The sequence below is a fragment of the Phocoena phocoena genome, chromosome 14 (genome assembly GCF_963924675.1).
Source record: "Phocoena phocoena chromosome 14, mPhoPho1.1, whole genome shotgun sequence".
Taxonomy (NCBI): Eukaryota; Metazoa; Chordata; class Mammalia; order Artiodactyla; family Phocoenidae; genus Phocoena; species Phocoena phocoena.
The window spans coordinates 60,018,656-60,090,744 of NC_089232.1; positions in this window are offsets into that span (position 1 = coordinate 60,018,656).

The window sequence follows — 72,089 nt, forward strand, 5'->3', positions numbered from 1 at the left end:
GCAGGTCTAATAAAGAGAATTCTCAGACTTTAGAATGAGTCCACCAGACAATATGAATGAATGAACTCTTTTTTCTTACACAAGTCAGTAAGCCATATAAATAGGGTTATTGGGTGCTGCCCTGTGTCTCCACCCATACTTTTGGGTCAGATCCAGCAAAATAAAAGAAGTTTACAGATGCCAAGTGATAAGCTACCATTGACACAGACGGGTAGCCTTCTGGTTTGTTTGACTGTATGGGGCTCAAGAACGTCACAAATACTCAAAACTATACTCACACATATTCAATGTGTTGGTTCTGGCTAAGCAATACATTTATTTTCTAAAGAAGATGGTCTCCCTTGTAGATTTTTAAGACATGTTTGTTTCACCTGACGATACCTGGAACGTCACATGCTTTATTCTGATGGCACACCATTTCATCCAGCCAGGCTTCTGTCTGAGAATGTTTAATTTTCACCTTAGAGCAAGTGCTTATTAAGAAGTAGGCCTAAAAATTTCTTACTTGAGTTGTCAGGGAGTCATTATTCTGTGGTAAATGGTGCAAAGAAAGTCATGTTGAAGAATGGGAAATATGCTTATTTTATGAAGTGATATACAACACAATGAGATCTGTTTTACAACTACTGTGCTGCATTTAATTATCTTCCATTTTTACTTTAAAAACTCTGACTGAATTCACTTCCATTGGCTTCTAAGGGAGGTCAATAATCTTCATCCTTTGAAGGTCAGCCAAATTTCCTTCATGGGAAGCAGATTGCCACAGGTAATAGATTTTAGAAACGTGCCCAAATCAAAGCCACTAGGCAGAATAGAGTTAATATTTTCAGAGACTCATCGTGAAGACAGAGATGTCTACCAGACATCAAAATTAATGAGGCTGAATACGTGAAGTGGGTATCATGCTCACCATTAAATGATTATTGGAGTAAGTCATCAGGCATGTGTGTGATTTGTTGCCAAATCACTGGGAAAACAGAACTTTGAGTTCTGGGGAAGAAGGACCTGGGATGGCTCCATGGAAGAGCAGGACCCAAATGGGGCCTCGAGGGACTGGTGAGATTTTTTTCTTTTTTAGGGGGAGGGGCACACTCAAGATGAAGAAGGTTTTGAGCAAACCAAAGAATACACTACATCCTAGCAGGGTTTCTACTCAAACTGGTTCAGAAACAGGGACTGAAACAGAAAATGCTCAGTTCCGTGCTTGAAAGGATTGGGTCCATGCCTGAGAAGTCTCTCCCCATGGACTAAGAAAAGACTGGAATTTAAGACTGCTGAACAGGTGGTTCCCAGGGTTAGAAATTTGTATCCAATAAGCCACCAACTTGTGAAAGCTCACTCCAGTCAGTGCCTGCACTATAACCTGAAGGCAGACACTGAGGCTGTTGGATGTCAGGGAAAGTCATTTATGATGAAAGAAGTGAGAGGGGTAGGACTTCCCTGGCAGTCCAGTGGTTAAGACTCCACGCTTTCACTGCAGGGGTCACAGGTTTGATCCCTGGTCAGGGAACTAGGATCCCCCATGCCATAGACAAAAAAAAAGTGAGGGGGCAAAGTTTCTCCTGAAACAGCACCACCAGGTGAAACAAGTTCATATTCCGGCCCCTGGACTGAACACACTTGGGCAGCTATCCCACCAGCAGTTCCTCTGGGGAGTTTCCTCACTCTCTCTCTCAACTCATCTTTTTGCAGGCTGGGTTGTAATTTCTGACTGAGCAGCCCCAAGATTAGGGGAGAAAGTGCCTTGGAAAACAGCAAGGAAAGTCCAAATGTCACTGAAGAGTTGGGCTGAGTAGAAAAACCAACTAAATGGAGTAGAAGCAAACAGCCCCTGAAGTGCCCTCCAGCTCCTTGAAGTCCAAACTCACGAAACTGAAGCCCAGAGAGACGGAAGTCCGGACTTCCAAACCCTGGTTTCCTGTCTCAGAACGTGCATCTTCCCAGGGGTGACTTCTGGGCCGTGTACCCCTCAGGAAAGACCAAATTCTCTCCTAGCACAAGCCCTTAACCCTATGAGATACATCAGAAAAATGGTCATCTCAGCACAGTGGGAAGTCCCCAGCATTTACACCACAAATGCCCACAGTGAGAAGTGGAAAGATCCTTCCATTACATTTGGGTCTTGAACAAAGAGACCCTTGAGGTACTGCTTCCATGGAAAATTCCATCTTTAACAGGAGTCACCAGAAATGTGTATTAAAATCTCCAAAGGATGTTGTCCCCATACCCATGAGCAGCCTTATTTGTAAGTGAAATGGGCAGAACCTGAGTGACCCTGGAAAGACAAAACTGCTCAAAAAAATGTCTCCTCTATGTAGCTGCCCCAGAGCCAGAATATCTACCATTGGAGATTGGTTCCTTTGGATAAAGCATTATGCTAGGCATGGAGTCCCCTTAAAACACTCCCAGGGTTATCAACATCCTAAAGCCATCAACAACAGGATGTGAACTCACTTATCAGATGTCTATTCTAGGAGCACAAGCCTCTAGCAACTGGACTGGGGCAAGGGAGACAAGGAGAGTTAAGCAAGACCAGGAAAAGCATGAAGAGTGAGGTCATGTAATGCATTATTTTGCCCAGGACCCCAAAAAAGAGGGGGTGAGGAAACAGGTTTTTCTAAAAGATTTACCTGTCACCAATGCGGCCTTCACCGGAGGTGATAATATAGGTTATAGTTGGCTGATGTCCCTGGTGCCGGAGGAGTAAATGCAAACATTGTAATTAAATCTAATTTTGAATCAATGTAAATTAGATAGTGCAAGAGAACATTAATATAAAGCTCTCAGTGATTGACATGGTTCCATTCGCCCTACAGGCCACCAGGCATAAAGGCATTAATGCCTTAACGCCAAATGTTGATATTTCTAAATCACTGTCTAAGCTTCCCTCTGCCTCTCCCTTGCCACCCCTTAGCAATGGCATTTTAGTGACGTGGTTTCCTAGAGGGTATTATGCTTTTATTCTGAAGTCTCCTTTATAACAGTTTTCCTGCATTCTAAGGTAAACCATTAGCAATGCCCCCAGAAACACATGAAACTTTGAAAAGCCTGAAACAACATTCACATTACATATTGAATTTTTCAGAGTGAGCGGTAACGTTCGGACATATCAGGGAAGAACATTGCTAATTATCTTCTAATCCCTCCTCTCATTGCAAGAAAATGAAATTGGGATGGGACTAGAAACAAAACATTTGTGCTGCTGGGGCTTCAGATTTTTCACCATAAATGGCAAGAAAGAAAAGCAGATGAATACAATCTTAGATGTTAGATTAGCATCCAATAAAGTTCTCCCATCCTCGTAGTGGACCATGGGTCCTGTGACCAAATAAAGCACTGTTTTTGAAAATTCACTCTGCAGTAACCCTCCTCCTTTTTTTTTTTTAAAAAAAGCAAAGTTGTGCTTTCTCTGTTGATTAAAATTGCTAATTTTCAAAACAGTTGCCTCTCTGGACTTCATAAGCACATTGAAAATTGATCAGATGCTTTAAGTAATCCAGAGGAAAAAAATATGTCATGACAGGAGAACACAGAAGAGGGGCAGACCCTGTTGTGTAAGAGGAGGGGAAGCAGGGTCTTACTACCCAAGACCCCAGCCTGGAGATTGCTCTAACTAGAAGTAAAAGTATTGCAAATGAAATGGCTTCCAGGAGTGAGGTGCCCACCCCTCTAACCAGCCATGAAGTAGGAATGCATAGAAGATGCTCTTCTTTCTTCCCACCCCTAATCATCCAAGCATTTTCTCTCCAGGGAGACTCCTCAGCTTCCCAGCCTCCAGACCACCCTTCAGGTCCTAGGAGAAGATCATGGGAAAGGACAGAACCACCTGCCTGGAGGATGGTTTGGGGGTGTGAGACTGCTTGGACATGCCCAAGAAACACATCCCTAAGTCTCCTGCCCTTCCAACAAGACTTCCCTACACAGGTTGACTCCACTACCAAAATATGAAATGATAGTATATGAACAATATACCTGTGGTAGGCTGAATAATGGCCCCCAAAGATATCAGGTCCTAGTCCCTGGAACCTGAAAATGTTACCTTATTTGGAATAAGGATCTTTACAGATATGAGTAAATTAATGGTCTTGAGATGGGGTGTTATCCTTGATTATCCAGGTTGTCCCTAAATGCAATCTCAGTTGTCCTCATAAGAGAAAGGTAAAGGAAAATCTGATACACAGAATAGGAGGAAACAAAGCGACTACAGGGGCAGAGACTGGTGTGATGCGGGCACAAGTCAAGGAATGCTATTAGGCACCAAAAGCTGGAAGAGACAAGGAACAGATTCTGCCTTAGAGTTGAGAGCTTTCAGAGGGTGTGAGGTCCCGCTGACGGCTTGATTTCAACCCAGTGATACTGATTCTGGACTTCTGGCCTCTTGATCTGTGAGAGAATAAATTACTGTTGTTTTAAGCCACCAAGTTTGTAGTAATTTGTTAAAGCAGGAAATTAATGCAATACCCAAGTACTAGAGAGAATGCAGAAAAACAGAGTGTGTTAAAGATAGAATGTTATGAACTGAATTGTGTTCCCCTAAGATTCGTATGCTGAAGCCCTAATTCCCAATGTGACTGTATTTGGAGATGGCAACATTTAAAGAGGTAATTAAGGTTAAAGGAGGTCGTAAAGTAGACCTTAATCCAGTAGGATTTGTGGACTTATAAGAAGAGGGGAAAGAAAACTCTCTCCCTCCCTCCCCATACCTGTGTCACTCCACGCACAGAAAAGGCCATGTGGGGACACAGCAAGAAGGTGGCATCTGCAAGCCAAGGAGAGAAGCCTCAGGAAAAACCAGCCTCACTGGCACCCTCAGAACTGTGAGAAAATAAATCTCTGTGGTTTAAGCCATACAGTGCGTGGTACTTTGTAATGGCAGCTCAAGCAGTTAACAAAGAAGACTCCCTTTAAAAGTTAGGTTCTTCAAGGAAATAAAGCCAGGATGACCTCCCCTCCCTGGATGTCTGTCTCCCCTGTAAGACAAGATTTATACTGAGTCAGTGGTGGCAAGGAAGGGGGAAACATCCCAGGCAGGAGATCAGCAGGAGCAAAGTCGAGCCCCGCATTAAGAGTTCTGGAAAGCTTCCCCTGCAAGTGCACAAGAGAAGGCTGCTTTCACGCACCGCATGTTTACACGGGGTAATGCGAAGTCTAATCAGACACAGGTGTGATGTCTTGGCCCGTGGGGGCAGAGTGAGCTACCTTCAGGAGGGTCACTGTCACTCACAATTGATTGCTGCTGGTGTAAAACAAGTCAAGTGTGTGCACAGTGGGCAGACTTGGGGGAGATGAAGGGAAAGAAAGGATTTAAAACATGTTTTGAGGCTTGTTCCCAGCCCCAGATAGCATTTGATGTGGGCAGGGGCCAGATTATCCCTGTCATCCAGATAACAACAAAAGGGAAGCAGAGAAGACAGCAGAGGGGCTCTGAGTTATGGCTAGGAAGATATTCTTCAGTAGCTGTTTCCTCAGAAGGGTTCCTTCCCACACAAAAGCCAGGCGAGGTTAAATAGGCCTTCCCAGTATGCGAGGGCAAATCAAAGAAGCCAGAGGCACCACTGAGACCCAAGAGTGACATGACAGGTGTTGTAAATACCCTTCAGGAAGCCGACTGGCAAAAAGACAGCCAGTGTGCTGAAGGTGGAGCCCTGCAGGGCAGTGCTTCCCACAGCCCAGCTCACAAAGGAAATGGAGAGGTTTGAAGGACACCCTGGGGAAATGAGAGGGCTGCTAGGCTGAGGCAGCGCCTCCCCACACCTGCCCCAGCTGCTACATAGTCAATGCCTCAGCGCCCTTGTAATGCACCTGACGCCCAGCAGTTGGGTTGTGGGAAGTCCCACCCCAGAGTACCTGTCGTCATACTGGCCACCTGGCTACTTATGGGACCATGCTGGGTCCTGAGACCCACGTGGGCACAAGTGGGCACAAGTGGGTGAGGAGAAAATATGGTTCTAGAGGGAATACTGAATGTGGCACAGGTGAGGCCTGACTGCCAGGTGGCAGGGGCAGCAGCAGCAGGGGCACAGTGAGCCCCTTGCCTATGACAGTGGACAGGAAGCACATCCAAGACAGGGAGGCTGGGAGGGCCAGGAGCCATCTGGTGAGTTGGGAAAGAGACCTAAACAGCAAAGCCTTCCATCCGACAAGAGGAGCAGAACTGAGACTGCTTCTGAGCAACCGTGGCCAAAACGGTCTATCAGCATCATAGACTCCTGGAGAACATGGGGCAGAGAATGTACTCAAGTCTCTCCCACTGGAAACTAAACAGCCCATCTCAAACCTGTTGACCCATCTCATGACCTTCAGAGGTTAGTTGGAAGCTGGGTCCCCAGACCCCCACCTCACATTCACTGAGCCGCTGGCTTCCACCACCACCACGCCACTGAAGCTGCCCTCAACAGAGTCACCAATAAACTCTTCCTAAAGTCACAGACATCTCCTATGTCACCTCCCTTCCTTTTCTGCAGGCTTTGACTCCACTGGACACTGCTTGTTCTCTCACACCATCCTCCCCCTCTGACCACCCCACCCTGGATCCTTCCTGGTTTCTCTTCTTCTATGTGCCCCATCACTACTGAGCACCCGGAGTCATTCCTGTCCTTTTCTTTGTCCCTCAGTTTGGTTGCACAGCTTTAACTACCAGCTACTTACTGATGACTCCCAGATCTGTGTTTCCTGCCCAAACTCAACTCCTGGGCGTCATACCTGAATGTGTAACCAAGGACTGCACCTCTCTGCTTGTTTGTCCTGCAGGAACCTCCAATTCGCCATATTCCAAACAGAGCTCACCATCACCAATAAATACGCTTCCATCCTCCTTCTCCTCTCCTAGTGAATGACACCACAGCCAGCTGCCTGAGATGAAAACCTGGGAATTGACTCTGCTCCCCGACCCCACAACCCTTTGCTTCTACCCCCTTAATATTCCTCATATCCAACCTCTTTTCTCCATTCCTACTGTCACTAACTTTCAGATCCTCGTCATTCCTCGCTTCTATTACAGAAACAGATTCCTAACGATTTCCCTGCCTTCAGTATGACCACTGCCAATGTATTTTGTTTCATTTTGTTGGTGGTGGATTTTTTAAAAGGCCTCAATCCTATTAGATGAAAGAATGAATAAATGCATTAAAAGTAGACAGTAAAATTAAAGCTCACCAGAAGAATTCTTTTTATTAGTCTGTAAGATATAAATTCCACAAGAAATTAAGACTTCTCAGGAGCCTCAGCTGGATGAGAAAAATGCCATAAATTCTGAAAAAGCATTTTGGAGGAAAAGAAAACAAGGTACAATGCATGTCTCCAACATGTTCAAAGGATATAGAAACTAATACGATTGAAATATTTTAAAAATATGTATACTTGCAAATGTTTCCTTGGATCTGGATTCTTTTACATATTTACACATTTTCATTATTTGCCTTATAGAAGAATATAGCCCTAAAGAAATTTATTATTGTTTACTACAATAAGATAGAGCCATTACAGCAAACTTTTAAATGTTGTCGGTTTAAAGAAGGACAAGAATGTGATTTGGGGCTGTAAGCACTCAGAGTCCTAAACAAAGCCTAAACAAACTTTTTTTTTTTTTGTGGTACACAGGCCTCTCACTGTTGTGGTCTCTCCCGTTGCGGAACACAGGCTCCGGATGCACAGGCTCAGCGGCCATGGCTCACGGGCCTACCCATTCTGCGGCATGTGGGATCTTCCCGGACCAGGGCACGAACCCGTGTTCCCTGCATCAGCAGGCGGACTCTCAACCACTGCGAAGCCCCTAAACAAGCATTTTGAATCAGTGTTACTGCTTTATGAAATTTTTAAGCTGACACTTAAGAGACGCTAATGTATAAATTGGCACACACACAAAAAGAATCCTGTCACCTTTACCATACATTATCTAAATGTGCTCAAGCAAATGCATTTCAAATGCCCTACCCTGCTGCTGCATGAACACATGCAGGACAGGAACACAGAAAGGACAGGAAGTCAGCAGTAACTGATTTTGTGTCCTAATTGGTGGCACTGGCTATTTCTAGAACAGCCAAACAGTGTCAGGAATAAAGACATAAATTATTCGTAATAACCAAGAACAACATGTAAAAATTGACTGTATTGTCTCCTGGTAGAAAGCAAAATCTGAATCTTAGGCTATCCAAATATTTTTAAATGATAGAAAAGGTGACTTCAGTTTAGTAGCTTTCTATATTGAAAATGTAGACACACAGCCATTGAATTATTACACATAATGCCTCATTATCTCATCCAACACCACAGCTGTCACAAGTCACAGGACACTTGATCCACAGGCAAGTAATGATTGAAAGAGCTAAGTTCTAACCACAGACAGGAGTACACAACAGGGCATCTAAAAGAATTCCCACTTGTGCTGTCCTGGGCATCTTGGCATTCTCAGCATACGATAACCTGATTGTCCGGATGCCAGATCTGAGAATGAGGGTAAGTAATCCTGGACTCTCTTTCCTGTATCAAATATGGGGCTCTTTGTTTCGTGAGTTTCAAAGTTCCTAAAGCAAGGGACAAATTCTATGTAAACATACTGCCTATACATTAAAACAATATGTTCATCAGTTGTATGTGCGTATTTGTCGTGTGGTATATATGTGGAGAAAAAGAGAGAGAGAGAGAGAGAGAGAGAGAGAGAGAGAGTGTGTGTGTGTGTGTGTGTGTGTGTGTGTGACACAGAAAGAAAGACTAAGACAGGCAGATGATCAAAGAGACAAAGAAAAAGGGTGGCAATATTTATCTGCTTGAAAAGAAGTTGAGGGGTACACAGTACTATGAAGCATAAGTTGATTTTTGAAAAGGAGACAAGAAAGAGCAACCTAAATAAGCAGAAAACATACAGGAAAGCACAACCCTTAAAAGAGATAGGAGAGGGGTGCCTTCAAGATGGCAGAGGAGTAAGATGTGGAGATCCCCTTCCTCCCCACAAATACATCAAAACTTCATCTACATGTGGAACAACTCCTACAGAACACCTACTGAATGCTGGCAGAAGACCTCAGACTTCCCAAAAGGCAAGAAACTCCCCACGTACCTGGGTAGGGCAAAAGAAAAAAGGAAAAACAGAGACAAAAGAATAGGGACAGGACCTGCACCACTGGGAGGGAGCTGTGAAGGAGGAAAAGTTTCCACACACTAGGAAGCCCCTTCACTGGCGGAGACAGGGGTGATGGCAGGGAAGCTTTGGAGCCACGGAGGAGAGCACAGCAATAGGGGCGTAGAGTGCAAAGTGGAGAGATTCCCTCACAGAGGATCGGTGCCGACCAGCACTCACCAGCTCGAGAGGCTTGTCTGTTCACCTGCCAGGGCAGGAGGGGGCTGGGAGCTGAGGCTCCTGGCTTCAGAGGTCAGATACCAGAGAGAGGACTGGGGTTGGCTGCGCGAACACAGCCTGACGGGGGCTAGTGAGCCACAGCTAGCCGGGAGGGAGTCCGGGAAAAACTCTGGACCTGCCTAAGAAGCAAAAGGCCATTGTTTCAGGGTGCATGAGGAGAGGGGATTCAGAGCACCACCTAAATGAGCTCCAGAGACAGGCGTGAGCCACGGCTATCAACATGGACCCCAGACACGTGCATGAAACACTAAGGCTGCTGCTGCCGCCACCAAGAAACCTGTGTGCAAGCACAGGTCACTATCCACACCTTCCCTCCCGGGAGCCTGTGCAGCCTGCCACTGCCAAGGTCCTGTGATCTAGGGACAACTTCCCCAGGAGAACACATGGCGCACCTCAGGCTGTTGCAACGTCACACTGGACTCTGCCGCCACAGGCTTGCCCCGCATTCCATACCCATCCCTCCCCCTGGCCTGAGTGAGCCAGAGCCCCCTAATCAGCCACTCCTTTCACCCCGCCTTGTCTGGGTGGGGAACAGATGCCCTCAGGTGACCTACAGGCAGAGGCGGGGCCAAATCCAAAGCTGAAGCCCAGGAGCTGTGCAAACAAAGAAGAGAAAGGGAAATAACTGTGCAGCCTCAGGAGCAGCGGATTACATTGCCACAATCAACTTGATGTGCCCTGCAACGGTGGAAGACCTGAATAGACAACGAATCATCCCAAAATTGAGGCAGTGGACTTTGGTTGCAACTGTACACTTGGGGTCTGCTTTCTGCATCTAATTTGTTTCTGGTTTTATGTTTACCTTAGTTTAGTATTTAAATCTTATTACCATTGGTAGATTTGTTTATTGATTTGGTTGCTGTCTTCCTTTTTTAATTTATATATATATATATATATCTTTTCCCTTTTCCTCTTTTTGTGAGTGTGTACATGTATGCTTCTTTGTGTGGGTCTGCCTTTATAGCTTTGCTTTTGCCATTTGTCCTAGGGTTCTGACTGTCCGTTTTTGTTTTTGGGGGTTCTTTTAGTACAGTTTTTAGCATTTGTTATCACTGGAGATTTTGTTTCTTGGTTTGGTTGCTCTCTTCTTTCTTTCTTTCTTTTTTTTTTATTACTTTTTAATTTTTTTATTTTTAATAACATTTTTCTATTTTAATAACTTTATTTTATCCTTCCTTCCTTCATTCCTCTCTCTCTCTCTCTTTCTTTCTTTCTCTCCCTTTTCTTCAGAGCCGTGTGGCTGACAGGATCTTGGTGCTCTGGCCGGGTGTCAGGCCTGAGCCTCTGAGGTGGAAAACCAGAGTTCAGGACATTGGTCCACCAGAGAGCTCCCAGCCCCACGTCATATAAAACAGTGAAAGCTCTCCCAGAGATCTCCATCTCAACACTAAGACACAGCTCCACTCAACCACCAGCAAGCTACAGTGCTGGACACCCTATGCCAAACAACTAGCAAGAGAGGAACACAAACCCACCCATTAGCAGAGAGGCTGCCTAAAATCATAAAAAGTTCACAGACACCCAAAAACACACCACCAGACATGGTCCTGCCCACCAGAGAGACAAGATCCAGCCCCAACCACCAGAACACACACGCACAAGTCCCCTTCACCAAGAAGCCTACACAACCCACTGAAACAACCTTAGCCACTGGGGGCAGAGACCAAAAAGAATGGGAGCTATGAACTTGCAGCCTGTGAAACAGAGACCCCAAACACAGTAAGTCAACCAAAATGAGAAGACAGAGAAATACATGGCAGATGACAAAGCAAGGTGAAAACCCACCAGACCAAACAAATGAAGAGGAAATAGGCAGTCTACCTGAAAAAGAATTCAGAGAAATGATAATAAAGATGATTCAAAATCTTGGAAATAGAATGGAGAAACGCTTAAAGAGGAACTAGAAGAACTAAAGAGCAAAAAGCAATGATGAACAACACAATATATGAAAATTAAAATTCTCTAGATGGAATCAATAGCAGAATAACTAAGGCAGAAGAACAGATAAGTGACCTGGAAGATAAAATAGTGGAAATAACTACCACAGAAATGATACATTAAACAAGATGGACTTAACTGATATTTATAGGACATTGCATCCAAACACAACAGAACACACTTTCTTCTCAAGGGCTCATGGAATATTCTCCAGGATAGATCATATCTTGTGTCACAAATCAAGCCTTGGTAAATTTAAGAAAATTGAAGTTGTATCAAGAATCTTTTCCAACCACAATGCTATGAGACTAGATATCAATTACAGGGAAAAACCTGTAAAAAATACAAACTCATGGAGGCTAAACAATACACTACTAAATAACCAAGAGATCACTGAAGAAATCAAGAAGGAGGGCTTCCCTGGTGGCACGGTGGTTGAGAGTCTGCCTGCCGATGCAGGGGACACGGGTTTGTGAACTGGTCCAGAAAGATCCCATGTGCCATGGAGCAGCTGGGCCCGTGAGCCATGACTACTGAGTCTGCGCGTCCGGAGCCTGTACTCCGCAACGGGAGAGGCCACAGCAGTGAGAGGCCCACATACTGCAAAAAAAAAAAAAAAAAAAAAAAAAGAAAGAAAGAAATCAAGGAGGAAATCAAAAAATACCTAGAAACAAATGACAATGAAGACACGATGACCCAAACCTACAGGATGCAGCAAAAGCAGTTCTAAGAGGGACGTATATAGCAATACAATCCCACCTCAAGAAACAAGAAAAATCTCAAACAACCTAACCTTACACCTAAAGCAATTAGAGAAAGAAGAAAAAAAACCCAAAGTTAGCAGAAGAAAAGAAGTCATAAAGATCAGATCAGAAATAAATGAAAAAGAAATGAGGGAAACAATAGCAAAGATCAATAAAACTAAAAGCTGGTATTTTGAGAAGATAAACAAAATAGATAAACCATTAGCCAGACTCATCAAGAAAAAAAGGGAGAAGACTCAAATCAATAGAATTAGAAATGAAAAAGGAGAAGTAACAACTGACACTGCAGAAATACAAAAGACCATGAGAGATTACTACAAGCAACTCTATGCCAATAAAATGGACAACCTGGAAGAAATGGACAAATTCTTAGAAATGCACAACCTGCCAAGACTGAATCAGGAAGAAATAGAAAGTATGAACAGACCAATCACAAGCACTGAAATTGAAATTGTGATTAAAAATCTTCCAACAAACAAAAGCCCAGGACCAGATGGCTTCACAGGCAAATTCTATCAAACATTTAGAGAAGAGCGAACACCTATCCTTCTCAAACTCTTCCAAATATATAGCACAGGGAGGAACACTCCCAAACTCATTCTACAAGGCCACCATCCCCCTGATACCAAAACCAGACAAAGATGCCACAAAAAAAGAAAACTACAGGCCAGTATCACTGATGAACATAGATGCAAAAATCCTCAACAAAATACTAGCAAACAGAATTCAATAGCACATCAAAAGGATCATACACCATGACCAAGTGGGGCATATCCAGGAATGAAAGGATTCTTCAGTATACACAAATCAATCAATGTGATAAACTATATTAAAAAATAGAAGGAGAAAAACGATATGATCATCTCAATAGATGAAGAAAAAGCTTTTGACAAAATTCAACACTCATTTATGATAAAAACCCTCCGGAAAGTAGTCATAGAGGGAACTTACCTCAACATAATGAAGACTATATATGACAAACCCACAGCCAACATCGTCCTCAATGGTGAAAAATTGAAACCATTTCCACTAAGATCAGGAGCAAGACAAGGTTGCCCACTCTCACCACTATTATTCAACACAGTTGTGGAAGTTTTAGCCAAAGCAAGCAGAGAAGAAAAAAAAATAAAACGAATCCAAATTGGGAAAGAAGAAGTAAATTTGTCACTGTGTGCAGATGACATGATACTATATATGGAGAATCCTAAAGACGCTACCAGAAAACTACTAGAGCTAATCAATGAATTTGGTAAAGTACCAGGATACAAAATTAATGCACAGAAATCTCTTGCATTCTTATGCACTAATGATGAAAAATCTGAAAGAGAAATTAAGGAAACACTCCCATTTACCACTGCAACAAAAAGAATAAAATACTTAGGAATAAACCTAACTAAGGAGACAAAAGACCTGTATGCAGAAAACTATAAGACAGTGATGAAAGAAATTAAAGAGGATACAAACAGATGAAGAGATATACCATGTTCTTGGACTGGAAGAATCAACATTGTGAAAATGACTCTACTACCCAAAGCAATCTACAGATTCAATGCAATCCCTATCAAACTAGCAATGGCATTTTTTACAGAACTAGAACAAAATATTTCACAATTTGCATGGAAACACAAAAGACCCTGAATAGCCAAAGCAATCTTGAGAAAGAAAAATGGAGCTAGAGGAATCAGGCCCCCGGACTTCAGACTATACTACAAAGCTACAGTAATCAAGACAGTATGGTACTGACACAAAAACAGAAATATAGATCAATGGAACAGGATACAAAGCCCAGAGATAAACCCCCGCACACACGATCACCTTATCTTTGATAAAGGAGGCAAGAATATACAATGAAGAAAAGACAGCCTCTTCAATAAGTGGTGCTGGGAAAACTGGACAGCTATATGTAAAGAATGAAATTAGAATACTCCCCAATGCCATACACAAAAATAAACTCAAAATGGATTAAAGACCTAAATGTAAGGCCAGACACTATAAAATTCTTAGAGGAAAACACAGGCAGAACTCTTTATGACATAAATCACAGCAAGATCCTTTTGACCCACCTCTTAGAGAAATGGAAATAAAAACAAAAATAAACAGATGGGACCTAATGAAACTTAAAAGCTTTTGCACAGCAGAGGAAACCATAAACAAGACGAAAAGACAGCCCTCAGAATGGGCAAAAATTTGTGCAAATGAAGCAACTGACAAAGGATTAATTTCCAAAATTTACAAGCAGCTCATGCAGCTCAATATCAAAAAAACAAACAACCCAATCGAAAAATGGTCAGAAGACCTAAACAGACATTTCTCCAAAGATGATGTACAGATTGCCAACAAACACATGAAAGGATGTTCAACATCACTAATCATTGAGAAATGCAAATTAAAACTACAATGAGGTATCACCTCATACCCGTCAGAATGGCCATCATCAAAAAATCTACAAACAATAATAAAGCAGAAACTAACACACCATTGTAAAGCAATTATACTCCAATAAAGATGTTAAAAAAAATTACAACTCAAAAAAAATCTACAAACAATAAATGCTGGAGAGGGTATGGAGAAAAGGGAACCCTCTTGCACTGTTGGTGGGAATGTACATTGATACCGCCACTAAGGAGGTTCCTTAGAAAAATAAAAATAGAACTACCATATGACCCAGCAATCCCACTACTGGGCATATACCCTGAGAAAACCATAATTCAAAAAGAGTCATGTAACACGATATTCATTGCAGCGCTACTTACAATAGCCAGGACATGGAAGCAACTTAGGTTCCGTTGACAGATGAATGGATAAAGAAAATGTGGCACATATATACAATGTAGTATTACTCAGCCATAAAAAGTCATGAAATTGAGTTATTTGTAGCAAGGTGGATGGACCTAGAGACTATCATACAGAGTGAAGTAAGTCAGAAAGAGAAAAACAAATACAGTATGCTAACATATATATGCAAACTAAAAAAGGAAAACGGGGCTTCCCTGGTGGCGCAGTGGTTGAGAGTCCGCCTGCCGATGCAGGGGACACGGGTTCGTGCCCCGGTCTGGGAAGATCCCACATGCTGTGCAGCGGCTGGGCCCGTGAGCCATGGCCGCTGAGCCTGTGCGTGCCTGTGCTCCGCGACGGGAGAGGCCACAACAGTGAGAGGCCCGCGTACCGCAAAAAAAAAAAAAAAGGAAAACGTTCTGAAGAACCTAGGGGCAGAACAGAAATAAAGACAAAGACATAGAGAATGGACTTGAGGCCATGGGACATAGAGAATGGACTTGAGGACATGGGGAGGCGGAAGGGTAAGCTGGGATGAAGTGAGAGAGTGGCATGGACATATATACACTACCAAATGTAAAATAGATAAGTAGTGGGAAGCAGCCGTATAGCACAGGGAGATCAGCTCGGTGCTTTGTGTTCACCTAGACGGGTGGGATAGGGAGGGTGGGAGGGAGCCGCAAGAGGGGGAGATATGGGGATGTATGTATATGTATAGCTGATTCACTTTGTTATGCAGCAGAAACTAACACACCATTGTAAAACAATTATACTCCAATAAAGATGTTTTTAAAAAAAGGCAGGAGAAATTACAAATAAAAGCAAGAGTGCCTTAATAGGAATGAAAATAAGGTGACCCCCAGGCAGACTGTCCCTAGGGTGTGTGTCCTAGCAAGTATTTTTTGCAGGGTCCCTGCAATTTGATTTTTTAAATGTTTTACAAAATTCATGGTCCTGCATGAGCATAATGATTTATGGAAATACAGAACATTGGGTAGAGAAGAGGTATTTTCACATTTGCTTACTGTCCAAGTCGTGTGAGTGAAGATTATTCATGGTGTCTAGGCACCATCACTTCCTGTACAAGTGCCAGAACTATCTCTTTGTGTTCTTTATTGTTAGATGTGCTAATTTCACCTTTCCCCAGGGAGAAGAGGCTAACAATGCTGTTATTACTCACAACAGCATGGCTCTTCAGAAATGTTTGGACTCAGGCAACATAGATCTGCTTGCCTCTGCATTTCCCTGATACTATTTACGTATTTAATGCTGATTATGTCACCTATCCTGCCACCCATGTATCCCAACTTCCAATGACTCTCTCAAGGGCTGTTACTGGCTTTGTGGATGGTGACCACAAAGGCAATCCTTACCCAGAATATAAAGGAAAATGTGAATGTTAATTTGCTTTCTGATCATGTTAAATTCACTGTTTGAAATTTTCTAGAATAAACGTAGAAGAGCACATTTTTGGACCATATCTTCTCTTGAACTCCTTTGGGGAATCACCGAATTCCTAGAATGTGATTTCTTCCAATGTTGATAGCACCTCTGCCTTCCACAGACCACCATCAGTGGGAAGAGAGGGGAAGACGCTGGGAGTAGACAAAGATGAGTGTTCCTATTTGTGCAAGGAATGTCCATCTTTCACAAACATGGCTTAAACATGGAGTTCAAATGTTGACAAATACTTGAAGCCTAATGAGGGCATCAGTCAGAAGGGTCTACAGGAATTGCAGGCCAACAGCTCAAAAGCTCTCTGAAGAGAATGTCAAAGACCTCTGGAGGACTGGGCAGGGAGGGGGTTTGGCCATCCTGGTGCCAGTGACTGGAGGTGCAGAAAGTAAAGGAAGTATGATTCCACCATTGCTGCCCTGGGGGGATGGTGGGGGGCGGCGGGGGGGACAGAGACCAGAGATTGCCATATATTGGAACATGGAGGGGTGAGAGCTGACAAATGAACCCAACACGTGGCAGCCCAAGGGTTGGCAGTGGGCCATGGTTACCCCAGAGCCATGAACTTGTGTCTCCTACGTGGGAGTCATCAAAATCAGTGTGTCAGGACTTCCTGGTGGTCCAGTGGTAAAGAATCTGCTTTACAATGCAGGGTACATCAGTTCGATCAGGGAACTAAGATTCCACGTGCCTCAACTAGAGAGGCTACGTGCCGCAAACTACAGAGCCCATGCACTCTGGAACTGTGTGCCACAACTAAAGAGCCCACGCACCACAACTAGAGAAGAGAAAAAACCTGCATGCCACAACTAGAGAGAAGTCCCCACATCACAACAAAGAGCCCGCGCACTACAACGAAAGATCCCGCGTGCCTCAACAAAGATCCTGGGTGACCCAACTAAGACCCGGTGCAGCCAAAAATAAATAAAATAAATAATAAATAAATCTTAAAAAAAAAAAAATCAGTGTGTCTGCACTTGTATGGTGTCTCAGTCCCACAAAATCTTACTAGAGAAGACAGAGCTATCCTGAGGAACAATTGCTTTTCAGGTCACCCTCCTAAAATCAGGGCCAGCACAGGGGCCCAAAAATGATCCCATAGATATGAGGCCTGGAGTTCTTTGGGGCATCTGGTCGACCCAACATGGTGGGTGGGGAGATCAAGAAACACCCCAAAGGGGAGAAATAGGGACCAGGGTCCAGAAGGATATTGGTCCCAGCACCCTGCCCAGATAACACTGCTACACAAGTTGTTCCCGGGTATCTGAGGGGAACTTTGAAAATGTTGAGGAGGTTATTTCAAAGCAGACAGACACTGGGGTCCAAGAGCTCTGCTGATGTCAAGGATGACCAGCAACATCTGTTACCAGCTGGAAGAGCTGTGGAGAAATCTGAGACACAGGGACATTAAGCAAAATGTCCAACATGCAGCTGCTAAGTGGTGGAGTATGATTTGAACCCAAAGAGTCTGACTCTAGGACCTGTGTTCTCTGCTGTGAAAATATCTAAAAAGATTATAGACTTTATATTCAGACAGAAGTGAGTCTGAGTCACCACTCTGACAATACCAGTATGTGACCTTGGCATCAAGTGGGGATAATAGTATTGAATACTTTTTAGGATTGTTTTTCAAGAATCCACCAACTTTTTCTATAAAAGATCAGTTGATAGATTCTTCAGGCAGCCCATACAGTCTGCTGCAACTACTCAGTTCTATAGTGTGAAAGTAGCCATAGACAATGCATAAATGAATGGGTGCTGCTGTGTTCCAATAAAACTCTCTACAAAAACAGATGGTAGGTTGGATTTGGCCACAGGCATTAGTTTAGCAACTACTTGTTTTGAGCATTAATTCAGATAATGCCAATAGAAGTTTTTTAATAGTTACCAACACTTAATAAACATTCAGTAAATATTAGTTGTTACACCAACAAAATGACTACATTTTAAACTTATTGGCTTAAGGTTCTAGTGTGCCTGTCACTTTTCGTTTGTTTGTTTCCTTATTTTACAGTTACATTGTATATACTTAAGGAAAAATGACAGGTGAATAAATATTTCATTACTTGAGTTCTTCCTCATTACTATTATTTTTCAAAAGTTCTTTTATAGAGTTATTTGCCATCTGAAAACTGTCAGTCTTTAAAATGTGTGAGTCAAAATTCTTTAAGTGTAGCTTTATTATATATTTAAAATAAAAATTTTCTGTTCATTCATATTTCTATTTCAGTAATATAAAACAGTGGGAATTTTAGATGCTACAAATCAAAACTTTTTGGAAAACTATATTTCAAGAATACATGTAATGCATAAATAACCTGCTTTACCATCATTTATGTGTGATTCCCATAACCATTTATAGTATCATTTATTTGGAATCTACACAGCTCATTTCTGCACTGCTTTTATGAATAGCATTTCTTATCTTTGGGAGATAATCCCTTCCTCCATTCTATTCATGTGGTTTAAAATAGCTACCATCAATGTCAACCAGTTTTGGGTGTGAACACTGGACCTAAGCTATGACCTGCATGGGTTGGTTGCTTCTGCTGGTCTTATTTCCAGCCGTCAGGAGGACATTGTCAGGCAGAATGGAAGCAAAAAGGAGAGAACAGAAGAGGCCAGGGATGGAGGGATGGAGGCTTATGATGGTTGAGTCCTCATCCCCTTTACCCCCAAAGTCCAGCCACATCCCTGTCCTCTCATGGTTCGATTATGAGATACAATGAATTCCTCCTTTGCCTAAGCAAGTTTCAGTTGACCTTGGACTATGACATCACCCTTGGGTTATATGAATCATCCCCACTTGACTTATCCTGGGGCAAACTTTCCTGTCTGCCACGCACCAGATGTGTGGCTTTGGCATCAGAGAAAGTAACTTGCAGAGAATAAAGCTCATTTGAGGGCACTTCTTTCATCCAGAACACCAGATGGAAACAACTAGGTCAAGAAGAGAATTATTTTAAATGACTGTGCATGGCTTTTGTGGGGTTTTTTCCTTTTCTTTTTTTCTTTTTTTTAAATAACTAATACAATTGGGAACATTGTACCCAATTAGGAAGGGGGGAAAAAAGGAAAACTCCAAGCTGATATCACTAGGTTAAGAGAAATTATGGATTATTTTGTAGCAAGTGGCTTGTACTCAGGGTTTCATAGCAAAACATAATTTTAAGAAAACCTAGTAAGAATATGCACCAGAAGAATTTCCTGGGGGTTTGGGGGGGGGTTATTTTGTTTTGCTTTTTCCATAGTTCTTTCCTGGTTTCTTGGGAGTCATCAGGTGAGCATTTGGTAAGTAAAAAGATATGGCTACACATTGGCACAATGGACCTAGTGCTCTTTGCATTCTCCTATATTAGTCAGCTTGGGCTGCCATAACAAAATACCACAGACTGGGTGGCTTAAACAACAGGAATTTATTTTCTCACAGTTCTGGAGGTTGGAAGTCTGAGATCAGGGTGCCAGCACAGTCAGGTTTTGGTGAGAACACTTGCTGGCTTGCCTTCTTGCTGTGTCCTCACATGGCCGAGAGAGAAAGCAAGCTGTCTGACATCTCTTCCTGTAAAGGCACTAATCCCATCATAAGGACCCCATCTTCGTGACTTCATTTATATGTAATTATCTCCCCAAAAGACCTCATCTCCAAATACTTTCCCACTGGGGTTAGAGCTTCAACATATGAATTTATCTGGTAGAGACACAGCTCAGTTCATTGCACCCCCTTACCAGACTGCTAACTTTTAGAGACTAACCTATTCGTTATCCTAAAAGTTGAGAAGAATCAACTATCTAAAAATATTTTCACCTGTTGTTCAGGCAGCAGAGTGTGAGGGATGAACAAGCCCTCTTGGAGCCAGAGATGTGGGTTCAAGCCCTGCCTCGACTATTTATTTAAGTAGGTTGCTTACGTTTATTGAGCCCCAATCTGTAAAACTGAGATAGTATGATTATCTGCTGCATGGGGATGAACAGGATATAAAATATTCTTGATCACTTGGCTTTTAAAGGCCTTCTACAATGAATAACCACCTTAATTTTATAACCCTCCAAGGGCACAAAACAGTTACATACTTGTGTGAATTAATCAGTTTGCAAGTCTTCTAGGGTTAGTCCTGAGGGAATGGACATTCTGAAAAAGTGGGGAAGAGGATCATTTTGGAAGGTGGGGTATACAGTAAAAGCAAAGAAGACTTTGGTGGTATTCCAAAGGAAGATTAAATTGGACATTTAGAGAGTAGGCCAAAGGGATCTGTCAGCAGTGAGGATAAGAGTGGTGTGGAGGAAAGCGTACCAAAAAAACATAGATGATGGAGGTCATCAAAGGTCAGTCTCATGGTTGTCTGAAAGTTAGCTCTGGAAACTGGGCTCCTGGCTTTCCAGAAAGCCCATTATGCTCCCCTTCTTTTCCCCTGGGTCCCAAAGGAAGGCAAGAATAATCCCTGTCAGCCTTCTTAAGTCCTTGCATCTGGGGCAGGAGAAGGGAGCAGTGATTAGAGGGTCCTATTTGGCTGAGGCCCATCACTACCACAGCCACACCTGACCCAGAAAATTAGCAAGCCACGCTCAGGGCCAGCTGCAGTCTGCCAACCGCTAGAGCAGATGCTGCCAACCTGGGGTTTTCGATGAGGCACTCACTGTTTGTAACTCTCTGCCAGGAAGTGCCTTTGGAAGGCAAAGAAACAGAGACCAGACACCTAACTTCATAAAAGCTAACAAGAGTCTGATCCTCCCAGCGGCTTGCTTGCACAGCTGTAGCAGCTGCTTGTGACATTTCTTTTACCCACATGCTTGCCAACCGTAATATATAAGAAGAACGCTCTTTCATAAAGGGATAGAGGGAACCAAACAACACCAGGGATTCTTTCCAAAAATGATTTGAAAATGCCCTTCCTCTCAAGATTACTTAATCCAACTACATTCATCCTACTACTATTCTTCTGTCAGAAACTGAATTGCAGATGACAAAACTCTATTTTCTGGAATCTTCCACATTGTAACTGCCTATTAATTACCTTCACTTGTCAGCTGGCCCTTACACAGGACTTAAATGTTTAGTCTGCAGTTTGTATAATCATTCTCCTGCTTCATAATTACTCTCCAGAATTACTCAGCTCTGAAGGCACCACCACAAAGTCTGTGCTTTTCATTTTCTTATAATAATGCATTATCAGGTCTGTATTCATAAAGCCTTGCTCAGGGATTGAAATGAATCTTGAGGGAATTCCCGGCAGTCCAGTGGTTAGGACTCAGCGCTTTCACTCTGGTGGCCCAGATTCAATCACTGGACAGGGAACTAAGATCCCACAAGCTGCACGGCATGGACAAAAAAATAAATAAATAAAAAGAATGAATTTTGATGCAATACTTGTCGTTTGAAGAAATTCTCAATTTTACATCCATTTCTTGAGTCCTTGGGTTGGGGGCCAAGTGAGTGGGTCCTCGGGGTGGTACTGGAGATAATAATAGGCGAATAAAAAATAGGAGAAGCCCTCTCTGTTTTTACAGTGCACATAGAAGGAATTTCCACACATTCAGAGGCAAGAAGACTTCACCACTCCATTTTCTAAACTGGCCCTGAACAAGCTGGAATAGTAATGAGATTTGAGTTCCTACACGGCCTTGAAACTCACCTGCCATGTCTATACTTGTGTCAGACTTGGACCCCTGGAGGCAGAAAGGTCAGGCCTATCCAATAAGAATGGACCCTTGGCATCAAGGTTAAACCAGAAAGGGAAAGAAGGCCAAGATTCAGAGATGGTTGCCACATCAGAGCAAGTCTTTCATGGTGCGTGGTGACTCTCCTATCCCCAACACTCAGGCCCTCTGTAGTCCAACACACTGGCTATCTACAATTATTTATCATCCCGAAACTTCTTTACGGCTAAATTGGCTTACTCATGTCACTCTTGTGCACACGAAACTTTCACCACCACTGTGACTCTGCTCGTGGCTTCTGCTGCCTGGAATGCCCCTTTTCAATACTCAATTCAAATCTACCTCCTCTAGAGAGATTTTCCTTTCCTGCCAGCCCCAAATAATCTCTTACCTCTCTGAGACAACTCCACACATTCCATTTATATATTCATCACCTCTGCCTCTCTTCTACTGATATCTTCAAGTGTCCTTCACATCTTTTATGATCACTTAACTTTGCATTGTTTTTGTATCTTCTTTATAAATGTAAGTTCCTTGAAGGCAAGGATCTTGTCATATTATCCTCACATCTCTCACAGCATCAACAATACTCAATAAATGTCTCTACTAGATTCAGTTCATTTGCTGCATCACACTCAGAGTTTGCAGATTCTTGGCCTTCCTATGGAAAGCCAGAGTAAGAATCAGGGGACTTGTGATTGAGCCTCTTTAGCAACAATGCTTAGTTCATTTATTAATTGGTACTATGATTTTAGGAGTTGCCTTTCGTTTCTTATTCCTTCATTCTAACTGTATGCCTACTGCCAGAATGTGCCTAGTAAACCGGTGTGTGCGTGTGTGTGTATGTGTTTGTGTGTGTTTAGACTGAGAGCCAACTTGCTCTCTACTCTCTGTGAAAAGGGGAATTAGTCATGGTTACTGAAAAGAGGGGAATATATTCAAAGTAAATATCAGTGCATGAGACTGCTTTTCACTCAAAGTCTGAACATCCACATGAGACTGAATTAGTAAATATTTATTATAACTTATGGTTAAAAATATTGGCTTCCTAAGCTCTATTGCTGCCAAAATATTTCTTCCCGCATGGCTGCCCAGTGTTCTGGCCTGTAGCTGGCAATACACCCTCTGTCTTAAGTTAACCTCCTAGCACTGGTAAAGCTTTAAGTGTACTTACGAAGAATGTGGAGGAATAAAAAGAAAGGAGAGAGAGAGAAAGCGAGCAAAGGAGAAAAAGATTAAGAAACTTGAAACAGAATTTTAAAAGCAACAGAGCTAATGACAAAAGTACTATTATTTCCCATGATGTCTGAAGTCTACTATACGAGTTAAGCAAAACACCGACCTAACAAGGGCAAGCATTTTATAAAGAGCCCAAGCAAGGATGACAAATCCCAAAGCTGACAGGTTCACAGCTTACACAGGCTTCACTCTGCTCACAAGAGTGCCCACCATCCCCACCATGGTCTGGGGCCACAGACACTCATTCTCACAACCTCATCAGGAAAACCACGGCAGAATTGAAATTCTCACTGAGGCCACGCCACCCAGAGGCCAACTGCCCACTGTCCCTCTGCCTCTGGTTCCTGAGTGCATATGAACAATTTTTATTTTCAGGTTGAATCAACTTGGATTCAGAAATGGGTACCTTTTTTGAGTTCCCAAAGAAATCCACTCACACAAAACCATAAGGAGCAATATCATCTTTGCTGAAGATGTTACAGAAGAGTCGGAGAGAGCTAGATAGGTTGCATCGCATATTCACAGCAACAATTTACCCCACTAAGTACTTCTGTTTTACTGAAGACCCCTCCTTGGCTACTTGACCACTGAGAGTTATTCTCTCTGTTCCTCTCTCAGCAGAGCCCACCTCCTGCTGTAGGCACCACCAGCTCAAAGGTTACGCTGAAGGAGGAACTGAAGAGGAACTCCCCAGCTCATCCTTTAATCCTTGCAGGTTAACTGCTCCACATTAACCTAAATGGTCTCTGTCAGATGGGATTTTAGGCCATGGGGAGGTATTTGGGACCTATTCTTTCTGCAAAAAAATCAGACAGCCCAGAATTTTCTGCCCATCCTTCCACCAGGTAGTCTCAATAAGACTTAAAGCCAGCTGAGCCTGGCCTCTAGGTTAAGGCAGAGGCCAGTACCAGACGGAGGTAAGTGTTGAGAAAGATTTCCTTTGGAGCACTTCCTTCCTCAGGCCCCCCCTGAACCCTGTGTCCAAGGGCTCAGGGGCTGCCACTGACTTCTGGGATCACCTCATGTTTTCAGACCTCCAAATACATCTTTCCTGTTTCTCCATCCTCTCTATCAGTGGTCCCTCCTCTTCACACACATCCCCAGCCTCCTCCCTTTATAATAAGCTAACTTAAAACATTTATTTTCTGAAAAGCTAACTCCTCCTCCTTCCTCCAGGGAAAGAAAAGGGCCAGGATCTTATAAGTAATAGGAGAAGCCCTCCAGGCTGGATTGGAGGCAAGGACTCCTGAGTTGGCTAAAGACATCCAGAGTGTGGTCTCTCTCCTTCTCTCTGCCCAGTCCCTATCTCCCAGCCTGACCTGATTCCTTACAAGAGTGGATGGATATAAAAAAGGACTCACTATATAATTTACAGGCTGAGCGTAAAGGGAAAATGTGGGGCCCCTTGCTCAGAAATTATTAACAATTTCAGGACAGTGACAGCAGAGCATTAAACCAAGCGCAGGCTCTCTGGAGCAAGGGGCCCTGTGGGACTACACAGTTTGCATGCCCATGAAGTTGGCCCTGATATGAAAAGTCACAGGAATTGCAGTGATTTATGTGAAATATGTGCCATTTGTGGTCAATTACTGTGTAGCATAATGAAAATTGTGCATTTCATAATTATATGTGAAAATATTTAATCATTACATAAACACTGCCTTGTGATAATACAATGCAAGGTATTGTTTTTACTAGGCACAAGACTTACTTTGTCAATTTTGATTATAGAACCAAACCCTGTTCATATGCAGGCGGGGGAGGGGGTAGTGTTGGGGGGCGGGGAGACTATGGCAATTCCTCCACTTACATATTTTAATTTGAAGAGGCTGTGAATGATGTGACCCAAAAGGCATTGCCTTAAACAATGCCAACCAAGACCAGCAACAGTGGATTGAGCCCCTGAAAATAAATCTCCTTCCTTCCATTTCATTCAGGACAAGCTAGGTAATTGAAATCATATTTAATTACACATAAGAGAGGTGGTTCCTAGAATTTGGGGGTTTATAGACCAATGAAATTTCCAAGAAATTTAGGAGATGGACAATTTAATTTTGCCATGTAAGGACATCAAAAAACAATTTAATTTTGCCATGTAAGGACAACAATTCATAAAAGAAAGGTCATTTTAAACAAAAAGATATACAAAAACATGATTTTAAGATAAAGATAGTCCTGTAAATTAAATGAATTTAGTGTTATAAACAACTCACCCCATTCCTGCTTTTCCTCACTTAGCCAGAAGCAGGTGAACACTCTTCCTGTAGCCTCATCATGATCAGCAGACTGACATTTATGGACTATGGGTCAAAAGGTCCATGGCTACAGGAATGTCTATAAAGAGTACTGAAGTATCACTGTACTTTACCATGAATGATTCCTGAAGAATCGTGGCCAATTATTTGCTTTGGAGGAACACTCCATTTGGATATTGTCATCCAGATGTCAGCTTCCCCATCCCTCAGCGCCCCAGCTCCATTTCTTGGAGATTTGGTTAAACCTAGCCCAAACCCCAAATTGATGTCTTTGGACCTTCAGAAGCCCTTCTCAGGTTTTCTCGGAGCACGTGCACCTTGCTTTCCTCCTTGCCTCCCTGCTCTAAGATTCACGTGAAATGACTCTGGTTCAAGTCCATCCATTGCTTCCATTAAAAAAAAAAAAAATCTCTTCAGTTCAAGCTCTTCAGGATTTAGGCAACTTTCACTAAGATCTGTTGGGCTTGTGGTCTTCAGGCATCTTCCTCAATCCACCTCCATTCTCCCCTTACTCATCCTTCATTGCCTTGGGACTTCAGATAAATCCTCTTCCTCTTGGAGAACAGTTCTGCCCTCAAGCAGAGATCTTGAGTACTTAGCAGTACTCTGTGTACTACAGTGGGGCTTCCAAACCAATGGGATTTCCTCCGTAAAGGAATTCTAGCGAATTTAATTGCTTGCCTCCCCCGGCCCCCTGCCCCCGCCTTATTCCTATCATTAACTAATACCACACAACTTACTGATCTTTCCCTGGTTACTTAAGCTTTCAATGATCTCCTGTTCATATGAATTTACACATTGCTAAGGGGCTGTACGTACCATATCATATAATCTATTGTCCTGTGTACTTTGCTAGCGTTCCACGTGTCTCTGTCTTGCCCCTCAATTAGGTTGTAATGTATTTGTGAGTCCGGGTAGTAATTCTTACACCTCTAATCACTTCACCTCTAATCAAGACTTTGGATGTCTCCCTGTACCAGGTACACTTAATATAGATGGCAGCACCTGCCCTTGAGAATCTCGTGGCTTAGGAAGGGGCAAAAGCAGATATATAAACAGATGAATTACAATACACTGTGGGAAGTGATATAATAGAGATGTGAACACAGTGTATAGGAGCCCAGAAGAGGAAAAATTAACTCTACCCAGGTGAGTTGGAAAAGGTCTCTGCAGGATGCATGAGAATTCATAGGGAAAGTGCATTCCAGCAGGAAGACTAGCATATGCAAAGGCACAGAGATAGGAAAAGGCAAGTTATGCATAGAAAAATTTTAAAGTTCAATGTGATTAGGGCATGGAGCTTCTAGAATGGATGGGAAAGAAGTAAGGAGAGGTTGTTAGGACAGACTATTAAAAAGTCTTCTGAATTTATCATAGCTCCTGCCCTATTGCTGGGTATATAGTCTATGCTTAATAAATAATAATAATATACCTTTGTAGAACACTTTACCATCTTCAAAGAACTTTTACATTTGTGCATGATCTTTGTTCTCACAATCCTGTGGGTAAATATCTCCCCTCATTTACACACGATAAAATTGAGCCCTGCAGTTTTAGTGATGGGCAACAAGTCACTCAGCTAAGTAATATCAGGTGAGACTCTAATCAAGTTACCTCTCCTAATTCTAAATAAAAACTCTTTCCACCACCCAGATCCGAGGTGAACAGGACCATGGCCACCATTGTTATAAAGCCCTAGAGAGGGATGTGCTGTACCATCTAATGGAAAGCTAATGAGCTGTAGAGCCGTAACACCCAAGTTCAAGTCCTCGTTCTATCACTTACAACCCATGCAACCTTTGGAAAGTGACAAAATCTTTCAACCTCTGTTTTGTCGTCTGTCAACTTTACATGAGAAGCCTTCTTCACAGAACTGTTGATAAGATCAAAGCGTACAATCCCTTCATAAACTAGAAGTCACTTTATGAATGTTACAAAACTTTTTAAGTGACTATTCAACAGACAGAGGAAACTTTAATTGCACATTACCTTTCAAAAAATAAATACAGACTTATTTTAAGTTATACCAAATATTTTTATTTTGGCCCAAGTAGTCTGATGTACCCTTAAAGCTATTCATTCTTATTTTTCCTGGACTGTACTTTATAGGCTCAGCTTTATTTCTAAAATGAATTATAAACTCACTTACATATGAATCACTTGCTGTCCTCATTTCACACCATAAGGTCTATTTTTGGGGGGTGGGAGGGAGAGTTGACAGTGATTACAAGCTTCTGTAAGAATTTGTTATTTGCTCAGATAAAATGATTCCTTTCTCTATGGACTTCACTTTGAAAGAAATTGGTTAAGAAATGCTATTTTCCGGGATCTTTGTGCCATTAAACTACTGCCACTAGGGTGCAGGGTGGGGAAAAAGGACACAGGGAAATGCCAAGCAAATGTCAGTCAGATCTGTCAACACCCACCCCAGTGATTTTGTAGACCTGTTAGTCAGCTTTTCCTCCAAGTGTCTACATTCAGAAAAACCAAGCAATCTACTTAAAATTACCTCTAAGACCAAAATAATAGTGAAGTAATGGAACAGAACACTGAAAATAAAATAGGGACCGCCCCCTTCCATGATATACCAAAAATCACATGGTCTGATTTTATCCCTTCCTCTCTGGGCACCCCTCCCCTCAAACAACCAAGCCCTTCTATCAATTAGTGCCATCTACCATGGAAAAGGCCAAAAGAAAAAAAAAAAAATCACAGTCGATATTTTCCACTGAGCCAGCCACTGTTTTTTTTTTTTCTTTCCTAAGGTTAATAGTGAAAGCTCTGTTTGCTTCACAATGCTTTAATTCTTACTGCTTGCAAGAAATTATTTTTGGACGTATCATATTTTAATATAAGTTTCCATTAATCTTTCCACGATTCCCTTGCTTTTAAGAACTGCTCTCCCAACCAGGCTCACCCAACAATGCCCATGCTTCATACACTCTCAGTCCTGAGACAGGCCAAACACTGTGTTCATCGCCTGGAACACAGACCTGGGTGCTGGTGGGGAAGGAGGGAACATTTGCAAACCGTGCTCAAGTGTCATGGTGGTTTTCAGCTGGCAAAAGCATCTGAACATAAGTTGTTGCACTTTTCATGCTCATGAAGGGATTTTCCAAAAATCTAAGCTATGTTTTGAAATCTGCATTATTACAGGGTCTAGCTCCCTCCACTCCCCTTCTTTCTCCTGCTCTCTGCCTCCCAAATGGTTCGGGGGAGAGCTTTTGAAAACATAGCCAGGGTAGAGACTGGCTCTTTTTGCCAAGGATTAAAACAAGAGCTGATTAAAAGAAAAGTTGCATTATATTCTTTTTGCATTTTGATTAGCCTAATTATACCCAATCTTGTTTACTATGTTCTCCATTCAAAATGCCAGAATTAGAAAGACTGCAAATGAAGAAAGTTAGTCTTGGGACAGGAAGGCCCCAAACACTATAATATCCTGCATGGAAGCCCACTGACTAGAACATTTCTTTTTTCCTTCCAAATTCCAAGATCCATTGTTACATTAAAAATAGACTCTTTTCCTTTTTTTAAAAAAGATTATTTTTCTGCATACCACACTTCTATTTATTATACTGGGACCTTGGAAATAGAATGACCAGTGTTTGAATTCACTCTTGTCGTCTTACCAGGTTTCTTAGAGTCTCTGAGTCTCAGTTTCCCCTCTTGTAAAATGGTAAAGATACCAAGCTGATAAGTTATGTTACTATGACAATGAAAGGGAGATCACATGGACATGGTACGTGCTCAATAAATGACAGATATCATTACTATTACTATTATTACTGGTGTAGTAGGCTGTTACATTGTGGCCTCCCCATCGAAGAACACCTCCTGGTATTCACCCCCTTGTAAAGTCCCCTCTCCCCTACTGAAGCTGATGTTGATCATATGACTTGACTTGGCCAATGAGGCTTTAGCAAGTGTGAAACAACACAGGCTTCATGGGCACCTACCCTATGAGGCTTGTTATTGTCCAAACACTCCCTGTTGGATCCCAGTTGCCGTGTTGTGAGAAAGTCTAGACTATCCTGCTGGAAAGAGGCCACCTGAAGAGGCCATGGGTGAGACACCACATGTAGAGAGAAGCCATGTGGAGGAGAACTGAGGTGCCCCAGCTGAGCTCTCATCAAATGGGGCCAACACCACGGAGAGCAGAAGGGCAGCCCATAGCTGTGTGAGAAATAATAAGTTGTGGCTGATAAATAACTGAAACACCTGGGAAGGAAAAAGAAAACAAATTTAGAAGATGAGTTCCACTCAGCTGATGAAGACTGTCAGAACACACATAGGTTGAGTCAATTACTAACCATAACTGTGGGCAAATTAATTCTCCTCTCTGAGTCTCATTTTGATCATCTAAGCATGAATATAATAGTAGTTACCTCATAGGATTATTGTGAGGATTAAAAAGATGATTCATATAAAACATTTAGTTCAGTGCCAAGCGCACAGCTAGCCTTTAAAAAGTGTAAGTGATATTATCATTGTTTTCCTTGAGGCAGAAACAGAAGCACAGAAATTTTGTTTGAAATGCTGGGATATCTTGTTAATAATAAGTTGGCAGAGGGCACCCTAAGGACACACTGAGCACTAAAGAAGCATGTCATTGATGATATCTATGTCATCTCTGCTATGGCAACTGAGTCAAATGACCTACAACTGTGTACATTCTCTTTTCCTTTAAAGAAAATACTGACTTTGAGTTTTCACAGATGCTTTAAGTTTACTCACTGGGCCCTTTTATGCAATCACCTGTCCTTGTTTTTCTTTTATACGGGGAAGAAGATGCAATGCTAACCTCAGCAAACCTGATTTAGCTCCAGGAATCCAGCCCAGGAGAGAAAGAACACACACTGCCATTTTACCAGAAATGAGAAGAGTTCATCAGAGCAAACATACCAAGACCAGGTTCGCAGAGATTTAACTCCCCACGCATCACTCGGGCAGTCAGCCTGGGTTCAGCCTTAACCAAAGGCCAGAATTTTACAAAAATCCAAGCATTCCTGGAACCACCTAGTGAAGGAGTTGAGCCTCTGCATTAAAGGAGGCTGCTAGCAAATGCAGTCAGTGCATATTAGAAGGCACCTAAAAGATGTTATTTTAAAAGAAATCAGGCTTGAGTAGGGATAGTCATAAACCTCAAACACCTGTTCCAAGGCCCATAACCCTGCACATCTTCAGAGGAAAGCAGAGAATCACCATTGCTGGCAGCACAAGCTTGTTGATAAGGAAAGACTGAATGTTTTTCAGGCAAAAAACATACTATTTTCTGAGTGATTTGGAAACTTTTTAGAGGGTATTGGTGAAGGGTTTTCCCAGAATCCTGGGACTGGAAGGGATTATTGAATTGACATCCACTGCACTTATTGTCTTGCTTGGAATCCTTAAATGGTTTAGAATGTACTGGTGGCTGAGTCCTCCCTCTGTGTAATTTGCTCTCATCTTATGACAACTGGGCAGGTTGCTGGGCTCTTGGCCCATCCTGTGTTTCTCTGGGGCAACTCCTCCCTCCTCCTATCTGATTGGTGACATCTGTGCTCCTGCCCTTGCTCACTGGTCCCAGCAGATCCCTTCTTATGTCTGCAGATCAGCTCAAACTTCCTGACGTCCCATTGAACTTCCTTGAATGCAGAGATTGCCCAGGGAACATCTGCTTAATTCATTTCACAAAGTGGTCCAAACACTCTCAGTATAGCACCTGAAAGGGGTAGACGTAGCTGGGCCAAAAAGAAAAAAAAAAAAACAAAAAAAACGCTAATGTCACCAAGAAGCCAAGACTCTATGAGAGGGGCCAGATGATGTCACCATGCAAAGGACAGGGTAAAGGCCTGTGAGAAGTGAAGAAAAAGACTGGGCAGCCAATGGCAAGGCAACAGAAGCAGGAAAGAGAGGTCACTGCAGGCTGAAAGAGGGTAAGGCCCACATTTCCACCCGTGTCCTCATCCAAGCCCCTGGAAGCAACTCCCCGGGAAAAGTCCCTTCTGGCTGTCCTCCCAGCATTCACACCCTGGCCACCAATACTCTGCTACTGGTTATAAGAGGATGTTAGCTGAAGCTCCTTTGGGTTAAAAGCCAGGCTACAGGTATGACTCCCAGTTGTGCAACTTACGGTAGAAATGTTGACTTGGATCATTTTTAAAAATGATCTCACCAGGAGTACTTTCTGGAAGGGGAATGGTGACCCAAAAGATTAGAAGCTGTAGTTAGTGGGGCCCTGCAGCAGAATCTCTTGAGAAGCCACTACCAGAGGAGACAGCACCAGATCACATGAGGGCCACCAAGCAAGAACTTTCCCAATCCTCCTCTTCCCCTTCCAGATCAAATGCCGCTTTATTTGATACATTGGTTAGACATTCATTGGTATAGGCAATCTTTGGTTAGCATCTCCCACAGTCAGTCTGGCAGGAGAGAGGAAGGGAAAGCCAGCCCAAGCTGGAAGATCAGGTTGGCAAGGTGCCATGACTTCTGTGGTTGCTGGGGTGACCAGTTCTTCACCTGCTTCACCTCTGTTCCCTCATTGCCCCAGGATCCCCTGCTTAGTGACTGTCTGCCAGCACGGTTGACGCCCTTGCATTGCTAACCACCCCTAGCACCTGAGATGAGAAGGCGTCAAGCTTTTCTAAAGCCTTCTTTCAAAAGTAATTATTGGAATTTTAGAGAATTAATACAAACATCCCTCTCTTACCTGCTCATATTCAGAACCAATAGAAAGAGATAAACACAGCAGTCAGGCAGATGGAGACATCACTTTTATTACTGATAAAGCTGTTGGAGACTGTGGCTTAGATACAAGGACCAAATGAACATACCAGCATTGCACCCCCAAATTAAACGTACCCATGGCAGCACTGGACAGCCCCCAAGTGTCCCATGAAGGAGTCTGCCCTAGTAAACCCCAGCACAGAGGAGCCGAGGGGTGGAGAAGCATGGTCTCTGAGGCTGGCAGGTCCCAAAGCTAAAGGGGATTGGAGGCAGCTGAGCCCCTCATTCTCAGGGGTTGCTCCCAAGTTCTCCAATCAGATAAGTCCCCCCGCCTCCTGTGGAGAGGAGCATGAGGGGGCAGAAGTGGTAGAACAGCCAAGCTCCTCCCACAGGAAAGAAGGAGGATCCAGTCCGTGTGCACCTGCTGCCCTACAGAAGTCTTACCCTGAAACAGACTAGAGCTGGGCCTCTGCTTGAAGAGACCAAGGAAGTGATATCCCTGCTATAAATGGAGGTTAGGTTCTGTGAAGTAGTACTGTGTGATGGAGAAAGAGAGAGCATTACTTATAGGGAATGTCTCTGAAATTCATGAAAAATAAAAGGGCTCTGAGGAAAATCCAGTTTGTAAAAGGGAGGGGTGCCATAATGGGTTCTTTCAGCAGATTAATAGAGTGCATTCAGGAAGAGTATCCTCAGGAGCCCTCTGGAAGACAGATGAATACTCACAGTCAATTTGTGTCTTCTCAAATATTTCTTAAGAGTTCAAAGATAGCATCATAGCCAAATTTTGTCTTTCCTTAGAAGCGTCAATTCCAGAATAGCTGCTGGATTTTACATTTCCCTTAGGATCCTAAAAAATCCAGTTTCAGTCCATCTGGTCTCTTACATTCTTCAAGGGAATCTTTGGGAATGTGCTTTCATGAAAAATGGCTCCATCTACTCATTCCATGAGATTCAGCTGCTGCCGAGAAGAGCATTTCCCTCCACCTTCTCTGAAAGCCTGGGAAAGCTGATCTGCTTCTCCCTGTGACTTGAATTAGCACCTCCCCATCTCCACCCTGAGTTCTCATTTAAAAAATCACTTACAAATAGGAAACAAGCCCTACAGCCTATGAAATTACCTACCTAATATTTAATACTTTTTCCCCATGAAAGAGCACCCTCCCAGAAATTGGCCTGCAGGGAGGCTGGTCTTTCTGGTAGAAAGCCCTGCCAGTGAGCTGATGATCCAATAGCTTAAGGGGATTTCAAGGTACCAAGAAGGAAATGACAGGAGAGAGCAGGGATTCAGCTCTGCTTGAAACCACTGGTTCTCAAGGTTGGAGAGACACCTGGGGAATAATCAAAACTACTGATGCTTGGGGGCCCAGCCTCAATGTTCGGATTTAATTAGTACAGCTTTTAAAAGTCCCTGGACATCAGGTTTTTAAAAATTCTACGAGTGATTCCAAAGTGCAGTAACAGTTTGAAAATCTCTGCTCTACATTCTTTTAACTTACAGATACCATCAATTTGCTAATGTCAATTGCCAGGTCCTCACTCAAACATGGTGATTAAGTTAGCGCAGGCCAGAGATTAACTGCTGATACTAGAAGCTGCCTTCTAGTAGTAAATGTTTCTACTCAGGTGATTGATTTTTTTTTTTTTTAACAAGTCAGTCCCCTCACTGAAGGGCCAACTACACAATTCCCGATTCAGATTCTAACCTGATTTTGGCAGACCATTGTAATTCTCTCTCATTGCATTCTCCAAACTTGAAATGGTTTGCATTACAAAAGGCTTCTCTGTTTCACAAAGGAATCCCTGCAAGTTTTCTTGAAAGTGTGCTTAAAAATAAAATCTGATTTGCACTAACTCATAAATTAAGCTCTGGGTCTTTGTGATGATGATAGTTTATAGAGCCCCTGACACTGGCAGAAGCATCTTTCAAGACATCAGTTTGTTTTCACTGTAATATCTGATCAACACTTCCGTTCTGAATTCCTTTGTTAATTCTGCTGCCCAGAAAGCTGTGGTGAGTGATAAGCCCTTCAGAAATCACTGAGTGATTTGCCCAGCCCTCTATTTCCAAAACAGACATGGACACAATTCAAGACCAACTTAACTGATAGTTATTTTGCTGGGGAAAAATTTGGTCCAAGTTATTTATTCATTAACTTTCACGAAAGGTTCCTGAGCCAATTAAATGAATTTTGCTTTTCAGATTATGCTAGCAAAGACCAATCCACTTGCATGTTTTGAACTCACACTGATGTTCTTTCCTAGCATAAACCTGAAAAAGATTACTTGGGGGAAATTTTAATACATTCATGAAAAAGGGATAGTAAGATGCCCACATAAAGTCAAAATTACAATACACCAACTGAAGATCCAGTTTGGGCCAAATCTACGCACCAAACTGGTCTATTAACGCAGCCCCTAAATAACAAACTCTTTCCTTACCAGCTATCTATATCATCTATATATAAATCTATAGAGATACCCTCCACAAATCCCACACTCTAGTACCTTAACTCTTTTGACCTAGCATAGAGTTGACAGACTTAGCAAATAAAACACAGGATACCCAATTATACTTGAATTTCAGATAAGCAATCAAAAAATTTTACCATCAATATATCCCAAATATTACATGTATTTTATCTGGCTAGCCTAGTCTACCACCCTCTCTGAAGAATTAAGTCTGGAGTGCTTATCCTTTTTCTGCCTTCCTTCAGCCAGAAGGCATCAGAGAGCTTCTATCAAAGCAGCCAGGACTTGAAGGGCCAAGATTCTAAAGAGAAGAGAAGGACACTGAAGTGAGCCAGACAATCAGTGATTCTTTTCCTCCAAGACAGCTGCCAATTTATAGGCATTCACAAAAAAGCTGAGAAGTTAAGCAGAACTTTCAGCATTTCAACAGGACAGGGAGACAAAAATGAACCTCAGAGCTCACCAAGAGAGAGTATTCCCTATAAACCAATAAACCCAGGCTTTCAGATAAGATCTCTGAACAGCTTTACCTTAGGAATAAAGGTGAACTGGAAATAGACTCATTCTTACTAAGACCAAAACCTCCAAATCAGAACAGTCCCATGCCTCTATTCTAAACCCTCTCTAAAAGAAGAAAACATTATCTAAAGCTTCAAATTGTCACTATAATTTTTTCATATGTAACATCTAGCATTCAAACAAAACTTAGAAGATAAACCATAAGATCAGATTAATGACTGAAAAAAACAGACAAAAAAAGAAAACAGAAATGATCTACAAGTAATCCGGATATTAGAGTTATCACACACAGACTTTAAGATAACTGTGATTGGGCAGACAGCAGAAGAAAGAAGAACTACAATCCTGCAGCCTGTGGAACAAAAACAACATTCACAGAAATAAAGACAAGATGAAAAAGCAGAGGGCTATGTACCAGATGAAGGAACAAGATAAAACCCCAGAAAAAAAACTAAATAAAGTGGATATAGGCAAACTTCCAGAAAAAAAATTCAGAATAGTGATAGTGAAGATGATCCAGGACCCCAGAAAAAGAATGGAGGCAGAGATCAAGAAGATGCAAGAAATGTTTAACAAAGATCTAGAAGAATTAAAGACCAAACAGAGATGAACAACACAATAACTGAAATGAAAAATACACTAGAAGGAATCAATAGCAGAATAACCGAGGCAGAAGAATGGATAAGTGACCTGGAAGACAGAATGGTGGAACTCACTGCCGCGGAACAGAATAAAGAAAAAAGAATGAAAAGAAATGAAGACAGCCTAAGAGATCTCTGGGACAACATTAAACTCAACAACATTCGCATTACAGGGGTCGCAGAAGGAGAAGAGAGAGAGAAAGGACCCAAGAAAATATCTGAAGAGATAATAGTTGAAAACTTCCCTAACATGGGAAAGGAAATAGCCACCCAAGTCCAGGAAGTACAGAGAGTCTCATACAGGATAAACCCAAGGAGAAACATGCTGAGACACACAGTAATCAAATTGGCAAAAATTAAAGAGAAAGAAAAATTATTGAAAGCAGTAAGGGAAAAATGACAACGTACAAGGGAACTCCCATAACGTTAACAGCTGATTTCTCAGCAGAAACTCTACAAGCCAGAAGGGAGTAGCATGATATACTTAAAGTGATGAAAGGGAAGAACTGACAACCAAGATTACTCTACCCAGCAAGGATCTCATTCAGATTTGACAGAGAAATCAAAAGCTTTACAGACAAGCAAAAGCTAAGAGAATTCAGCACCACCAAACCAGCTCTACAACAAATGCTAAAGGAACTTCTCTAAGTGGGAAACACAAGAGAAGAAAAGGACCTACAGGGTATCCCTGGTGACGCAGTGGTTGAGAGTCTACCTACTGGCAGGGAACACGGGTTCGTGCCCCGGTCCGGGAAGATCCCACATACCGTGGAGCGGCTGGGCTCATGAGCCATGGCTGCTGAGCCTGCGCGTCCGGAGCCTGTGCTCCAAAACGGGAGAGGCCACAACAGTGAGAGGCCCAAGTACCACAGAAAAAAAAAAAAAAAACCTACAAAAACAAACCCAAAACAATTAAGAAAATGGTAACAGGAACATACATATTGATAATTACCTTAAACGTGAATGGATTAAATGCTCCAACCAAAAGACACAGGTATTTTAATTGATATTTATAGGGCATTCCATACAGAAACAGCAGATTACACTTTCTTCTCAAGTGTGCATGGAACATTCTCCAGGATAGATCACATCTTGGGTCACAAATCAAGCCTCAGTAAATTTAAGAAAATTGAAATCATATTAACCATCTTTTCTCACCACAATGCTATGAGATTAGAAATCAATTACAGGCGAAAAAAAACGTAAAAAACACAAATACATGGAGGCAAACAATACGTTATTAAATAACAAAGAGATCACTGAAGAAATCAAAGAGGAAATCAAAAAATACCTAGAGACAAATGACAATGAAAACACGATGATCCAAAACCTATGGGATGCAGCGAAAGCAGTTCTACGAGGGAAGTTCAGAACAATTCAATCTCACCTCAAGCAACAAGAAAAATCTCAAATAAAAAATCTAACCTTACACCTAAAGGGACTAGAGAAAGAACAAACAAAACCCAAAGTTTGCAGAACGAAAGAAATCATAAAGATCAGAGCAGAAATAAATGAAATAGAAACAAAGAAAACAATAGCAAAGATCAATAAAACTAAAAGGTGGTTCTTTGAGAAGATAAACAAAATTGATAAACCATTAGCCAGACTCATCAAGAAAAAGAGGGAGAGGACTCAAATCAATAAGATTAGAAATGAAAAAGGAGAAGTTACAACAGACACGGCAGAAATACAAAGCATCCTAAGAGACTACTACAAGCAACTCTATGCCAATAAAATGGACAACCTGGAAGAAATGGACAAATTCTTAGAAAGGTATAACCTTCCAAGACTGAACCAGGAAGAAATAGAAAATATGAACAGACCAATCACAAGTAATGAAATTGAAACTGTGATTAAAAATCTTCCAACAAACAAAAGTCCAGGACCAGAGGGCTTCACAGGTGAATTCTAACAAACATTTAGAAAAGAGCTAACACCTATCCTTCTCAAACTCTTCCAAAAAACTGCAGAGGAAGGAACACTCCCAAACTCATTCTATGAGGCCACCATCACCCTGATACCAAAACCAGACAAAGATACTACAAAAAAAGAAAATTACATACCAATAACACTGATGAATATAGATTCAAAAATCCTCAACAAAATACTAGCAAACAGAATCCAACAACACATTAAATGGATCACACACCATGATCACGTGGGATTTATCCCAGAGATGCAAGGATTCTTCAATATACACAAATCAATCAACCTGATAAACCATACTAACAAATTGAAGCATAAAAACTATATGATCATCTCAATAGATACAGAAAAGGCTTTTGACAAAATTCAACACCCATTTATGATAAAAACTCTCCAGAAAACTGGCATAGAGGGAACCTACCTCAACATAATAAAGGCCATATACTACAAACCCACAGCAAACATCATTCTCAATGGTGAAAAACTGAAAGCATTTCCTCTAAGATCAGGAACAAGACAAGGATGTCCACTCTAACCACTACTATTCAACATAGTTTTGGAAGTCCTAGCCACAGCAATCAGAGAAGAAAAAGAAATAAAAGGAATACAAATTGGAAAAGAAGAAGTAAAACTGTCAGTGTTTGCAGATGACATGATATTATACACAGAGAATCCCAAAGATGCCACCAGAAAACTACTAGAGCTAATCAATGAATTTGGTAAAGTTTCAGGATACAAAATTAATGCACAGAAATCTCTTGCAATCCTATACACTAATGATGAAAAATTTGAAAGAGAAATTAAGGAAACACTCCCATTTACTATTGCAACAAAAAGAATAAAATACCTAGGAATAAACCTACGTAAGGGAACAAAAGACCTGTATGCAGAAAACTATAAGACACTGATGAAAGAAATTAAAGATGATACCAACAGATGGAGAGAGATACCATGTTCTTGGGTTGAAGAATCAATATTGTGAAAATGACCACACTACCCAAAGCAATCTACAGATTCAATGCAATCCCTATCAAATTACCAGTGGCATTTTTTACAGAACTAGAACAAAAAAATCTTAAAATGTGTATGGAGATACAGAAGACTCCAAATAGCCAAAGCAGTCTTGAGGGGAAAAAAACGGAGCTGGAGGAATCAGACTCCCTGACTTCAGACTATACTACAAAGCTACAGTAATCAAGACAATATGGTACTGGCACATAAACAGAAATACAGATCAATGGAACTGGACAGAAGGCCCAGAGATAAACCCACGCACCTATGGTCAACTAATCTATGATAAAGGAGGCAAGGATATACAATGGAGAAAAGATAGCCTCCTCAATAAGTGGTGCTGGGAAAACTGGACAGCTACATGTAAAAGAATGAAATTAGAACACTCCCTAACACCATACACAAAAATAAACTCAAAATGGATTAGAGACCTAAATGTAAGACCCGACACTATAAAACTCTTAGAGGAAAACATAGGAAGAACGCTCTTTGACATAAATCACAGCAAGATCTTTTTTGACCCACCTGCTACAGTAATGGAAATAAAAATAAAAATAAACAAATGGGACCTAATGAAACTTAAAAGCTTTTGCACAGCAAAGGAAACCATAAATAAGACGAAAAGATAACCCTCAGAATGGGAGAAAATATTTGCAAATGAATCGTTGGACAAAGGATTAATCTCCAAAATATATAAACAGCTCATGCAGCTCAATATTAAAAAAACAAACAACCCAATCCAAAAATGGGCAGAAGACCTAAATAGACATTTCTCCAAAGAAGACATACATTTGGCCAAGAAGCACATGAAAAGCTGCTGAACATCACTAATTATTAGAGAAATGCAAATCAAAACTACAATGAGGTATCACCTCACACCAGTCAGAATGGCCATCATCAAAAAATCTACAAACAATAAATGCTGGAGAGGGTGTGGAGAAAAGGGAACCCTCTTGCACTGTTGGTGGGAATGTAAATTGATACAGCCACTATGGAGAACAGCATGGAGGTTCCTTAAAAAACTAAAAATAGAACTACCATATGACCCAGCAATCCCACTACTGGGCATATACCTTAAGAAAACAGTGCTGGGCATCCTCATTGAAGCTGGGCTGCCTGCTTCAAAGCCAAGCTCAGTTTTCTCATCACATAACTGGAATGACATACATATGGCCAATAAGTACATGAAAAGATATTCAACATCATTCGTCATCAGGGAAATGCAAATCAAAACCACAAGTAGATATCACCTCATACCTGTTAGGATGGCTATTATCAAAAAGACAAGAGATAACAAATGCTGGCCAGAACATGGAGAAAAGGGAACCCTTGTACACTCTTGGTAGGAATGTAGACTTGTACAGCTACTATGGAAAACAGTATGGGGTTTCCTCAAGAAACTTAAAGTAGAACTACCACATGATTCAGCAATTCTATTTCTGGATATATATCCCAAGGGAAAAAAATAATTATCCCAAAGAGATATCTGTATTCCCATGTTCATTGCAGCATTATTCACAATAGCCAAGGTATGGAAACAAACTAAATGTTGTCAAATGAAAAATGGATGAAGAAATGTGATATATATATATATATATATATATATATATATATATATATATACACACACACATACACACACACACACATGATAGAATATTATTCAGCTTTAAATGAGATGGAAATCCTGCCATTTGTGACAACATGGATGAACCTGGACGGCATTACAGGAAGTGAAATAAGCTAGACAGAGAAAGACAAATACTGTGTGGTGTTACTTGTATGCAGAATCTAAAATAAAAGTTGAACTCATCAAAACATAGAATGGTGGTTGCCAGGGGCTGGGTTTGGAGGAAATAGGGAGAGGTTGGTAAAGTGCACAAACTTTTAGTGACAAGATGCAGTGTAAGGATCTTGTGTATAACATGGTGACTATAGTGGATAATACTATATTGTATACTTAAAATTTGCTAAGATAAATATATGAGGTGATGGATGTGTTAACTCATTGGTGAGAATCCTTTCACAAGGTATATGTATATTAAATCATTGCATTGTACACTTTAAATATTTTAACGTTTTATTTGTCAGTTGTACCTCAGTAAAGCTGAATAAAATGAATCAAGAAGGATGTGGAGGGAGGAAGAAATTGCAAAGGGAGTGGAATGTTGTATATTTTGATGACAATGTACGGTATCTTGATTGTGTTAGTGGTTTCACGAGTATATACATCTGTCAAGACTTATCAAATTGCGTATTTTAAATAAGAACAGTATATGTATGTTTTACCTCAATCAACTTGTTAATTCAATTTCAAAAATTGAATGTGAAACAGAAAAATTAAAAAGTCAAAGCGTCACAAATTCTGATTCAAAAGAAATGCAATCTTGAGGCAGACCTATAGTACGAGAGAAGAGAAATATGTCAACTAGACAGTTTGGTGATGTCAAAGGGATAAGATGTTATCTCTCTCTCTCTCTCTCTCTCTCTCTTTCTCTCCTCAGCCAGAATTATCATTTCCCATCATCTCAGGTTTCTCATCTCGTAATTTGCTCTTCACAGTCAAGGTAGAATAAAGGAGCCAGAAGAGAATCTACCTCAACTTCCTCTCCTTGTCTGTGGGCACTGATTTCCTATCCATTTGCTCCTGCTGTCTATGGCTGTTTCAGTTGCTGACTTTTACGTGGACATTTGACTTCCTATTTTACACAGTTTCTACAACATCCCTTGGTAGATGTTTGCAAGGATTTTGCAAACCCAGTGTCTGGGTCCACTTCTCTTCTCCCTGATTCTGATTCCATTATCACCCTAACTATATTTTCTCCATCCCAGTGTTCACATGTTCTTTGCTTTCTTAGCACCTTCTAATGCTGCAGTCTATGATGCAAGATGACAGGAACTTTCAGGATAGTTAGCACATGGGTCAACAATTCTCAGATTACAAAATAAATTTTAAAACCTGAGTAATTGCTTCAAGCATCTGTTAAAATTTCAAGGTTACATAGGAAAATAAGACTTTATTTCAAACATAAACTTTACAGCTTGAAAATAAAAACAGCTAAGCTATTTCCCAGAACAGGAAAGACTGTTTTTCAAAAGTTGAAAAGCCTACCAAAATTTCAAAGGACAGTGATAATGCACTTCCAGCATCAATGCCCTCAGTCCAAAGAGACAAGATTGCCCACCAGAGCAGTTTATCACTACTTTGCAATTATCAGAACCAACAAATTTCCCTCTTCTTTTATTGCCCCTGCTCTTTTCTATTGTTATTTTATTCTCTTGGGTTTTCTCTGCTATAGTTTCAAATTATCATATATCTCTTCCCAACTTCCTCCATTTTAACTGCTTATGACATAGAATTTACATCTAAATCATCTGTTTTATCTGGAATATAATTTTTTAATCCTGTCTTAGCTTTAAGATTATATATTGCAATTGAATCACAATATTTCCCTTCTAAGTATCTAACAAAATCAGACAGAAAAAAAAATTAAAGCTAGGGGGAAAATTATTAACAGCCACAAAGCAAGGAAAAAGGTTAGGTTAATGTTATAAACTTCAAAAACCGGCAAATGAGGAAAGACACAAATGATTGTGAAATGAAACAGAGAGGTAGCACAGTTTTCCTTTCACCCCTGCCCAAACCCCCAGAAATTATACTGCCAAGTTGATCAAATCAAACCTGGAAAGAAACCAACCCAGTCACTATCTTTTCCCTTTTCAAACTGAGTAATGGGGGTCGGGGGTCGGGTGGGGACAGAAAGCCTGTTGGGGGAAAAGGGAGTAACACAGGGACTGGCTGTACCAAAAAAAAAAAAACTCCACAGTTATACAGTCCAGGGGTCAAGGTGACATTCCCACAAGAAAGGAGTATGTCCATCAAGCAGATCCTGACAAAAAACTATTAACAAAATCTCAAAATAATGAACAAGGCCTAGATTATCTAACAAAGACTGAAAATATCCAAGCTGGACTCTCTCCTTCTGTTGTCATTCTCTTGGGCTACAGAAAACAGTGTAGAACACAAGGATACAGCCATCAACGTATAGCTGGGAAAAGCAAATTGATTTTATATAATGTGAAAAAAAAATCAAGAAGTAAACCTCATTTCATCAGAGCAGACAAAATGCCTGAATGGAACCACCTGAACATGAGCAAGATAAAAAGAAATGGCATGGAAATTAAATAAATATGGTAAGGAAGGAAGAAAGCAAAGGAAAGACAAAGGACTAAATAATAAGAAAACATGAAGGACCAGGAGAAAAATTGCTTTACACTATGGACTAACTTAAGTACATGGTCTGGACAAAACATAGATTCAAAGGCCTGATAATAACAACAATGAACCAAAATGGAAAAAGTGACTGAAGACTTAAGGAAACAGAGGCCCCAAACAACAGGATTAAGGAATTAATAAATAATTTAGAAACACAGTAGTTATTGCTATCAATCAAATTACTAGCATAGAAGAAAGATAAGCCAATCCCGATGAATAAAGTTAAAGAATAGAAATCAGAACATTTAGAGATGAACTAACAGATAGGTAAGGAAACAAATATGATCCAACATGAGGATAATCGGTGTCCTTGAGGTAGCAAACCCAACAAATAAACAGAAAATGAAGCAAAACATATGATGCAACAGAATTTCCCTGAAACTAAGGGGGGAAAATAACCTGAATCTGTAGCTTAAAAGGGTCCTTTCTTTTACAGAAAAGTTTGATACAGAATCCTCTACACTGAGCATAGCCCAGTTATATCATTAAAATAAAGGATAAAGAAATAAGCCTTGAAGAGAACAGCCTGAAAAGTAAATCATGTACATTGGGGAAAAAGCAGACAATGAAATAAAGTTCCAATGTGAAAAAGGTGTGATCCAAGCACATAGTACCCAGCCAAGATGCTGTTCGACTACAAGGGTGATGGGTACCTCAAACATGACAGAATTCAGGAGATACAAAGCTCATAAGCACTTCTCAGGGGGGGAAATATTAAAATATGAATCAAAATAAAGAGCATAGAAATAAAAACATCCAGATTTTAAGGCTCTGATAAGCATTAAATCATTTAAATATTGAGATAAATACTGAACTATATGAACTAAGAGAATTATCATTACAGAAAAAGAATGTAAATGTTCGATTTCCAGACAATGTAAAAATACTAACAAAATTTGGGAAGCAATGGGAGAAAGTCTGAGAATGCTATCAGACACGTGTAACTTTAAAATTGTTCTAATTATTGGGTTTTTTTATTTCCTTTTTAAAAAATTTTTATTGGAGTATAGTTGATTTACAATGTGTTAGTTTCAGGTGTACAGCAAAGTGAATCAGTTATACGTATACATATATCCACTCTTTTTTAGATTCTTTTCCCATAGAGACCATTACGGAGTACTGAGTAAAGTTCCCTGTGCTATACAGTAGGTCCTTATTAGTATACTCATGTGTATACATCAATTCCAATCTCCCAATTTATCCCTCCCCCATGCCTTCCCCCCGGTAACTATAAGTTTGTTTTCTACGTCTGTGACTCTATTTCTGTTTTGTAAATAAGTTTATTTGTACTATTTTTTTAGATTCTACGATATCATATGATATTTGTCTTTCTCTGTCTGACTTACTTCACTCAGTATGACAATCTCTAGGTCCATCCATGTTGCTGCAAACAGCATTATTTCATTCTTTTTAATGGCTGAGTAATATTCTGTTGTATATATGTACCACAGCTTCTTTATCCATTCCTCTGTTGACAGACATTTAGGTGGCTTCCATGTCCTGGCCATTGTAAATAGTGCTGCAATGAACATTAGGGTGCATGTATCTTTTTTTTTTTTAATTAATTAATTAATTTATTTATTATTTATGGCTGCATTGGGTCCTTGTTGCTGCATGCGGGCTTTCTCTAGTTGCAGTGAGTGGGGGTTACTCTTCATCGCAGTGCGCAGGCTTCTCATAGCGGTGGCTTCTCGTTGCGGAGCACAGGCTCTAGGCACACAGGCTTCAGTAGTTGTGGCACACAGGCTCAGTAGTTGTGGCTTGCGGGCTCTAGAGTGAAGGCTCAGTAGTTGTGGTGCACAGGCTTAGTTGCTCCACAGCATGTGGGATCTTCCCAGACCAGGGATCAAACCCGTGTCCCCTGCATTGGCAGGCAGATTCTTAACCACTGCGCCACCAGGGGAGCCCCTGCATGTATCTTTTTGAATTATGGTTTTCTCCAGATATATGCCCAGGAGTGGGATTACTGGATCATATGATAGCTCTATTTATAGTTTTAAGGAACCTCCATACAGTTCTCCATAGTGGCTGTATCAATTTACATTCCCACCAATGGTGTAGAAGGGTTCCCTTTCTCCACACCCTCTCCAGAATTTATTATTTGTAGATTTTTTGATGGTGGCCATTCTGACCAGTGTGAGGTGATACCTCATTGTAGTTCTGATTTGCATTTCTCTAATAATTAGTGATGTTGAGCATCTTTTCATGTGTTAATTTCCTTTTTTTCTGAGAGGAGACTTGTAGGAAATAATGTATCTTGTCTATAAAAACATTTATTTGAAGTTCAACAATTCCTTCAGCTTTTCTTCTATTAAATTCAAGTAAACTTACACTTTTTTCATTAAAGTGTCTTCTATAATAAGATTTCATCTTAATAAAAATTTTTAATTGCTCTGTCTATATATATGCATAAAAAGACTCTAAAATGATGTTTATCTAATGTTAATAATGGTTTGGGGGTGTGGTAGCATTTGAAGTTATTTCATCTTCATTTTTATATTTTCTCTATTTTTGAATTCTTTATAATGAGCCCTTTTTTTTTTTTACAAAAATAACAGTATTTTTTTAAAGCATAAGAATATACCAAGATGATAAATATTTAACACTGGGAAGTGAAAATATGAATAATTGCTATTTTTGTACATTTTAATATTTTAAATTAAAAAATACATTGACAAACCACTTTCTAGTTTTCTTTTTTATTATTATTATTATTTTTAAGTTTGAGGTCTTATTTGATATTTCCCCTACAATTTTATGGTTCTTGATAGAAAAATTGTTGCCCATCCCTGGTTTAGGAGGAAAAAGAAGCAACATCTACAAATTGCTGATTAATAATCAGCCAAGTACACACTGCTTTGCTTATGTTAACAGAAAGAAAAAATGAGCCCTGGAAAGCTGATGTCTGGAAGAGCATTTTATTATAAACTACATTGTAATTGGGCACATAAACAGAAGGAAATTCTTCTAGTGAACAGGTACACTATGTACATAATAAGCATCTCCCAGATACTGTGACCCAATATAGGTCAATGGAATTCTACACCATAAATCCAGTCCCTTCCCCTAAAAGGAAAATGTTTACAGGCACCAAAAATTTGCCACATCTGTGTAAAGAGATATACCAATCACAGATGAAGTTGAAGCATATGTTTCTAGTTGATATAACTTAAACTGCTCTTTCAAAGCATTGTAAAAAATGGGGGGCAGGGGCGCGGCGGGGAGGATGATACAATTATCCAAGGCGAGTTAAGCTGATCCTCAGGATCTAGTAAAAACTCTCAATTTAAAGAGTTAAAAAAAATACTTGGTAGCAGCCACTGGCTCATGTAAGACTATGCAATTTCCAAAACCGACTCAGTGTTCTATCTCCAGTTTATAGATTCAAATTGTGAATTTACACACACAGTGTGTGTTATAAACTTGGTCAAACTGAAAGCACACATATGTACTTTATATCATCACCCTCTAGCCCTCAGTATTTGCTTTTCCATAATCCTGTAATATTGTGTTTGTTGGGGTTTTTTATTTTGTCAGAGCAATTTTAGAAGTCAGAGAGGGGAGGAGTTGGTGGTTTAGTGGTTAGACCAGTCTACAACATTGTCAAAAAAATTGTTTTCACACAAAGCATGTTTTGGTGCCAAATGGAGCAACCAAGATGTCAGAAGTATTTCACAATGTCGAAGCTTCTCCTCATGAATCTTTGGACCCTACAACTTGTTTATTACACCCTCAGAGGAGCTCAGGAATGCAGCTCGGAGTTACTGGATTCTTCTCTGGAGGGTGGTACATCACGTTCCTCTGCGTAACAGAGTGTTTTAAGTTTTCTCTTTCACGTACAACCAAGGCTATACCACACAGACAGGGGAGACAGAACAGGGGAGACTCTGATGCCAAACAACTACTGAGATTCTGCAGGAAGAAATTTAACTACCACAAAAATGTCCTCACAGAGCGAGGCTGACTCCTGAGGTATTCTCCTTTCATCTTCCTGGGCTCCCAGCTTCCTAAACTGGATTTCTAGCTTGCCTGTCTTTTCATCAGATGACCACTGTACTTCTTGGTCACTTTTTCCAACTCTCCTCTCTCCCCTCCCTGTTTCTCCATCCCTCTGTCTCTCTGTCTCTCCTTCTCTCCTTTCTCTCTCCCTTCACTTCTAGCCATGTAACTGAATCTAATTTTAATGCCCCTTGGCCCCTCATTTTTTCTTTTGTTTTATTTTTTTTTTAATTTTAATTTTGTTTTATTTCCATTTGTTGAGCCCCTCATTTTTAAAGGGGGAACTGCTTTGGCTTTTAGTTCCTTTCCATTAATTTCCTTTAAAAAAATGCAATAAAAAGGAAGCCCCACACAGAAAATTAAAAAAATTATACACATCTGAACAAATTTCAGACTCATATTAATCTGAGAAAACCAGAAGGAACACTTCCTTTAGCAAGTAACCCAAGTAATGAGATAGTTTATAGGGGTACCCAGTAATTTTGTTCTTAAATCCCCTGCATTATACAGGCTCAAATATGAAATATCTTTGTGGAAACCTCCTGCTGTGTTCTGCATAGATACTCATATGGTTGTTTGGAGATAAATAAGAAACAACTCTTTCCCTCTAGATCTGTGATGAAATATCAAATGTCTCTAAGGCTGAGACATCAAAGCAGAACCCAAGCCCAAAGCAGGGGTTGAGCAGTGAGGGGACAGAAGAAGTTTTACGTTTAGAGGTGGGCAAACTTTTTCTATTAAAGGCTGGAGGGTAAAATATTTTAGGTTTTGTGGGCCAGTAGGTCTCTGTCATAGCTACTTGATTCTGCCATTGTAGCATAAACATGGCCATAGTACATAGCAAATGAGCATAGATGAGTCTCAATAAAACTGCTCACGGATTCTGAAATTTGCATCTCATACAATTTCCACGTGTCATGACATATTCTTCATTTGATTTTATCTAACCAATTAACAATTTTAAAATCATTCTTAATTTGGGGGTATACAAAAACAGGAGGTGGTCTGGATTTGGTCTGTGAGTCACAGTTTGCCAACCCCGGATAAGAGGAAACTGCATACCAGAAAGAAGTCTTCCCTCCCATCTTATGCAGGGATAGTGATTCCTGTTAGCAAAGTGCATTCTTGTACCCTGTCTCTGGCAATCCTCATCGCAATCCAGGAGATACATATTATTATTTTCACATAATGGATGAGTAAGCTGAGGGTCAGAGAAGATGAAAAGAATCACTAATTCATTTAACAAATATTTGAGTCCATAACCAGGTGCTGGGCTTGTGTTAGGCCCTAGGGATATGCCAATGACTAAGGCATAGTTTCTAATTGCTTAGAGACTAGTAGGACAGACCAGTACAATACAAGTAATTACAACACAGTGTATAGGCTAAAGAGACACATACAGAAAGCATTTAATTACATTTGGGGCCCAAGGAAAGCATTCTGGAAGAAATGACATCCAGTTCAGATGAGAAAGGCATAGATAGGCAAAAAGAAGAGGGAAAACTGTACAGGTTATAAGGAGGGGCATGAGCAGAGATGTGGAGGTGAGACAGCACAGCTCATAAAGAACTGCAAGTTAGTAAATTTGCATCACAGAGCATATGGAGAGTATACGCTGGGGGTGGGTGGGACAAGAGCAGAAGAAACGCTGCTCAGAAAGGATGAGCAGGGACCACTTCATATCATGTTACAGAAGGTGGGCTTTATCCTTGGAGCAACGTAGAGCCAACAAACAGGTGGAAGCAAAGAAGTGATATGGATCAAATTCACTTTTGAGAAAGAATGCCTGACTACAGAGTGGAAAATGGATTGCAAGAAGCAAGTCAAACCTTCTTATTTCACAGTAAAAAATATTGACTCCCTCATAAATAATCTGACTTGCTCAGGTTCACTGAGCTGGTGAGTCACAAAACCAGTCCGCCAATGCCATGGCCAATGCCCTCTGTCTACTCGGTCACACTGACTTTACCACACACTCAGGGGTGGACAGCACATGTCAAAGTCACAAACACAGCCACGTGCTCATTTTGGTGGAGAATGGTATTTAGAAACCAAGATCTAGCCACGGGTTCCACTCATTACTACAGGGATGTCATTGCTTCTAGAGAATTTCACTTGACGAAGCTAGAAAAATAACCACACCACCACCCTCCCTTTGCATCAAGCTAATATTACATGAACAATGATCTACTGACTTCTGGTTAAGTTGTGAAAATGCCAAATTCTCTGCTAACGGAGATAAGAAAAAAAGAGGGTTGAAGTGAGACAGTAAAGTTACTGGTGATGCCAGTTAAAATTTGTAAACTGGGTAGAACTGTAATGGGTTTAATGATTTATAGCAGAGGGCTTTAGAAAAAAGGGTAAAGCATGTCATCCTATAAAGAGAGATGAGAAGTAGATTCTAGCAGATGATTATAATAATAGATAGAAGCTGCAATTCTGTTCTTTTTAAAGCTCAGCACACAACTGTCAAGGAAATAAGTTTTTTATGAAACGCTTAATGATCACTTAATCCAATCTCTATATTTTACAGATTAGGACCCTGAGGCTGTAAAGCTGCACACACATGGGGCTTGGAGCCCTGACTCTCGAGTCAGATATTCCTGCATTTGTGTCCCCTCCCTGCTCATCACTTGCTGTATGGCTTCGAGCAGATGACTTAACCTCTCTATTCTGGTAACCTCACCTAAACTTCTTAGGCTTGTTGTATTTAAAGGAAATAATGCATTTTATGTAATTTCGCTCAGTGCTTGGCACATGGAGCATGCCCTATAAATGATCTTTATAATTATTAATTATAATAACAAGCATTTATAGAGCACTCACTACATTACTACCATTATTGCTATTATTGTTATTGTTATGTACTCAGGGTTACAAAGGCATAAAAGTAACTAGACTCAAACCAGAATCATCTTTGCTCTAGACCTAAACTCCTACTCAAAACTTCTTTCCACGGTATAGTGACCTTCAAACTATGTCCCATAGAGTCTCAAGGTTAGAGGACGTGCTTAAAGGAGAAGTTGGACAGACAGAGCTCTAGACCTTCTATTCTCTTTATTTTATATTTCTTTGGAAGCAAGAGCTCCACTCCTAAAAATAATTTTGAAAACCATTGCAAAGCATTGATTTCCACCATGCTGTCATTAAAAATGAAATCAGTAGCAAGCAAAGGACAGGACTATATACCCTGACCTTAAAGAAATGAAAACAGCTTATAAGAAATCAAGCAGTGGACTTTGCTTAATAAATTAAGCAAACCTTCTCTCTCCTTTCTTTCCTATTGATATGGTTTTCTCAGGAAGCTCAGTTTAGAGGGGCAGCAGGAGGCCTAACATATAGAATATATTCTCTGCAAAGGTTTCCAACCTCAACCAATACCCACTTCCACCATCCCTTCTCCACTTAAGCTTGGCCATCTTTCTTGCATCAACTGCGTCACTTCCATTCCTTGGGTGCCTACATGTGCTATAGCCAGAGAGGTCAACTGTGGAATATTTCGGGAATTTCTATCTGGAAAAGTTGAAACTCTGGGAGAGGCCAATTGTTAATCTGAAGATAGAATTTCATGTCCCTTGAAGCCTGTGACTTGTCAGTCTCCAATTTATCTCTCACATGAAGATAATCTTATTATCTAGATCCAAAGACATGGAATATGAGAAGGAGCTGTGAACTTGTTGGTAAAAATAAATAAGCAGACGATTTGTGTGAAGGCTCAACTGAACCTTAGTGGCCTAATGATTTTGAAAAGCTCCTTGCAAAGCTGCATTTACCTACAGAGTGGTGTTCAGAAACTACCTTTTGGCTTGTGGTTCATTTATGCTCCTGTCCTTCTCCCCCATTGTAATATTTTGGATCAACTGCTTCTGTGTAATCAATTCTCACACTTAAAGTGTAAAACAAGAAGAGACTAACTCTTTTCCATTGTGAAAATTAATCCTTCACCTTAGAAAAAGATTTATGCTTTTGAGTCACAAAAAGCCAAAATTCCCCAGCACTAAAAAGCAGAACCACAAAAACAAAAAAAGAATGAAAACATCGGTGAATCAATTTCCCTTTCCATACAGATCTGAGAGGTGAGATAGTTCTCATTTCTGCCAAGAGGCTTCCGTCTCTGACAAGTTGAGTCAGCATGCTGCAAGTTGTGAGAGAGATTTTGGAACGCATGTGGTAGTTGGAAGAAACTGAACTGGGTCAAGCTAACTTTTGCAAGGTGTCTTAAAATTTTAGGAGATGAAGGAAAACTCTTAGCACTGTAACTCAAGTTTGCGGTTCTTGTTAATTGTCTATGGTGGCGGGGGGGGGGGCGGGGGGATAGAAGGGTGGCCAGATATCCAAGATGAGATTCACCCATCTTTGCCTTTTTTGAGTTCTGATACTAATGTGATTCATGCATATGGCAGCCGTGGAGAGGTGTTGCTCAGATCTCCCTTTAAGAGAGATTCTTTAGTGAGAACTGTACTTATCTGTCAGTCTGTGGCTTCTGAAGCTTTGGGATCCACTGCAGCTCTCACACCAAGGCTACGGTTTTCCAAAGCACCTCCTAGCCAATGACTGAGTATGGGGTGGGGGGCAGACTAGAGCCAGGTATTCCTGCCCAATGGAGGAATTTCTCTAGTGGGAATTGTTGCTTTGGGGCTCCCCATCAACCTAGCCAAGACTTTCTCAGAGGTGCCCTGCAGTCTAAAGCTCTATCTACCCAATTCTTCTTCCTTCCTGCTCCCCTTTCATGGATATTGAACTTGCATCATGACCTGAGGCCCTCGCCACTGCCTCTTGCTCTCTCTCTCCTTTCTCTTTTACAAGCATTATCCCCCACAAACGTCTTACATTTCTAATTCCATCCTGGTGTCTGCTTCCTGGAGGACCTAAACACAGGCAATGGGGAAGGAGCAGAACATTTTTCTTCTTACCCCATCTCTAAGCTCTCCCCTACATACTGCCTTGTCTTTCTAACCAGCCCACATTTTCCCCTTTTAAGCAGCAGCTGTGGCCTTCAGCAGTGTTTGCCCTTGACAGTCATGTGGTCTTTTGCCATTTACTTTCCCAATGGAAACACCAAGCCTTAGCAGACTGGAAACAGCAAAGTATCTTTAATGAATTGAAAGTAAACATGAAAAGCCAAGGGGGTGCTGAGATGTTAGGGTAAAATCTGGAGACTTGAGGGTGAGAGTGTGTGTGTGTGTGTGTGTGTGTGTGTTCATTCTCACTTGGAAGATGAGCAGGAGGCGGTAAATATCTTGAACTTAGAAATAACCTTCTTCTCTTAGTTCTAATGAGAGAGAACAAATTAATACAGATGCATTATTTTACCTCTTCAACTCTCTTGCTTATCCGAAAACTATCAGATCACTTGGCAATGTAGAATGGATTCACTTCTATTTTTTGTTTTCTTGTTTGTTTCCCTCTTTATTTTCATAGCTCAGTAAAATACTCAAAAGTTGGCAGGGGGAGGAAAGCCAGGGCAAATAAATATGAATAAGTTGAATACGCCACAAACTGTTCAATCAGTGTTTAATCAAGCAATTGTTACAATTTAGAATGATCATTATCTTATTTTAACTTTTCCAAGTAATCTATCCAACTTCATTTTAATTACTAAAATGAAAAAGGTATAGGAGAGCAAAGTAAAAATCACTTTTTACTTAATAAAAAGTAAACAGCTGGTTGTGACTGAGTTACCTACTTGGAGTAACGAGAAAGATTAAAAGTCTATGAAAATTCCTTCCAACAACAGATTCTAAGTTCAGGAAATTAATTTTTAAAAGTTAAAACACACACAAATCCTATTTAGTTGCAACTACTAAGTGTATGGATTCTGTTCACTTTGGCTTGAAACGTAAAAATGAGTTACCCCCATCAAATCCTATTTGTCTACCCCATAGAGATTTTATTCTCAGGTAGCCAGAAACAGATTCCATTTCTTTCTCTCTCTCTCTCTTTCTCTCTCTCTCCTGCCACATTTCCAAAGCCTATAAGGATACTCTAAGTGCAGTAATTTGCTGGGTTAGGGGTTACACTATCAGAACTAACAAATACTTTAGGATTTCTCAACATCTTTGACCTTACCACTCCCTACTCTCCACAAACAATGAGGTGGGAAATCAATATTAAATTATCTAGACTCAGTATTATGACAAATGCACACACCCTGCCTTCCCTGCTTCATTCCATCTGTGTACAGCCTAAAACAGCTGACCAGGACAGTCTTTCATCTCTAATCTCACCAACCCACTTTCCCATGAGAAACAGCCAATGAAGCCCAAAACTAGGTACCAAACTCTTTCTAGACCCAGGCAACTCACCACATCTGACAATTCAAAAAAAAAATCAGTAAAAGTGGCGGCTATGAGTCACTAAGGACAAACAGCATTCCTGAAAGAAATGAACATCAATAGTGAAAACACACTGGTGCTTGCTTTGAAACTCTATAGGTCCCTATAGACCTGAATGGTATTAAGGCCTGAATTCTCTCCATCTCTAGGATGCCTACTATTTGCTGTTCAATTTTCTATAAATATAACTATCTCCTCTCCTTTTTTTTTTTTTGACTGTAACAAACTAGCATCAGAAATATTTCTAATAGTTAACATGTTCCTTAACACTGTCCTTTCAATTGTTAGGAGCTTAAAGGGGTGACTAACTATAATTTGCTCTCAATGGCTTTCTTTTTGGTAGACCATGACCTACATATTACATCACAACCTGGTACACACTCACACAAAAGATGACAGTGGAAGAGCAACCTAAAGAGAGAAGACATGACAACTAAATGTCATATGGGATCCAGTATGACATATCCTGGAACAAAAAGGACATTAGGTTCCAACTCAGGAAATTCAAATAAAATTTGAAATTCAGCTAACAATAATAATATATCACTATTGATTGGTTCATTAGGGTAAAAAATGTACCATAATAATGCAAGATGCTACAATAGGGGAAATTGGGTGTGGAGTATATAGGAACTCTCTGCACTATCTTTGTAACTATTCTAAAATAAAAAGCTTATTAAGACAACATCAACAACAGAAAAGGCAGTGGCTGACACACAGCGGATACTGCAGTAATGCCAGGCTCTTCCTTCCTAAGCCCTAGTCCCATCACCACTCGTCGCCCCCACCACTGTAAAATGCTGCTGCTGCTGATTCAGAGTCCCTTTCCAATCATGTAGATGGGGTCAAAAGCAATAAGATGATGAAGATAAAGCGCTTGCGATGTGCACCGAAAGAGCAGCTGACTAATGAAAAGTGTGGTTATTAAGCTAAGCCTAGCATCTTATTGTTCTCTAACAGGGGCCCAGAGGGAGGCAATAAGCTCTGTGAAATTTACTCTGAAATTTGAAATATGTCCAAATCACCAGTTGCCAACTAACCTGCCCAAAAATCTGACAGGAAATTCAAACCAGAATGTTTTCCTGTTTTAAGAGAGGTGCTGTTGTGCTACTTTTCTATCTTCTTTTCCCCATCTTGTTAAGAAGAACTATGCGTTGGTAAGGCAACATTTGAATCAGATGGAAGAAATAAAAGTCGGGATAGGGCTTCCCTGGTGGCGCAGTGGTTGAGAGTCCGCCTGCTGATGCAGGGGACACAGGTTCATGCCCCGGTCCGGGAAGATCCCACATGCTGCGGAGCGGCTGGGCCTGTGGGCCATGGCCGCTGAGCCTGCGCGTCTCGTCTGGAGCCTGTGCTCCGCAACGGGAGAGGCCACAACAGTGAGAGGCCACAACAGTGAGAGGCCTGCATACCGCCAAAAAAAAAAAAAAGTCGGGATAAAATGGCACAAACCAAACAAATCCCTGGAGCTGAAGAAAATCCTGGCTGTGACAAGAATTCAAGCCTTTCCAATATAAGTCTGAATGAAGCAAACCTCAAAGCCAATGTATGGGTGTGAAACTTCATAAAATGCAAGCGTTCATGAATGCAAGCTGATTAACTTTCCAAAATTGCCTTCAAGCACAGTGTTTCAGATCAGCTGAAGCTCAAGCTGGTGCTGACACAGGGCTTAAAGCAAGAATAATATGGATATTATGAAAACTCTCTCTTTTGCCCGATAGGCCAGTCCTTTTTTCCATTTCTGACATGATCCTTTCTGGCTCCTGTATCCCAATGGAAGCGGGTTCTGATCCTTAAGTAGCCTGAGTCAAGGAAGCAGCCTGTCCAAACTCAGCACTTCTCAAACCTTTTTTTCAGAAGGGAAATTCTTGTATGAAAGAATCATATTTGAAACCCCAATACATAATCAACTAAATTCAGAGCTGTTCTGAATGAGGACACAGAGCCACCTCATTTAGTGACCACATTACTTTATATATTTGAGTGTATAAAAATTTCATCATTTATAGGAACATGTTTAAAAATTATCCCAACATTTTGTATTGTCAACTCTAATAATATAATAGCCAGTTATTTTACCAGCAAAAACCAGTTTATTCAGGAACAGCCAGAGGAACTGCAATTTGGGATATTTGAACTACGGCAGATCATAGGCAAATCCAGAGGACAAGAATAACTAGCTTTTATAGGGAAAAGGGGATTCTTGGAAGTGGCTGTAATAATCAGAGTCCACTGGAAGAAGCTAGGAGTCCAAAGTATAGAGGCTTCTCATTGGTTGGGCTGCTACAGTCTCTGATTAACTGGACTGTTGATGGAGAGAAGTTTTCTTCTTCCTGCTGGAGAGTAAAGTACTCCTACATCTCCCTGTAGGAGATGTAGGCATAAGTCTCTTCCTATTTGGAGTAACTGATGACATGCTCTGAGACTGACCATCTGTCCCAGCTCCAATTTTAGCTGTGGTTTCTTTAATTAATTCCACAGTATTTAGTTGATACAAGTATATATATTTTTCATTATAAATTATATTAATATAATAAATTATATTAATTCATTATAAATTATATTAATAGATTCCTTTTTAAATTTATTACTAGAAAAGTGTTCTGTTTCATGAGGAACTGGCATGCTTTATCCAAGCAGATAAGAATTATGTCACTTATTGAAGGAGGCAAGAATCTACAATGGAGAAAAAGTCTCTTCAATAAGTGGTGCTGGGAAAACTGGAAAGCTACATGTAGAAGAATGAAATTAGGACATTTTCTCACACCATACACAAAAATAAACTCAAAATGGATTAAAGACCTAAATGCAAGACCAGAAACCATAAAATTCCTAGAAAAAAACATAGGCAGACACACTTTGACATAAATTGTAGCAATATTTTTTCCGATCTGTCTCCTAAGGCAGAGGAAACAAAAGCAAAAATAAACAAATAGGACCTAAATAAACTTAAATGCTTTTGCACAGCAAAGGAAACCATCAACAAAATGAAAAGACAACCTACTGAATGGGAGAAAACATTTGCAAATGATATGACCGATAAGGGGTTAATATCCAAAATACATAAACGACTCATACAACTCAATATCAAAAAACAAAAAAAAAACAAACAACCCAATTAAAAAATGGGCAGAAGACCTGAATAGACATTTCTCCAAAGAAGACATACAGATGGCCAAAAGGCCCATGAAAAGATACTCAACATTACTAATCATCAGAGAAATGCAAATCGAAAGGACAATGAGATATCACCTCACACCTATCAGAATGGCTATCATCAAAAAGACCATCAATAACAAGTGTCAGTGAGGATGTGGAGAAAAGGGAACCATTGTACACTGTTGGTGGGAATATAAATTGATACAGCCACTGTGGAAAACAGCATGGGGATTCCTCAAAAAACTAAAAATACAACTACCATATGATTCAGTGATTCCACTCCTGGGTGTATATCTGAAGAAAGTGAAAACACTAATTTGAAAAGATACATGCACCCCAATGTTCATAGCAGCATTATTTAACAATTGCAAAGATATGGAAGCAATCTAAGTTTCCAGCAACAGATGAATGGATAAAGAAGATATTTTTTATATATGTGAAGAGAGAGAGAGAGAGAGAGAGAGAGAGAGAGAGAGAGAGAGAAATATTACTCAGGCATAAAAAAGAATGGAATTTTGCCATTTGCAACAACATGGATGGACCTGGAGGGTATTATGCTTAGTGAAAGAAGTCAGACAGAGAAAGCCAAATACTGTATATTATCATTTATATGTGGAATCTACAAATTACAACAAACTAGTGAATATAACAAAAAAGAGGCAGACTCACAGATATAGAGAACAAACTAGTGGTTACTGGGGGGGAGAGGGTGTGCGGGGGCAAAATGGGGTAGGGTATTAAGAGGAACAAGCTACTAGGTATAAAATTAAAAAGGTACTGTATTGTACAGTATAAAGAATGTAGCCAATATTTTATATTAATTATAGAGTATAATCTATAAAATTTTTGAATCACTATGTTATACACCTGAAACTAATATAATATGGTAAATCAACTATACCTCAATTTTTTCAAAGAAGAATTATGCCACACATTAACATCATCCTTTTTGCTCTTGGTACCAGAAATCTTGGGTTAGAATTCACGTTTAATCACAATAATTGGTTTAGCCCTCTTGTATAACATATTTGTTGCTGATTCCCTTATAAGCATTTGACTTCCTATGTATTTCTTAACAGTTTGTTGTTTTTTATTATTTGAACCACTTGATCAGTTTTGGAAACAAGTAAACAAGATTTGGTGTAAACAAGTAAATCTTTCCAGAGAAATGACACTACCAAGCAAAATGGAACAAATGTCAGGAATTTTCTTTAAAGTAACATTTCACTTGTGTGATGTTAAAGAGTTTCCCATCACTGTCCATTTAAGCAGATGTTGCATCACAATTAAATAGAGATTTCTACAACACGGTGATTTACAGAGCACCCACTCTGTAGTGGAGGAACTCAGGCATGACCTTTGTCTGTGCTCCCATCAATGGAAGACCAGTTGGCCATATTATAACCACTTCCTTACTTGCTCAGAGCTATGAAAAGCATGAGTGGTAAACAAATTTGTATCTTATCAAAATTAGAATTAGATTTTTAAAACAGACTTTAATTCAAATAACATTTTTTTCTGTCAAAGCCTAACTGTTAATTTGATGCCAAGACCAACAAGGCATCTCTTTGTGGCAATCACTGCTATCGTTTTATATTTTGTAAGGCTTTCTACTGGAATGTTATTATACCCTTTCTGGTCATCAAATTAATAAAAGCTATTTTGTAGCATGTTCTGCTTCCACTCGTAGAAGAGTGGTTTCCAGTAAAACCTCAGCCCCACAAACATAAGAAGGGCAACAGAGAATGTGTATAAGCATGGCTGACCTACCTGGTATGGACTATTTCACATTATGAAAGGAGTCATAAATATATACTCCCCAGTAGACATGTACTTCCCATCCTCCCTCCTCTAATGCCTAGGCAGAGTTCTATTTTTTTTTTTTTTTTTTTTTTTTTTTTTGCGGTACGTGGGCCTCTCACTGTTGTGGCCTCTCCCGTTTTGGAGCACAGGCTCCGGACGTGCAGGCTCATCGGCCATGGCTCACAGGCCCAGCCACTCCGCGGCATGTGGGATCTTCCCGGACCGGGGCACGAACCCGTGTCCCCTGCATCGGCAGGTGGACTCTCAACCACTGCGCCACCAGGGAAGCCCCAGAGTTCTATTTTTAAATGTCAAGCAGTGGTTATGATGTCCTCCACCTCAAGGAGGTGCATCTGAGTTCTTATCCTAGGAAGGAGTCAAGAACAGTAAGAGTAATCCTCTGAAACTAAGGCGTGGGAGCAATGTGCTGCTGCAGCAGGGGGTCGGAGGCATCTCTTCACACTGCTCATTTCAGCAGCAATAATGGACCTCCTACCATGGTGGCGGCAACTGCTGCACAATGGCTCTTTCTGGAGTATCTGTTTCCCCAAACTGAGTCTTCTAGTCTCAGAGACATTTCTGGTTCCCACTCTGATAGCAGCACAAGGTGGGAGCACCTTGTAATTGGATTAAGTAAATTCTTCCAGTTCTTATACAGGAGGAGGGACTTCTGTACTCAAAGACATTTGTGCAATAATGGAAAGGGAGAGTCATTTTTATTTGAATATATAAGGAGATGTGACCTTCTGTATTTCCCTCAAGATGGTAAAACACACATCAAGTGCAAATGTAAAAATATACCCTTATTCCAAAGGGGAATATTTACGAAGTTTATCAATATAATCCTTCATGCTAACCAACAAACAGAGTTTATATGAGATCAACTGGATCAACTTAACATTTACTTATTAGTAATGTAAGTGCCAGGTATTATGCTATTTGCCAGGTATATAAAGATAAATAATATATGACCCCTATCCATGAAAAGGTGATGGTACCTGAACCACTATCTGACCACTGGGAATGTTTACCATTGGCATCACTTGAAGAAAATATTTTGCCCAAAGCCTGTCACCATCTTATGAGCCAAAACTCTTAATGACATTGGTTCTGACACAGATTCAACAAGTACTGTCATAATAGCAATATGATGACAATGGTAAGGAAAAATGGCACCAACATCATGCAAGAGATAGTTCCTAAGAATAGAACTAGGGGTAGGGAGTGAGGGGAGAGGTGCTGTCCATAGGAGTTCTTCTGATAACAGGGCTCACACAGAGTAGTCCAGAGGTATCAGGGCCTCACATGAGAAAAGCTGGGTGTTTCCTTGCAGAGGTACCTAAGGAGTCTGAATGCTAGTGCTGCCGTATGGGAACTCAACACAGATGCCCAAGGAGAACCACAGGTTATCACCTGCACCTCTGAGTGAAGGACAAAACCCCCAAGAGTACTAGACTTAAGTCCCAAGCCTCTCCCCAGTATTTCCAGACCAGGTTTCCTGTATGATCTGAAGTGAATAGCTAGGAAGAACGAGAAAGACGCTCTCACAAATAACTGAACTTGTATTTCTCAACCAACTGGTGGGTGGAACGCTGAGCCAGAGAGGACTTGGAAAAATTGAGGAGACATTTCTTTTACTTCCAAGACCAGGGAGCAAAGGCAAGCCAATTACATACATATGTACATTTTCTTTTAGGAAAAGTGCCCAGAACTTTCATCAGACTCTTAAAGGGATCGAAGTGTTAGGAGACAGGGAGGTGTTTTTAGGTTGGGCTTCCTGAGATGAGGATTTGAGACTGAGCAAGTGATTTATTAAGAAAGTGTTTTTTGTTTTTGGCTGCACCACATGGCTTCTGGGATCTTCGTTCCCCGACCACAGATTGAACCCAAGCCCTCGGCAGTCAGAGTGCCGAGTCCTAACCACTGGGCCACCAGGGAATTCCCAAGAAAGTGCTTCTTGAGGAGACCAGCCAGAGAGTAGGGGAGGTAGAGGGGAGATGGGAGGAAGTGAAGCAAGGCTGCAGTCTTCAGGCAAAGCCCCCGCAGAGGCTGACTTCCTAGTGGCACCAACTGAGGCAGGAATGCTGGACTTCCATAGCCCCTTACCTGTAGGCCATTGATCAAGGGCCATGGCGCAGGGCTGTGGAGAATAAATTCCCAGGCACTTTGGGCTGACAGCTCCCTGCATGGGCTCTGGTAGAACTAAAAGCAGATTTCCAAAGAACTTCAAATGCTGTCAATTAGAATCAAAAGCACAAGAAAGGAGTGAGAGGGTGTGCACAAAAATGGTCAAGAAAAAAAAGAGATCTTAGGAGATCTGGGCAGGAGCACCAATATTGTCCACTGCTCCCCCTGAACGGAGGTATTCTTAAAAAGGCAACTGTAACTGAGTCCCTGAGTGCCAGGGACTTGGTGGCCCCAAGCAGAGCCATGGCAACTCTAAGGAAAGAAGAGATCTAGCAGAGAGCTGGGGCTGAGAAAAGGGAGACTGTGTGTTAACATGAGAGCTTCCAAAACAAACGTCTGTCAGTCCTGTAGATCTGCAACCCAGACCTTCCAGAAAATGACTCCTTGTTGGACATTTGTTGTCTCTGTTCTAAGACTTGGTTAGCCTTTCCCATCACTCACAGCTTCCATTTCTCCATCTGAGTCCCAGACTCTGGCCATTCTGCTGGGCCTACTCTACCACCCTCCTCCTCTTGCCCACTGCCCCTCTTCCAGTATCTCTTTCTTCTTAGGTCACTTCTTTCTAGGTCAATATCTTTCCCTGATCTCCATAAAACTTGCTCCTTCACTGTCTTTAGGTTCCTTCTCAAATATGACCTTATCTGATGGCCTTTCCTGAACACCTAATATATAAAACAGAACCACATTACCCCTATACACACACATTCCCGAGGCTCTGTGTTTTCTTTTTCTCCATTTTTCTCCACTTCTTTCCTAGGTCAGTATCTTTCTCTTTTATAATGTAGAGAAACAATTATTTTTGTTTCACAGTGAAGCTGTGCCCAGTGGGTCTCATTTTCGTAACCAAATGTACCCATATAAGGGGTGTTCTTAAGCAGAGGCAGCTTTCAGAGAGTCTGCAGTCAGCACTTGATGTGATTTTCCCCTCCCTACCTCTCTCTCTCTCTCTCTCTCTCTCTCTCACACACACACACACACACACACACACACACACACACACACACGCATGCGCAGAAACTGAGGCCCAGAGAGATGACAACTTTCCCAAGGTCATTTAACTAATCAGTGATAGAACCAGGACAAAAACTCAGTCTTAACTCTCTCCTCAGTGTTCAATACCTCCGAACACACTGCCTCCTAAGCATTCAAGCATTTTACATCAACGATAATAAATGTAAAATAGTTTCTTGGAGGAGGCAGATCAAGTTAAGTGTCAAAGGCATTCCATAGATATATGGGTTTTTTTTTCTGAATCTAGGGGGCTGAGGCACATGGCATAAATGTGGGGAAACAGAAATTAGCATACAACCCCAAATAAAGGGGCCTTTTCAAATGGTACAGGGCTGAAAGGGACTGTTTAGAGGGAAGATTCACTTGAAAACCTTGCAATGTCAATAGAAATACTTTATTGGTAAATATTTTCTTACTAATTTCACCAAAATCAAGTTAAAAGATGTTTCAATTCGAGAGTCTGATTCACTTTCCTGCCTTCAAACAGTAGTCCTGAAGGTAGGAAAGTAGTCTTATCTCCATTTCCAGAGAAATTAGGTAAGCACCAGAAACCATAGATTTAGTATTGACGCAAGAGCAATTTAGAATCCAGGTCTTCCACTGCCTCGTTCTCTGGAGGTCACACCTAACAGGGTCCTTTACAGATAACAAAGCACCTTTCACACACCGTAATTTATGTCATCCTCATGGCAACTTTGTGTGACAGGTAAATTACAGAGAGGGAAACTGAAGCTTGGAGAGATTAAGTACTTTGCCTAAAAGCACCCCAAAGTCACAGTTAAAACCAAATCCAAATCCTCAACTCTAAATCCCATGCGTGTTCTTTACCAGTCTGTCCAATTACTCTTAGTACTGGAGGAAGTGGGACTGTTGGGTCACTGGTTTGGATGTTAGAGACAAAAAGAAAACCCCGCTAAACCGTAAGTCGCTGCAGGTGGGATCTTACCTTTATATAACGGGAGGTCTCGGCTGGACAGGAGCTGGGTCCTAACTGCTCCAGGGAGGGGGTCATGGTTACTTCATGCCAGAATCTGTTCCAGGGAGAGGGCAGTGACCAAAATGGAAAAAGTCCCTGCCCCGTAAAATTTACATTCTAGTGGGGTGAGACATAATTGAAACAAATAACAAAATATAAAATATGCAAGGGATGGTAAGTGCTATGGAGAAAAATAAAACAGAACGCAGAGCCTCGGGAATGTGTGTGTATAGGGGTAATGTGGTTCTGTTTTATATATTAGGTGTTCAGGAAAGGCCATCAGATAAGGTCATATTTGAGAAGGAACCTAAAGGCAGTGAAGGAGCAAGTTTTACGGAGATCAGGGAAAAACAATTCCAGATAGAAAAAAACCACAAATATAAAGGCCCCAGGGCACAAGCTTGGTGAACTTGAGGAACAGGAAGAAGGCCAGTATAAGTAGGGAGAGTTTAACAGCCGTGAACTTGCCTTTACAGAGCAAAAAAATGCATTAAGAGAAAAAGAAGTTCATATCTTTGAGACATAAAAAATGATACAAGGTAAAATTGGTTAAGTGTTATAGAGAGGCATAAATCAAGTATTATGGGATTGCAGAGAAAGTAAGGGAGGCTTAGAATCACAGCATCAGAATGTGATTCTCTAGTCCAAGATACTGATGGTTTTTTGAACAATAAATATACTCTTCTCAAATTGTGGATTGCCAATAACAAATGGAATCGAAACACTCTGGTTGAAGTGAAGGTAGGAAGGTTTAGCCTTTCTAACTTGGCCTGACTTTTTCTCATCTCCAGGCACTCAGGCACCTTTACGGAACCCTAGGGCTTTAAGAAACAAAGTCGGCCAATGACTGATTTAGTCAAACTAGTTCATTTTACAAAAGAGGGATCTGAGGCCCACAGAGGGAATCTTCTTCTGGTATACAGAGGAATGAAATGCTCCCCCTGCCCCGGGTCTTCTGTGCTGGCACCTGCGCCTGATGACCATGGATCCCGCTTCAGCCTCCAGTCTACAAACCCCCACCTCCTTGTGTTGACCCTGGGGTGACCTAGAACTCCACTGCTGTCTTTCCCTGTATGTGATGCCACACCAGAGCAGCTGCTTCTCTCTGTTCCTACTCAAGGCTGATGCAGTGCTCTGGGGAGCTTCTCTGTGGGGCTGGCCAACTCCACAGCAATAATTCCTCCCGTGGGACCAATGCAGTCACTGTTTCTGGGGGCAATCTGAGATAATCAGAAGAAAATTCATTGCTCAGATTTGCATTTCAAATTAGATTTTTGAGTCCAAAGTAAGACAATAGTCTTGAAAATTGGATTTACTGAGAGAATATACCTCTTGACACACAGAGATAATGATAATGAAATTGTCCTACACTTATACCCTGAAAATGCCAAGCACTTCATGCCTTCATACCTGATATACTTCTTCACTAAAACCTTTTTTTTTTCTTTGTAAATTCTATTCCTCCTTCCAGGAAGCTAAATTCTCTTCCACTCTGATAGCTTCTCAGACGTGCCCAAGTAGAATCAATTGACCCTTACCTGTGTTCCTGTAGCACCTACTCCTACATTTATTATAGCTCTCATTTTACTTCATTGGAAAAACATGTTTAGATATTCTTCTATCCCACTGACTTTGAGCTTCTCTTGTGAATAAGAAATATATCTTATTTGTATCTGATGCCTCCACTGCCACTAACACAATGCTCTTGGTGCCTGATACATTTGTTGATTGACGTTGTAATTTAGCAATGACTGGGCTTATGAGAAATGAGGGTGCTTCTCTACCATGGACTGTTTGAGAAGTTGCCAACTAGTGATAAGCTACCAGCAATTATTTTCTCAGCCAGCTTGATAATTTCTTGAAAAGTAAAATGACTACGTGAATATCCTGTTGTTGGTCATTGTAAGTTTCTGATGGACGGCCCCAGCACTCACTTTTGGTCTTTTCTGTCCAAGCCTTCTGACACATTTTTCTATTTGTTTGTCCACGCTGGATTTGCTCCGAGGCAGACATGTTGCTATGGCCAACACAGCCAGCAATGACGCATTCCCCCTCATGCCTGGTCACAGCCCCTGGTAACTGTCAGCCTTTCAGATATGACTGACAAGAGTAAAAAGCAAAATCTGTGGGAAAAAATATGAAATCAGGTCCCAGCTCTCTCTCTCTCATTATGTAAAGATGATCTCATGTTTTCTGAGTGTTGTGTGGTGAATCTCACATGATCCTGAGACAGAGGGAGCTTTACCAAGAGAGTAGGGATTTTTCTGACATGTAGGCCTGGTTAATGGTACCTCTAGCTGGTCAGCACTGAAAGGCAAACTTAAGTTTCATTTCCTGAATTCAAATTGCACATCAAGGTTACAGAGAAAGGCCATTGCCTTTCAACAATGGCAGCATAACCAAAGCCACTTCATTTGCAGGAGTTTATAAAAACTAGATTATCCCAGATCTATTTTCTTAAGCCAAGAACAAAACAACCTTAGTAAAAGAAAAGTCAGCTCTCACGTGCCTCTTGATCTCTGCTTTGTCATCCAAGAGTTTTCAGATTTGGGGCTGAAACACAACTCCTCTGCCCCAGCAACAGGTAGCCTGCCCAATCATTTCCAGTCCTAACTTTACAGTTAACAATTCAAAACACAATATTCTTGCTTTCATTTATAAGCATTTATTTAATCACATGGGATTTGCCATGTTTACCGTCAAACAATTGATCTTTTCTTCCTAGATCCCTCCAGGATTTCCATCTAGCTGACGTGGCTTTCATGTTTCTAACAGAAACAGTAAACAAAAACACAAGACAGAAATGTTTGTATTTTGCTGAAATGTGGAGTAATCAGGGTTATCACTAAAAAGCACTTGAGACATGACCACGGAGAAAAGAGAGTCTGAGAAACTGTCTGGGAAGACAAATGACATGAAGTGTGTTTATTTGAATTTCTAAAATTTCCCTTTCTCTTGCTTTATTTACATTTCATTAATATGAAGTTATCCAACCTGAGTAACATTTTGTCTTGCATAGTTTACTGGTTTGACTTTTGCAAGCAGCCAGACAGCAAGAATGATCCTAAACAAGCTCTTGGTTGGTGTGAGACTCCATATCTACTGAATTAGAGAACTTTAAATAAAAATTTCCCTCTAAATGTAATATTTCAAAAACACCAGACTCCATTTCCCCTAGGGAAGCAGATAATGTGAGAAGCAGATCAGGTTTGCTACCTATAAACTACGAAGGTGGAGGACAGCTTTTTTCAAGGGCAGGAGCTGACCAGGTTTTAATTCCTAACCTGGACCAAGTTCAATGGGCATGAGTCTTGCTTCTTTCCAATTTGTGTTAACTAAGTTCTAATTAAGCAGTGTTAATTTTAATGAAGTCAGAAACTAAGTTTTTGGCTTGGTTTCTGGCTTCCTCCACCTAGACTTTCAATATTGCAGAGCTCTTTCTTAATTAAGGTGAAGAATTCCCTTTGGTTTCCGCAGCCAACATTTTCCATTTGTTCCACTTAGGATGCCAGTTGGCTTCCACCCCCTGCAACCATGTGCCTCTGGTACAGCTGGACAATATATTAACCTCTTTGGGATTAAAAAGGTGCTATATCCTTGAGAAATATTCCTAATAATCTGAATTCTTCTTTATTCTCACCAGCAATCAATCTTTTCTAAGTAAGAACAAGCAAATGAGCAGTGGAGGCAGGCAACAATCAGATTTCAGCAGCAACCTTTCCAGAGGGGTCTTCCCCATCCCTAAGTCCTGAGCCTGAATTCTCCAAAGACTAATATGAGCAGGCTTTAGCCAAGTTCTGGCTCCTATTCTGGTGTCCAGCGGCAACTTGAAGATAGAGGAGGGAGGGGTCCTGGGCTGTCCTTATGGCTGCCTAAGTTGTGTGAAGGCACAAAGGGAATAGCATCCCTTGGAGATGAGCAAGGCATGAGGCTGAAATCAGAAGACTCAGCCCTAGTTCCTGCCGCCCACTGACTAATTATGAGACTTTCAAAGCACTTCACTTCTCTGAGCCTTGGTTTTCTCATCTGTTAAGATAGAGAACACGACTAGACCAGTGCTTTACAAACTATCTATGGCAAAGGAGCAAGATTTTTCCTTCCTTCACCCCATCACCCCATCCCCTGATTTGTTGGGGATCTTTCGTGAAATACAACAAAAATGAATACCATAGTAATAATAATACTGTATTGTACATCTGAAAGTTACTAAGACAACAGATCTTTAAAATTCTCATCACATACACGCAAAAAAAATTGTGAGAAAAAACACAGTGGTTACCAGTGGGGAGAGGAAAAGGGGAGGAGCAAGATAGGGGCACAGGATTAAGAAATATAAACTACTAAGTATAAAATAAATAAACAAGGATACATCGTACAGCACATGGATATAGGGCCATTATTTTGTAATAACTTTAAATGGAGTATAATCTATAAAATATTGAATCACTGTGTTGTATACCTGAAACTAATATAATATTGTAAATCAACTATACTTCAACTAAAAATAAAATTTTAATTGCAACTATGCATGGTGATGGATGTTAACCAGACTTATTGTAGTGATCATTTCACTACATATATCAAATCATTATGCTGTATGCTTGAAACTAACATTATGTTATATGTCAATTATATTTCAGTTTTAAAAACACACACATTAGAAAATTTTTGAAAGAAAAACCTTGATATATTTGAAGTTGCTATTATATTTCAGATGGTACATTATGTAATTACTGCTCTAACTTTGTTTTTAGCAAACTAAGTCTCATCCAATACTAAACATGCAGTAGGTCCTTAATAAATCTTTGAATTAATCAGTGAAAAGAAAAAAAAAGAATTACCAGATAAATGATAATGTTTGGATGTTGTAGCAATGCCAGATTGCTATCAAAATTTCTAAATGCTTACCCTCACTTGCTGTATTTAACTCCCCATGAGCAGGTAACAGTGTATGGACCAGTGGCTGTGCAGAGACCACACTCAATATCTTATATCCCTCCTTTGCACCTCCACTCAGGCTGCCCAAGTGTTCAAATGCTGGGCTTGGTGGCCAGATCAAAATTATGCTTCTGGAGCAACAAAGACCAAAATAACCACTTGAGCATGTAACAGTAGTTCTGTCTCTATATCTACCTCACCTTGTCAATCTCCCAGAACAATAATCTGGAACACTGGCTCCACCACCTAGTATCAGGTGGCCCAGAGCAAGTTACTTAACTTCTCTGTGCCTCATTTTTCTCATCTCTAAAATGAGAATAATAAGATCTTCTTCATGGGGGTGTTTTTGGTAAATGTTTACTTTGATATAATTTCAAACCTACATACAAGTTGCTGAAATAGTACATAGAAATCCTATTACTCTTTATTCAGATGACCCCTTTGTAATATTTTTCCCCATTTGCTTTACCATTCTCTTTATCTTTCTTTCCCTTTCTATTATTTTTCTTTCCGAAGTGTTTAAGAGTAACTTTCAGCCACCATGCCCATTGGATTGTTTTGAGGATTAAAGGAATTAATATGTGTGAAATACTCAAAATAATGCCTGGTACACATAATAAGCTCTCATAAAATATTACCTCTTATGCTTCGTTTCCAAAGACCTTTCCAGATGTTCAACGGGTATCTCATATTCCAGTGATTTGGTGGCAACCCCATGTGGAATCTCCAACAGGCTGGGGGTCCATCCCTATGACTCTGCCCTTCTCAAAGGTTTATGCCAAATTCACTTATTTTCAAGTGTGTTGAATCTGACTGACCTAAAAAAAAATTTTCTATGCCATATGTATCTGGCCTTGAACACGGGTATTGAGTGTATCTGCTCTAAATTACTGTGTGTTATTAAATCTAAAGAACTCTGGTATTCTTTTTCCTTTCTTACAAAATGGCTGTATTACTCTTAACAGAATATTAAATTGATCAGTGGTGGCTAGAAGACCAAACCCTCACTCTTCATGTTCTTTAAGGAGATGATACGAACAGTGATTTCTAGGAAATTCAAGTGTGACCCTTAAAACAAAACTTCCCTATGCAGCTCAGATGGCTCTTATTTCTGTTACCCAAAATGTCTATGCTTCTGAATCAGAAACAAAATTTTGATTAGCATAATACCTTGTCTACCCCTGGTGTTGGTTTAACTTTAAACTGAACCAGAACCTTCCTTTCTCACATGCACCCTGGTTCCTTTGCTTCTTGATTTCCTGCCTCATCCAGATCCTGCTGGGCTGAATTGAATTAAGTGTGGAAAACATACTGAGATTCAGCTTCATCTCTGTGTGCCCAGATTCAGCTACAGAAAAGACTGTTCAGTCCACAGCAATTTTTAAAAACATTCCACGTGAGTCATACGCCAGAAAGAAATCAAATTGCAGAGGCATCTGGTGTCCAGAAAGACCCACTGTTTTCTATGGCCAGAACCTAGAAGGTTGGATGACTCGCCCAGGTGACTCATTGCTCTTCATAGAACATCGGAACAAGGTCCATATGTCTTCCAGGCCCTTTTGTTCAGGATTACCATGTGACCAAAACAAATCTTATCATTGCCCCAGCAGGGTTCATGAGTCTTTGACTTTTGAGCCAGACAATGCCTGGAGGAGGAAAGGCAGGCAAAGTGGATACATCTTCCATCCCAAGATGAATTATGTATGTACAACTAGAGCCAACTTAGCCTCACATCACTCTCCCTGGGGATTCTGTGAATGTGGGGCTTCCACATATATTCACAGCCCACGCTGAAGGCTCTGTTCCCTGGAAAACCTGTCATGCGTCCCACACAATTTAATACTTGGTCAAAAATTTTTGCCTGATGTGCCTTATACCTTAGGTTAAGCTGTGGAGAGCCAAGGCCATGTATATGTCCATCAGAGAAACCTCACAGTGGACTGGGTACACAGTAGATGGGAAGGTATTTCTCTAGATGGTCTGCTGTAGTACAAAACAGGGAAATCAGTCACCCCAGTTGTCAAGTCATTTGCTTCATCCCCACAGCAGAAGTGCCCGTCCTCAGCCACAGAATTTTGCTTCCCTTCTAAAGAAAAACCTCTGCTGCTGTAAGAGATTTGGACATCTGAAGGGGCAGCTCCCACTAATATTCCTCCGAACACCTGGCCTACACATTTCTCTATTAGCACCGCCCTCTCCCCAAAGAATTCAGGGAGTTTTACAAAGATGAGGAGATATACTGATGCTCACCTGATTCATTTAAAAGTCTAAGGTATGGTTTCTCCAAAAGTTACACACAGAGTACCATACACACAGCAATTTCTCTCCTAGGTTTACACCCAAGAAAACTGGAAACATATGTCCACACAAAAATGTGTACATGGATATCCATAACAGCATTATCCGTTAATAGCCAAAAAGGAGAAACAACCCAAATTTCCATAAACTGATAAATGAGTGGTAAATCCATACAATGAAATATTATTTGGTCATAAAAAGAGTGAAGTATTGATATATGCTAACATAAATGAACCTCAAAAATATTACATTGAGTGAAATCCAGACACAAAAGACCACATACATTGTATGATTCCATTTGTATGAAATGTATAAAAATAGGCAGATCCATACAGATAAAGAGAAGCAGGGGTGGAGGAAATAAGGAGTGACCACTGAGGTTTCCTTTTGGGATGATGAAAATATTCTGGAACTAGATGGTAGTGATGATTGCACATATCTGAATATACTAAAAACCACTGAACTATACATTTTTAATGGGTGAAGTTCATGTGAATTTAAAAATTGATTAAAGGATAAAACAGGACATAAAAATTAAAAAAGAAAAAGTGTGAATCAAAGTGAATCCCAGGTCCCAGGCCGGCCTGCTGATTTGACAACTTCCACAACCAAACTTGCCTTCCTTTCTCTTCTTCTTTTGCTGAGATTGGTCACTGCCAACATAGGCATTTCTAAAACATGCTGTGTGCCCTGAAGCTCCACTCAATGTCCAGCCAGATCAGGACTGTCATCCAGGCTGCTGGGCCTCATCTCAAGTGGGTTCTGATCTGGCCCCACATCTTAACACAGCGTGAGCTTCAGGGCTCTGGCTTCTCCATTTCCTCATTGCCAGTGATTGTTTCCGTCGAAAATAATCATCTGTCTTTCATTGCAGTACAGATGATACCCAAATGTTACTCTCGTCCATCAAACTGTCAAGCTAATTGTTTATAAAACATCCTGAACTGGTTGTCACAGAACATCAGCAAACTCAGCCCAAGTAAAACAGACCCCTGAGGCTGGATACAGCCCTGGGCAAGGGGAGAATCTCGCTGACATATCCTTCGTGAACACCTTTCCTAATCCAACAATCTTCAGAAAACTAGGGGTGTTGCTGCCATCCTGGGACACTGAAACTGATCTCAAGGAACTTAGTTTTCCTGTTACTAGAATGTTTTTTGATAATTTGAAAACTGCTCCCCATCCTAAGAGACTCCAGGACTTGGGCTTTAAATTCTTTCCATGGTCCAGCGTTAAGATGGGTGGTGCAGGAATTCCCTGCCTCTGCCCTGCCACCCCATCAGGTAATTACTTACACTGAGTGGTGCTTGAAATTTGCTAAGCATTTTCACACAGATTTCCTTTTAGCCTCAATTTCCCTGTGATGGAGCCAGAGTGCAGACAGAGTTATTTCTAGTTTTCATCTAGGAAGAAGTACAGAGATTTACTCAACATCACTGGAGTTGTTGATGGCAGAGCACAGACCTCTATGTTCTCAGCTCAGCCCTGTTTCCAGAGCACACAGAGGACACAGGCCTTAACTTGGGTCAGAAGACAAGTCTTCCAAAGCAGCCTTCCCTTGGGCTTCCCTGGTCACGCAGTGGTTGAGAGTCCGCCTGCCGATGCAGGGGACACGGGTTTGTGCCCCGGTCCAGGAAGATCCCACATGCCACGGAGTGGCTGGGCCTGTGAGCCATGGCTGCTGAGCCTGCGCGTCCAGAGCCTGTGGCCACAACAGTGAGAGGCCAGCGTACTGAAAAAAAAAGCAGCCTTCCCTTCCAGCACTTCTCTGTTCCTCTGCTCAGCCTCATGAAGCCTTCCTCAGCCAGTTTTTCTATCATTTTCCCATCTAAAACTTATTATCTTTCATTTCAAGCCTTCTCTTTCACCCAGTCACCTGGGCCATCATTCATTTAAAGAAGAATGGTTAAGCTTCTACTAAGTACCAAATGCCGTGCTAGGCAGATACAGAAGAATACACGTCTCCCATGCTTAAGAGGCTCAGAACCTAGCAGACTCCAGCCCTACTGACTTCTGACTCCAGACAGCAGGCCCTTTGCATCTCCAGATTTTGTAGACCTTTTAGGTCTGTTTTCTGCCGTCTATCTAACCCACAGATTGATCTCCCTTTGACCCACCTTCTCAGGGTTCTAAAGCCATGAGTCTCACCTGGTAGACCAAGGAAATTTGATCAAGTAGCGATAGCATATAGCACACATAAATATACATTACATATATGACATATATAACATGCATGTGTGTCCACTACAGTGAGGGAGGAACACTGGGCTCAGTCACTTAGAGTTACTACTATGTAATAAGACCATAAAAGCTGGAGCTGAGCGGGATGCTGACAATAACTGCTGCTCTGATTGTAAAATCAATATCCATTTGTCAGTGTCCTTCCAATGCCAG